Raw genomic sequence first — 62,023 nt, forward strand, 5'->3', positions numbered from 1 at the left:
ATTTTATTTTCAATAATTTTAATTTTTAAAAATTAAAAAATTAATTATTATATATGTAATTCTCAAATATAAGTTCAAGTGTTGCATTATTGGTTGTTGTTTAAAATTTCACTAATATATTATTTTTTATTAATCATAATTATATAAAAAAATTTATCTTGAGTATATGTTTTTAATATGCTTTACATTTTATATTTATTTGAAAGGAAATTATCTTGAATATAAGAAGAAATTATTAATTATATATATCATATTTAACTATTTATATTTTATGCATTATAGTTTAATATTTAGTATTATAAACTTAAATATAATAAAATAAAAATATTAGATATTGACTACATTAATTTTTTAGTCATTTATATCAATAAAAACAAGACTTCGAAGCAAAATGATGATAAGTTTCTTACAAATAATTTAGTTATTTATATTTAAAAAGATATTACCATCGTCGAACAAAACTTTTATAGAATATTATTATAAGTTTTTTTTTTGTTTTTTTATTTACATGTTATATAAAATTATTGTCTATTTTAAATCTTCTGATTATTAACGGTTACGTTCAATATATTAATTTTAAAAAAAATTATTTTTATTTTTCTTAGCCTTTGACCCTCCCAATAAAAATTGGTTAGCTCCGCCCCTAGGCACAGTCATTTTTTTATTTCTTTTTTTAATTAAATATTTTGACTTGTAATTTGTTTTTTTGAATTTAGAAAAGAGAGATTTAAATCTTACTTTTAAGGTAAAAGATCATACACTAACTAATAAACTAAATATTCGATATAATTTATAAATTATTGTATACGAATGTTTTTAATAATATATATTTAATGATTTTTAATGTTGAAAAATAAAAAATAAAATTTCATATTCTTGTTATTGAAATGTTCCATTGGAATCGATTTTTATTTTTTACTCTAAGATTAAAAGTCTTCAACATTAATTTACTATATATATTCAAAATGTTATAAAATATATAATTCTCAATTATTATAAGAAAATCAGCTCCAAACTAACTCTTTTCTTTTCATCTTTATCTTCTCCTTTGATGTGAGGGATCCTGTAACAGGCAAATCTATATACACACTAACATATGAAAGAGTTTAATCCATTTAACCAAAAAAAATTAATTAATTTGGAAACATTTCACCTTTACTTTTTTTTTAACAAAACATTACGTATGATCCATCACTTATAAGTACGGATTTCATATAATACTTGATAAATTTTACACAATTTATAATTATAATTAACTAATTATAATGTAATAATTGTAAAAAAAAAATATACTCCCAAACTTAAATTTTTACTAGAAAGAAAGAAAATGAAGAGATGAGCAGTGTACATATTTTAGAACCTTAACTATAATCTAGGGAAACTTTAACTCTTAAATTACTATGTATTATGATAAAAAGTATCAATTAATCTATAATTATATATTTTAGGCACATCTATATAAATAAAGTTTTTTATTAGTAAATAACTTCATATCATAGCATTTAAATGATTAATCTATAATTATGTATTTTTTATTAGTATGTATATATCTCGTAGCATCTAGACTTTGGCCAAATGATTATTGTTTTATTCTAATAGCGGTAAAGTGCAATATTCAAATTTATTGGCCTACCTCACGTATACAACACATAGTGTGGTTTCCGCCAAAGGGAATTGTTGTAATATTGAAGTGTAACTGTCTTGAATCCCATCTTATTAATAAATGAAATAAATTTTGAATTAATAAATAAAAGTCTTTTTATTTATTAGGTATGTATTTTAGAGTGAAAACACGTAAAGGGTATAGTTAGAATATGCATCCAAGAATTAAAAACTGGATGTGTGTTGACCTAAGCAATTCATGCAATATTTTAGATTGCAAAATTCGTATTTGAATATTTAATTTAATAACAAATGTATATATTTTTATTTAAAAAAAATTGAATTCTTTTTTTAAATAAAAATGACATTAAAGCTCCTTTTTTGTTTCAAAAAGAGAAAAAAAAATGGTTTAGAAGCCTGTAGTATATCTTAAGATAGTTAGCAGCAATAAGCAATTTGGTTCTTCACAATAGAGGCTTGATTAACACTAATAGCATTGTATTGGTTCTTCCTTTTCTATGATAAAGAAAAAAGGTCCTATTCCAGAGGTGTTGGGCCATTGTCCTAAACCATATGATGTAGGTTGGGTTTTGACTGAAATCGACTTTACCCCATGATTTTTAGATGGTTCTAACCTCTTAATTGGTGTTGGATTTCTTGTTCACATTCACATATTAGGCCAAGCTTGGCTTCAGCCCATCTTATTATTGGCTTTCAAGATCCAGTTTCAACAATGTCTATGGATGCTGTGTAGCCCATGTTGATCTCTCTTTGCATGCTAGACATCACAAATTAACACAATAATAGAGAGTTCCACATTGAAATCATTAAACCACTTTTCAAGTAATCCATATCAGGAACATTTCTAACCAATGTTCAAGATACAACATATTTTTGTTTTGAGAAAAATCGTGCATCAATTACTGAATCAAATATTCAAACACAATAAAGATGAATTTTATTTAATAAAATTACATATATTTTTTAATTAAATATGTTTATATTCAAGCATGTATAGTATGTTTATGAACTATCTAAACATTGCATTGTCTGTAAGTTCTTCTATATGCATTTGTTGAATGCTGTTGATTATTTTTTTGAAAAATTTATCATACTTTTATTTCAAATTAATTACAAATCGAGTTAATTTTTATTGAATTTAATTTAAATAAGGCACGTCATGAATGAATTATAATACTGTACGTAGTGCATGCAAATTGAGGCAGCCTGCTGTTTTCCATGGAAAATCATCAATCATCAAGAAAAAGGGAAAAAGAAAAAAGAAAAAAAAAAGCCGGCAGAAAGAAGACAATATATATGAAAATAAAAGGAATAAAAAAGTGAGGAAAAAGGAAAGGTGGAGAGTCCACAATAATTGGCATCAAATGCTTATGGGGATTCGCACTGTTGCTGAATTCCAAGATCTGCAGACATCAATTATACATATTATTTATGCTGCAATAATAAATAAAAATCACTTTATCATAAAAAAGAAGAAAGAAAACCCAATTTCCTTTTTCTTCATTGCTTGGCTTGTCTGCTTGCCATTGGGTGGAGGACTAAGCAATCTGTTGTCTCTCCGGAAGAAAGATGGAGAGTAAACAAAAGCAAAGAACCCCACACTTAAAAATTTGTAAGAAAGAAAAGTAGCAGTAAACCAGCAGTAGTAGCAGTAGGCTAAGGTGGTTTAGTTTTTAGTGAGAGAGAAAAAGGCATAACCAATTAGGGCTCCGTCGGAAAGTTGCCCACATAAAGGTAACTTGCCCTCCTCCCTCTTAACCCCCTCCTTTCCTTTTTCTTCTTCCTGTCGTTTTTCGCCCTTGGATTCTTTTCGATTGAATTCACTCTGATGGGATTTTGTGTCTAGGATTCGCTTTGGGGGTTGAGTTTTCGAGATTGATATGGCATTTTTCTTTTGGTATTTGTCCCAACATGCGACTGGAGGGTTTTGATGAGCTGAAATGAAAAAATTTGATACTCTTTTGAAGGAAGTTGAGGGGTAAGATGAGGTGGTCGTTAGTTAATTTTGACATTTGAATTTGGTCTGGTGTTTTTGGGTGAAGTAAACTTTTGAGTGAAATCGCGTAAGAAAGGAAAAAATGACAACAGAATCAAACACGGGGTTTCATCATGAAGATAGTTTAGCTTTTATGATGAATCGGAACGCTATATCTTTCCAATCAGCTGCTATTAGCAGTAGTTCCGAGATGATTCCGATAAGTAGTTACTTTGCACCGCCGCCCTTGTTTTTGTCAGGGAATTCCGGTATCATTACCACCTCCCCTTGCTTAATCCAACCTGGAACCTCTTCTGGCTCTTCTCTCCTTCTTGATTCCGTTGCAGGGCTCAAGCATGATACGGGGTTGGCTGTTGAATGGTCTGTCGACGAACAGCACATATTGGACAATGGCCTTGAAAAGTATGTCCTAATTAATTTCTTCCTGGCTTTTATACAATGCCTTTTTGAGACCTATTCGGTTTTTAACAGTATAAGCAGAATAATGGAGTCGAATTGATCATAGTTAATACTGAGTAATAGATTCCCTAATTATGTTTCTAGGATTGCTTTTAGCTTTTGCATATGCCTTTTATGATAAAACTGTTCCCAAGGAGGTACTTATTAGGTATATCTTGTTTTTGAAATGAAGATTCAGTGCTGATTTCCATTTTCAATATACATGTATATACGTAGATATAAAGAGGAACCAAATATTATGAAGTATATAAAGATTGCGGCTACCTTACCTGATAAAACTGTACGTGATGTTGCGTTGAGGTGTAGGTGGATGCAAGTAAGCTTCTAGCTTCTTTAATGATGCATTTCTACCATCGCTTGTACCAATTTTTAGTGTCTTATCATGTGATTTACTCTCTCATTCTTTGGCTGCATATTAAGAAGTGGTGTGTAAATTATTAGTTTTTGATATGCTGGTGAAAATGTTCAATTAATGAACCATGTACGGGATAATCAAGTACTCAAGAGAAGCTGGACCAAAATGCATACTAATTTTGCCTATCTTAATGTATTTGCTGATCTTTTGGATATTTACTTGATAACAGATCAATTCTCTTTTAAATGCTACTATGGTAAATGTCAAGTTTATGTTGATTGGAGTGTCTTGTACCCCTGATCCTTTATTCTGTTTTAACCAATCCCCAAGTAGGCCAAAATAGTTTTTTGAGCAATTGACTTGGTAATTTAATATATATATATATATATATATATATGTATGTATGTATGTATGTATATGTATATGTGTATGTATATGTATAGGTTTTTTTCCCCCTTTTAAAACAATAGCTAAAATGTGCTATTGTCTGTTGCTTCCTCCCCATCTAGAAGAGGCTGCTAGCTGTTCATTGTTTTATTGCAGTTTTGACAGGCTGTATCATAGATTTTGTTAAGAAACATAGGTTACCATTAGCATTGACTGTAGCACGTAGCACATGAAACTCAATCAATTGGTTCACGTGCTTTTAAACTTTTGCATTCATCAGATGCCTTATTTGCATATTTAAAATTATCTGTAGATTTGTCTGTTTTAAGAGATAAAGGTATTTTGGAAACATTGGCAGAGAAAGCGGAGGAAACCTGAAGAATATATTGCAGGAAAAAAGGTGAACAATAGGAAGGTATGTTGATGAATTTTTGTAACTTTGTATTGATTCTTATTTCCTTTTCTCCCCAAATGATTTTAAACGTGTTAGTTAAATTTCTTGAGAATGAGCATATACAATTATATGCTCCATGAGATTGCAGATTTACTTTGTATAAAATGCTTTTTATCATCAATATCGACGTTAAGCATCACTTTGCCCCACTGTGAAGTTTTTGGTTTTTGCAATACATATCTGCTCTGCTATTTAGGTCTTGATCTTTAAACATAAGTTGAATCAGGATTTTGATATAAATACACGTCATAATGCTGGATTTAGTAATGGACATTGATTGTCCATATGTTTAATGACCATTATTTCCCTAGTCATGGAATGTTGACATGGGTACTGGATGGTGCAATATCGATTTGCAACTGCACAATGAAGATTCTTTTCAAGACATTATTACTGGCTAAATTAGTGCTTCAAAGGTAAGATGCATATGGGACTGAGGGGTTTAAATAAGGGTGTAAGATAAAATTTAAGGCTTGAATTTAGCAAAGGAAAGCGAGTTTTTTTTTTTCCTTTTTCCAAGTGTATATGTTTATGTAAATCCAAATTTAAAATATGTCAAATTTGTTCATAGAAAAATGAGAGGAAGGTGGAGGCGGGGATGAGGGAGTGTAGATTTTAAGAAAGGGAGTCTGTTTAGGGTGCAGGGAACTGCCCTTGTGATCAGTTCTTTGGTTGTTAGGTTGAAGTTTTATTAATAATTTATACAAGTTAGGGTTTGAACGGTGCTTCTATAGGATTGAAAAAAAAAATGTAATAGTCCAGGATTGAAGCATAGGGATGACGAAAAATATATTGTATTGGAGAAAGACTTCAAATACGATACCTAAAACTTAAGAAAAATCAAGTACAAAAAAAAGGAAAGAAAAAAAGCTACCCTTTATTAGTAAACAGAAGAAAAGACCCTCTATTGCTCAATCTTGGTTCATGTTAAAAATTTTGACCTGTTCAAAGGAGATACATTCAGTATATAACAAGCACTTCAAGCTATCATAGTATAAAAATTGACAATAAAAAGAATAGGAGGTAATTTGGGAAGTTGGTAACAACTATTTCCTGGTTTTTAAGATAAATATTTTGGGACATCCAAAGTGGAAAAATAGTCACACGTTGATAAAGAACACTGATAGTTGTTAATCATGGCCCATTTAAGTTGCAAAATAAGCATAAACCAAATAACAACCATGATTTTAGATCTTTTGTTTTTAGGCATTATATTTTGCTTTTTTTTTTTTTGTCTTTTTAAAATGTCGTGAGGTTATGTATGTCCAGATGATAATTGATATATCTGCTTCGCACATCTTCCTGAGATATTTATTGCCTTAGAACCAACTCTTTTGGTAGTTTTAGGCTTTCAGCTTGTTGTAAATTCCAGCTAATGAGAATTACATCATCAGCTTCCTGAACAAGATATATCTTGTATGGTTATAGTTAATTGGTGTATAAATGAGCTGAGGTTTCCCCTGCTCAGGTTTGAATTGGTCATGGTTTATGGTTCTCTGTTCAAGTTTGAACGAAATAAGTGTGCTGAGCTAGAACCCTGAGTTTGTTTTATTTGTTGGGCATAGAATGGTGTGCATATTTTGATGCCTAGGCCCTAATAATATTAACTTTGCTCGGTGATGCAGTTCTAGTTTGCGACGCTACTTTCTTAGAAACCATCTCATTTCCTAATGAACAGAACTATACATTATAGACAATTGGCCTGATATTTAAGTGGTCCAGACATAGTGGTCCCTAGTTGTTGTCTTCAGTGGTTGTTGTATAATATCACCCTCCGTAGTCTCTATTCTTTCATATATATATATATAGACACACACACACACACAGAGGCAGGTGTACAATTCTGGTGTTTGGAGTCTCATATTGCACTAGAAACTACCATAAGATATTCCTTTATTAAGAATTTGTTCATGTTTATTAATACTTCATGCCTTGTTGCAGCATTTTTGTCAAAGACCTTAGATTGACAAGTATAAGAATGCAAAGTTTTGTATGAAGAACACCATTAAACTATCTTGTAAGGTGAAACAGTCATCAAAACATGCTTTAAATGCGAAGCTTATTTCCAGTTCTGCCATCATGAGTCTAAATGAGTTAATGTAGCTTTGTCCAGCCTTCACTCTTATATTTACGAAATCGTTTTCAAACTGATATGTTAAGTATAACAAATAAACATAGATGAATTCTTTTCAAGCTTGTTTACAAATTCAGAGAGCACACTGATTCTCTGACACCTCTCGCGCTAGCTCTGAGGCTTTTATAATTTTTGTTGGAAGGAATTACAGTTTTGCTTGATTCAATTCTTAGTTTCAAGTCATATTACAAACAAAACTGCTAATTTTGACTTAAAAAAATAGACATTAAGTAAATTCACTCTATGTTAATTTACTAAGTTGAATGCCATTAATGGGATTCCTGTTTTAATTTCCTGAATCAATTAATGTCTTTAGGATGTAATGTGATTGAAGAACCAGTATTCTAAAGATCATACTTCTTCAGGATAAGCTGGTGGAATCATCTTCAAAAATGAATATGCCTTCAGCTCTGCCACAAAACATGACTGTATATCCTCTCATGGTGCACCATTTGGGCCAGAATGAAAGAATGCCTTCTGAAGGTTTGTATTCTATGCTACCACTGAGAAGTATGGTATCTTCTTTCAGTTGTGGTTACTTTTACTTCATATTTTCAGTATTTGTCCACATCTCCCATTTTTATTATCTTAAGTAATGTAAGACAAATTTTTGGTAATCTTCCAAAATGATGTTTTTAATGGATTTGGGTTTAAGAAATTCAGGGTTTTGGGTTTTTGAGTTGTAGTATAAAGGGGTTACAGTTAACAATGAATTAGGGATGGAGCATTGATGGATATTAAATATCAAATAGTTGCTGAATTATGAGATTGGCTCGTAGAACTTCTGAAACAGCTGGCTGATGATAAAAGGATTTGGGACTGTTACAAGCATATGTGCCCACAAGTTTCAGTGGGGCAAAAGTTCTACTTACTTTTCCCCTTCAGTAAACATGGGACTAGATGTTAATTAATAAGATTCTTAGACAATTCAAAGTTAACCAAATTGAGTAAAAGAAAAAACTCAACAAATAATATTATTTGATGAATAGAAATCTAGATAGAAAAAGTTGTGGTTGAAAGTAGTAATTAATCGCATCGAACAGTGACTTTTGCATACTATGTCAACATTTATATTCATCCTTTTTTCCTTACAGGATATTAAATTTATAAAGGGGTATAGTAACGGACCAATGAGGGTAGAACTTGTTTGAAGAGTGACTTTTAAACACAAAAGAGTTCAAAACACAGCATAAATTACAATACCAAGAGAATGCACTTGAAATGTAACAGCAATTGCAATGTTTATAATATACAACAAAGACTGATCTTTCTTTTTTCTTTATAATTTCAATCTACTTATATACATTTATTCAGGTGGTTGAGGAGGGTGTTAATAATATGTCCCAAACTTTGCTACATAACAGCCACAAATGTGAATGTAGTTCAATTTACTGATTATCGGATAAGAACAAGTTATAGACTTCTTCTTTTAGGGCTGGATCATTCTCCATTGGTTGGAGAAAAGTGGCACCTTGATTCCTAAAGTTTTGAACTGTCAGTCATCAAACTCTGAACCTTCATATACATAAAATTTTGTGAATAGCAAACCCAACTTGCTGTACACATCACGCCTTTATGATATTGAAATATCAAGTAATTCAAAATAGGAAAAATTGGGGAAAGTATCTCAAGGTCACGCCATTGATACTTTAAAGATATTGCTTCATTTAAGTAAATTTCTTCTGAGTTGAGCTCTTGACACCGTGTGCCCATTCTTCTTGAATTTGTCAAAGTGATTGTGTTTTTTTTTTTTCCTTTTTACTTTATATGCTTTTTTTTTTTTACTTTTTCACTCGTGTTTATGTAAGGTTTTACTTAATGAAACTGTGTTTAGTTTGTGGTGAATTTTTAACGTTTTAATCTGAAAGTACATCTGCTTGTGCTACAAATGTTAGTAGTTGGATTTGGATAATGCAAATTCCTTGTATACGTCTTGCAATTAAAAGTATTGGTTGAGGTAAATCTACTTCTTTGTTGTGTGTTTTCAGGAATAAGTGGTACAACTATGCAACGTTTGAAGCAAAATGCTCAAACTTTTACTCAAATCACATCCAATCTTTCGGCATACAAGGTGAGTGTATCATTTCCTAGTTCATAGCAATTCTTTTATTGTCAATCTGCAATCATACAATATATTATAGGTGTTAGATGAGGTGAACACCTAGTCTTGTTGTTTGTGCTATTTTTAATGGTTAATCTACAAGTTATGTTAGTTCTGCTTAGGTTAGGTAAGGTGATGACAATTCCTTTAATTTATGAATGTTGATGGCATTAGAGTGAGAATTGGATAATACGGATCACAGATGAAAGTAGGGAAAACAGCAATTTCAGTTCTATTGTCATTGTCCCCAATGTTTTAGCAACATTTACAAGCTGATCTAAGGTGGCACATGCTCATGCACTTCCAGTGGTATGTACCCTATTTGCCTAGTAATAAAATGTACAATACTGTAGTTCGATACATATTGCTGGGCACGGGCTATTGTTGTGAAGTGGATCTTGGTCTTTCAAAGGGGGAGTTCATGGGTTCAATCTTTTCTTGTGCTTTTAATTGTGCTCATATAAATCTTGTATCTGATTGCTCCCTATCATACATGATTCTTGTTTTCTTGCATTATCTATAAAGAGCATTTGACAGTCTTCTGAGGCTAGCTTATTCAGTAAAACTTTTATGAACAGTTACAGGATAATATTGATCTCTTTTTTCACGCAAGGAACAATATTACCGCCATCCTAAATGAGTACGTGGATGTTCTTTATATTATGAATTGGTGATTAATGCCCTCTGGCCAGCATTTTGGTTTACTCTTGGGTTTAGTGTTGTGTATGGTTCAGGTTAATTAATTCTACTGTGACTTTTTGCAGCATGAGAGATATGCCAGGTTTAATGAGCCAGATGCCACCATTGCCTGTATCTGTTGATGAGGATTTAGCAAATAGCATCTTGCCCGGTGCAACTAGTGTCTTGCCTAGTGCAACTCAGGTAGGTTTTCATTCAAATTGCTTCAATTTGATGCACTGGAGTGGATAGTCAGAAATTGGTGGGATAATATAAAACTTCATAAGAAGCTAAAAAATTGGTTCACTTTATGGGATCTGTCATTAACTTTATCTAATTAAGGTTTTAATCAAAGCCAATGTTATGCTGGTTGAGAGTGTAACCTTTCCAGGTTGTCCTGAATATTCTTTTATATTATTCATATATAAGGGTTTAAATTCAATCAGGACTAGGTGTAAAACAAGGTTTTTACAGACTCCAGTGGAAAACATTCCACATTAGTCTTTTAAACTTTCAAAAATAAATTGTACCTCACAGTCACATTCCCTTATACAACATCCCAAACTCTTTCTTTCTGGTTCGGATGAACATATGAATTCCCCTGCTCCCATTCTAGTGAGGATCCGTCATCCTCTGGCTTTTCCTTTCTTGTCTTCTTCCTTGTCTTATTCTTTCTATGATTTCATATTTACAGGTATCTTCCTCTCTCTAACTAAGTTTTCTAATCTCTTTCAAATCCCAGATTTCATCCAAAACCCCTCTACCTCAGTTTTATCTCTATTGGATGTAATCTAGATTATGAATTGAAATTTGAAATTATTGTAAAATGCAAACAGATAAGAAATTACATTTAGTTGCCTATTCACCAAACATTGTGGCATTGACTGGAGATTTATAGATGTCTTACCAAATATAGTGCAGTCTGTCAATGCTATGTTCTTGCATTCAACTTGTACATCAGCTGTCCATTGGCGCATTCAAACTTCATTTCTTGACATGACCGTTATTGTTCCCCTTGTTGTATGGTCTTCCTACCAAAATGTTTCATGGCTAGCTGGTAAATCATTGGCCAGTCTATTATATTATTGTACAGCAAGTTCTGCAACCTTCATTTTCCTTGGCAAATTCAATGTTCTGTAAAGTCTTCATACTTAAATGTTTCATAGCCGGTTGGTCAGATCCTCATCTATTCTTTTATGTTCTCATGATGTTACATCTGCATTTCCAATATCTTCTAATTTTTGGCTAACATGTGAGTTGGCACTGCAAACTTTTTTTAAGTCATTCCCCATCATTTTTCATGTGATCATACCATTACATCCACCTCTCTCAGATCTTGTGTTTTGTTCATGCTATTCAGCTTTATCGATGTGCATTTAGGTTTGAAATTTCATTGTGGAACAACAAGCTGCATGTTTGACTCCAGAATGTTTTTATCACATTGTAGATGACTTGCAACCTTGCATCTAGCCGTTCTTAGTGTGTGGTTTAGGTCACATAAGGCGAATACTCAACTTTATTGTAATCTTCTGTTGCTTCTGGTACATTTGGACAAAGATAGAGGTGCTGAGGAAGGGGTTGAATTGTAAACCTCAAGGTCAACCCTCCATACCGTTACTCATACTGTCAGCTAATGTAGATATAATGGCCGGAAACTAGTTGCCCCACAAGGCAATAGGTATACGCAAATGTTTGAGCGAGTGAGCAATGGTCACTCATTAATCCCACTAAATTGCCATGAGAAATTATAATTTACGTATGATGCATACTCGTTTACACTTGTGATACCTTGTTTGTCTTCTGTGTCCAGTCGATGATTTATGCTTTGTCAAGCGGGGTCCATCTCAAGCAGGAGCCAAGGTGCTGATAGGGAATTGTTGAGATTGAGGTTGGGTATATCTGCTCTGTGTAATTACAAAAAAAAATTTCTACTGTAAATGCATAAGAAGGTGGTAGGATGCTGTTCTTCCTCTTCTGTACACAAATACTCTTCACACGTTGGGTGCCTCAATGGAAAAATTTGTAGAGATCCCCATTTTTGGAACCTAAAATGTTTACCCTCCAGATATCAAAAACCAAGCACCAGATAATAAGAATGCAGACTGGTTATCATCTCCTGGCTCCAGGCAGAAAAAGAAGAATTGTCTAACTGATTGAGCTGAATTTTGCATTGAAGTTTCATGTGTATAATTTATAACTTGCTACACCTTGGAGTGGATATTTGGTGCTTGATTTATAACTGCTTGCAGTTTGTTAATCTTCTTGTTTCAGTATTAGACCAATTCGAATGCTTGATAAGGTCAATTCCACTTCCTCTCAACTCCCCCTTCCCTTCAATCATTTTTGTAATTTATTACCTTCTCCAACCTGACTTATATAAAAAAAACCAAAATCAAGTTGGTTTGGGAATTTAACTCCAAGGTTTATGATATTTGGAGTGAGATATACGGTAAGGAAAATGTTTTCCTATAGGCTAAGCTGCGGAGAGAGATAGATGCAGAGGTTATACGCAAATATTGAAGGAAGGAGAGATCCAAAGCCTGAGCCTGAGTCTATATGATATTTCTTCTTAATTCTGATTATGAAGATTGGAGATTACACTGCAGCAAAACCAAAGTGGACTTAGTTCAGCGCATTCAAATGGAACTAAATCCATTAAACCAAACCATTCCCACTGTCAAAGTAGCTCAACCTTCTACAACTGCCAAAATGAAAAATTGGGAAAACCTTTACAAGACAAACTCTACAATAGCTAGTGGAAGAATGAGAGTTTCAATGGCAAAGAATTAAGAACACTTGAAAATTAAATGCCTGCCAAAATCTATCACAGGCTTATATGCTTAGATGTTCATCTCTAGGCAGGCTCTGGACAGTGTCCGACCATCTTCCTGGTGAATGGTCACTACTGTTAGATGATACTTGAGCCTCTGACCTAACGTCTCTAATCATCTTTAAAACTTCCCTCATTGCAGGGCGGTTTTCCGGCGCAAGTGCGACGCAAGCCATTGCAATGTTTAAAAGAGCCTGAAGCTTCCCCTCAGATGCCTCGTTACCCGAGGTAGGCTCATCCCCAGACTCAGTCTCTTCTTCACGGACTGATCGTACCCACCTAGGAATGTCCGAACCGTGCTCCTGAACAAGGTCCTGGAAGGGAGTTTTTCCTGTTAGGAGCTCCAGGAGAAGAACACCAAAGCTGTAAACATCAGCTGGTTGGGTGGATGATTTTCGGACGTCCCTGCATTCAGGTGCCCGGTAAAAAAATGTAGCACCACTAGGTTCTTCTACTGAGTCTGGATCTCGAAATAAGGTGAGGCCATAATCTGTGAGGCAGGACTCAAAGTCAGGACCTAATAACACATTAGAGGATTTCAAATTCCCATGAGTTAAGCCTGGATTTTGGTGTATATAAAGCAGTCCGGTAGCCAAGTCCTCAGCTATTTTGAGACATGATGTCCAATGAAGAGGCTTTCCACCACCAGATGTTCTTGTTCCTACAAGGTAATCCAAATAGTTAACTCATGAAACATTAAAAGGGTGTAGTGTAGAGGGTATTAGCAATCAGAATTGCCGCCAACTTCCACTCTCCTAGCCTTAACCAAAGAAGAATAAGATAATTTGAGAAACTTATTCCATTAATAAGATGGTACATACACTGCAAATTGATGCATTTTTGCATTAGATTTCTAATAATTATTTTGACATATACCTCTTAGCATGCAGTATGAGAATGAGGCTTACCAGACCCTAACAAGTATGGAAATTTCTATGCGGGCAACATATCTTAAAGCAAGCAAGCAATTCAATCAATAACAAAGTTATAGGACCAAAAGCTGAAGAAATCATCTTTTAACTCATACTTTATATTCCAATAAATTTATCACATGTTGATTTTTATTATTTTTTTTAGTTCAAATTTTTAATAACAAGTTTCTGAAACACAAGGCATTAGCGTTTCTATTAAAAGTTAAAAGGAAAAGAAGATTTAATTAAGGTTTGCTTGGCATTTAATTAAATATCATCAAAGGCACAGCAAAACCCCATACTTTTTTAATTATTCTAACCTCCTAGTTGAGTGAAGGGAAAGGAATAGAAGGTCACGATAATGACAAAGTTCAAACCAAATCCTCTTATGCTAAAGCAATAATGTGACAGCCAAATGTACCAACAAAATTATGACAGCCACTAAAGCAAAAAAAAATAATAATAATTGTTTTATGTTAATTTTGTATACATGAAAGATTACTAGTAAAATCTATATTGGGGACTTCAGTGGGTGGGGGCAACTGACAATAATAACATGCCCGGGTCAGACTAACAAGTCACAATGAGTTGTCATATAAAGCTTTGCGCCATTCTCGAGACTCAGCTTACTATTATTATTTTATCATAAGAAAATGGAAACCCAACCATGAATTGTCCTTATTTACCTAAATCTTTACCAGTATGATTGATAGAGATATGAGAGGAAACAAAGAACAGAAGGTGGACCAACTTTTTTAAGACCACTCTCCAGGCATTTTTCTGTGGGTTTAAAGCAATAATGATTTGGTTTGAAACCAAAAAGAAAAGGGGAAAATGAATCATAATGCATTAAGGTTAAGGTTAATACTTAATGAACACTAAGAGTAAATAATGTCCACTACTTTTCTTGTGGTTTACCATTTTTTATAAATTAATTAAGATTTTCTTTGAGAAAAAGAAAATAAACCTAGAATGATAATGGAAACAATAACAAGAGGCAAGGCAGGGAGGAAGGTACAATCCCAACCCAAGCCAAAGGTGGGGGCTTGGTTGGCCTTGGGGAATCATAAAAGAAAAAACATGGGGTGCTTGGTTTCATGGAAACACACCGAAGCTACAAGGACCATTTCCAGAGGAGCATCCACCTGTAGAATTGTACTACCAATGTTGTAATGAGAGGGGAGGGAAGGAGGGGTTTGAACTTCAGTTTACCACGTTTTTTCAGATCAAGACAGCCATGGAAATTTTGTTCGTCTACTTTTGTTGGAAGTGGGTCCTCAAATATTCAATAGAATCTATCCACACTTTTGATGGGTTGAGATCTCCCCCTCAAGGGGCCCTACTTCTTGCCTCATCCAAGTAGATGCATACGACCTTTATCCCCTAATACGACAACTTTTTGTAGAGAAAACAAAGAAATTATACAAGATCAACATGATCAAAACAGGTTTTAAATAAACTTGAAATCCCGACCTTTTCTTCTCATCTTAACCATGAAAAAAGGAGGGAAAAAAGGGCAAGAAGGGTTTGCTCCCTCATTGAAGGTCACACAAATTATGATGTCTTCCTCATCCCCGTGACATCTAACTAAAAGCTTACACCTGATGGCCCCAGCCTTGGTCCATGGAAACCATATACTCACCACTAGGTTGCTTTCATTAGTTTTTTTTTTTTTTCTGCTATATGAGATTAAGGAGACAGTAGTCATAATTATGGTTAATTAAGTGTAAGCAAACTGTTTTATCATTACAAATTATGTCCTAAACTCACACTTTTTTAACTGTCTTGACTTCCAGTTGCTGCTCTTAAGTCAAAGCTTCAAAGGAAAGAAATTAACTTTAACCTTTTAGGCTTTAAAGACTCTAAAAACAACACAGACCCAAATCAAATCTAAGTCATTTCTCATTACTTAAGTGCTACTTTCTTTCATTCACTTGAGGGGATGGGGGTTTAGGGTTAGATCATTTTTTGACCTAAAACTGATTAAGGAAAGCATGAGGTAAACAATGCCTGTTTAACCTAAAAACACATAAAAGACGGAGATAATTGGAATGGGGATTGGGTGAGTCACCGACATACCGTGAATGAGAGAAAAGAGGCTTCCGTTGGGGAAGTAATCGTAGACGAGTAAGCGTTCCTCCTTGGCTTGGAAATAGGCTCTGAGTGGGACCAAGTTGGGATGCCTGAGCCTACCAAGCAAGTCCATGTGTCTCTTGAACTCCTCTAATCTTGGATAACTAGCATCTTTCAACCTTTTGACGGTCACGATGAAGCCTGATTCCATAACAGCTTTGTAGGTACTTCCCATCGTACCTCTCCCCAGTGTCTCAGCTGATGCTTTCAACAAATCTTCCAAGCTATAACTCATCTGCTGATCACCTGCTCCCAAGAACACCAAACTCCCTAGACCCTCACTCTCCCAAAACCCTCCTTGTTTTCCACTAGTATTACCTCCCATGCCACCGCTTCCTCCTCCTCCGCCGCCTCCTCCTCCCACCGCCTCCCCTGTCTCCACCCCTTCTAGATTGACAACCCCTTTGCTTTTAATCTCCTTTGACTGGTCCTTTTCATGTTTCCTTTTGCTAACAAAACACACCAAAAACACACAAATGAGTAGCAGCAAGAATCCACCTACACTTCCTACTACAATCTTGATCAACCTGGTACGCTTTTTGGATGAAGATTTTGAACTTGGAACCTTGGGATAAGCAGGACTCGTTGCTGGCCCGAAATTGATTGTTTGACATGGGTTTTGAATCTGTTCTCCACAAAGATCAATATTACCTGAATATGAAGACATATTGAACTGAACCAGAGCTGGGGTCACAGGAATTTGGCCATAAAGTTTGTTATTAGACACATTGAAGAATCTGAGACTTGTTTGGTTGAAAGGTGGGATTGTGCCCTTCAAGTTATTGTCTTGTAAGTAAAGAGTGTACAAGCGTTTGAGTTTGAGTAAAGAAGCTGGAATGTGGCCAGAGATTTGATTTCCTGAAAAAACTATGATTTTCAAGCGATGTAAACCTGAAACTGATTCTGGGAATTCGCCGGTGAAGTTGTTGTCGTTGAGGAATAGTGATTTCAGATTGACTAGGCCAGAAAGGTCAGGTATTTGACCTGAAAGTGAGTTTCCTTTGAAACTTAAAACCCGAAGTTGATCCAACTGATTCAAGCTTTCTTCATCTAAACTGCCCGTCAAGTTTAGGTACTCTAGTACAAGTTTTGTTACTCTCCCATTCATGCATTCCTTGATTCCTGTCCATGCACACACATCGGTTCCTTGCCAAGGCAATGAGTTGAAAGGATCGATGGATGATTTCAGGGTTAAAAGCGCCTCTGCATCCCCTGATCTGACAAGAGGAACAAGAGAAAGGAGAGAGCAGAAGATGAAGAAGAAAAGAAGGTAGTACCTTGAAACAAGGGGTTCCATTTTGAGCCTGCGATCTTCAAAAATTAATCTCTTTCTTCTTTTTAGGTAGAGAGAAAAAAATGGGATCTTTCAAATCATCATCCTTAAAGGCAACCCCTTTGATTTGAATGGCATTGAATTGGTTCCATACGCAGAGACATTTGATGTTTCAACCTTCCAAAAACAATACCAAAATCCCCGTTTCCAGCAAGCTGGCCTCCCTTTTTTTTATTCTCTTGTACTCAAATCACTGCCCAAACTCCAAGTCTTCAGATCTGCCATTCTTTCCACGCACAAGATATTGTAAAACCAAAGCATTCGAGTTATTGAGTAAAAGAAGAAACGCGCCAATTTGAGTCATTTTCAACAAAGGCAAGTACGCCCTCTTTTTTGACTGATCAGCAAAAGAGACAGCGTCCAAAACATGAAACAAGCAGCAATGGGGAAGCTTATTTACTACTCACTGAAGTGGCTTTGAAAACCCTGAGAGGAGCCATGGCATTTATGGTGGAGGAGGAGGAGGAGCTGCATTGCATTGGTGAAGCAGTCTTTCTCAAATACACCCAATGCTGAGGCATCTTTTCTCGACCTTGTTACTTGCAAAAACTCACGGACAACGCAGCGTAACCTTCACGTGAACTCATTCAGAACTTGCAGACCAGAAAAAAAGAATATATTACTAGCAACTTCCTTTTCTCCTTTCTATGATTTCTATATTCCTGAAACTGTAGGAACTAAAAAAATAAACAAATTACAAAAAAAAAAAAAACCCATCATCTTCCTAAAACTTTCTTTCTTTTTTATTTTTTCCTGCTTCTTCTTGGGCTCCTCAAACGTCGTTTAGCAGTGTCGAAACATGAGAGTCATGGGATCCAATACTGCTCTCCAACTCTTTTGTTAGTTGAATGATACATGCAATCAATCAAAGGCCTGTTTTTTGAACCTCAAATTCTGAAGCTTTCTCTCTCTCACTCACTCACTTACTCCTTAGCTGCACCACTCTGCTAACCAGCAAAGACCCAGAACTTGAAAAATCTTCAAAGAAATGATTGGAGCAACTGAAACACCACACAATGCCAGAGATCATCAAAAGCTTACTTGTCTGATCAAAAGGAAAATTTAAAAAAAAAAAATTTTGGAGCTGACTAATAAGAAAAAAAAAACAACTATTAAAACCCAGAGTTCAATGGTAGAGAATAGATCTACCTGTATTGAATGTAATAATTCAAGAGAGAGACTGTGTTTCTGAGCGGCCTCAGGAAATGGGTGAAGGAATTGAAAGCAAAGGCAAGCAAAAATATTTTTTTTTTCTTTTTCATTTCCACTCGAAAGGGGAAAGGGAGGGCAGAGGAGTGAGCGTTGATGAGTAACTTCCCTCACACGTGTAATTATTAAAATGGATACACGTGGCAAAAAGGGCATTGCTCTTTTTTCAGTTGTGGTTGAGTTCACGTTAACGGGGGATGTGCTTGGCCAGCTGTCACGTTGATTCCAAGTCAAGATTCGCAGATTGCATTAGTTTTTGAGGACACCACGGTCGTTTTGGGGACACACGAACAATCCCGATTACCTCGCCGGAAATCTAGGTGTAGCCTGGCTGGAGCTTTCCCTTTGCTTCGTCCAGGTTCAAGCCTAAAGGCAAAATTTTGGTTGATTTTGTCAAGGAAATAACAATGCTACGTATTTAATACGGACACGGGAACGGGGGGTGTATTCATTTCTTTCTTCATGTCTTGTCCTTTGAGTTTAATGAATTTAATTAAATATTAAATGTAAAATAGAAAGTAGGTAATGCTAGAAAAGATATCACCAAGCAAGAGTTAGTTAAGAAGAAACAAGAAACAATGGTTTTTTTTTTGGTGGTGGGCTATCTGTATCTTACATTTTAATTAATTTAAAGAAAGTATTAAATTCAATAACATTTATTATTAGACATTGTGTTCAATAATTTATTAATAACATTTTATTAACAATACCAACATTAAATATAAAGTAAATTTGTAATGTATTTATATCATATTTTTATATTTTTAATTTAAAAACATACTTATTAAGTGACGAAATAATTTTATAAATTTAATATCTATTTCATAATATCACGTCAAACGTTTCAAATGAAATAAATAAAATGTTTCAATCTCAGACCGAGCGAGTAAGAAGATTTTGTGAAGTTTATTAACATCGGATTAAAATTTTGAAAAGAGAAAAATAATCTCGACCCTTTTTTATTTTTTTATTTAAAAAAAGTTTACATAAATAAATAGTGAAAAGCAATATCAAGACAATAGACATAGACTTGATGTTTAGTTTTCTTTATCTAGTTCTTTTTTATGAAATGGTTCTGTTTTATGGTTGGTCTTTACAAAGTAGTCGTTGGAGGGTAGGTAAAGGAAACCCACACACTGTTATACGCGCCAACACTCTCCACCGTTTAAAAACAGGTTAACTTCTTCCCTAGGAACGACAGCTGATGGCCGATTGTCGTGAACTTCATTTAACATTTCTTTATCAAGACTTGGATTATTCATGGGCGGCTACCCCATAGTTTTATTAGGGCTTTGCCTCCGAAGTTCCCAAATTTTCTTTTGCCATAACCAGTTAGAGCCTTACTCCAACAAGTTCAGGAATCCTTTCCAATTGATTGTTAAATTCTTGAATCACTAACTCATTATTCTTTAATTAAATTTAAAACAAGTAAATTATTTATTTGAAAAAAGATATCATAATCGAGTTTTTATATAGGAGATACTGCACATGTTATTGAATCGAACATGCGAGTGTAATAGCAAATTAAATATTAAATTTTGGATCTCTTTTAGAATTAAGAATGCTGAGAAATTTTATTATATAATTAGTTAATTATTTTAGTTTAGAATAATTTAAACAAATTTTCACCATAGTTTAATCTATATAGTTTTTTTTTTTTTAATTTCAGGAATAATTCATGAACAACATTGTTGTGAAATAATAATGGAGTTGAGAAAATTTTCCAAGTAAATAAAATATTTTTATTGATAAAATTTTCAAATTATTGTAAGAAATGAGTAATGTATAATTGATACCCGAGAGACAGGGCTAGCTAATGTACTACGTGGAGCACGATTCAATCCATTGGAGGAAGAATCCTCAGCCTCACCCCATCACCTCAAAACGGTCTGACTAGAATAGAAGTCCTCTGCTCCTTTCTTACTCCATGCTTATATGAAAGTTGCTTAGTTATTGTTGCTATGAAGTCTGAATGGTTTTAATCATCATCTTGCGTATATCATAATATGAATTCAAGATTTTGAATAAAAGATAATTAAAGGGTAATTATAAAGATAATAATATTAAATATATAAAATTTTATATTAATAATAACAAAATTAAAAATTGAGAAATGATGACTGCCACCACACGTCACTCTGTTGACTCTATCTCTAATCACAACTTAGTTTTACTAGATTTGTCACCACATGGTTGGGTTTTCTTTTTTCTCTTAAACAATGACCCTCTACAAGTATAAACTCTTAATCGAATGTATTAATAAGGATTTAAGCAAGGAAATTGGTAGAACAGGCAAGGAAGGAGGGAGAGAGAGGGATTGAATGCAATCAAACCCATCATGACAATGATAGTAGCCATAAACTCAAGATCTTGAAGGGGTCAATTGCACGCCCAATTGTTGTGTTTCTGTCTTCTTTTTAATTTCTTACCCTTTTTGTCTATTTTAGACAATAGGTAGTTCTGATTCTGTTAGTGTTAATAACCCAATTCAATTTACTTTTTTGAACACGTGATAGTAATCTGAACAGGGTGGAAGCATTCTATTCCCCTTTTGCCTTATTATGCAATTTAACTTATTAGTGCAGTACTCTTTTTGGTTTCATTAATATTATCTTGTGATTTATTGTTTTATTTATATATTTTTAGCCATTTTAGAAACTTCTATGGATATAATAAAAATATAAAGACTCTACTCTGCTCTTTCTGTGTGATTATTAGGCATGACTATCATTTTAAAATGCTATATAAAGTAACTTTTTTAATGCAATGAAATACTACTTTGCATTTTGATGTAGAATAAAAATGAGCCTAAACCATCTACAACCAAAGTAATAAGCGGTGGTAGTTGGAAGAAAGCCATTTTCTACTTCAACGGGAAGATTCTTAAACTGACAAGCGCAAATTCACGCCGTTATGACATTGGCCCTTATGTGAAAACAGCGAGTGTAAGGTTGGGGAAAGTACAACACCACAATTGACGGCAGTTGGTAATGTTCATAGTCGGCAGTTCACTGCAAACAGTAGGAGAGAGGCGATAGTAATATGAACACAATTGAGAGTTGACGGTCAAGCTGACTGCAATGAGCGAGCCCGAGCTGCTGCTCTTTCCAGTGCTTTCATCCTATTAGCTTCCATTCGAGCACGCTGCTCTTCCGTGATTTGAGTTTCACTAGAGGAGCCAGCTCCAGCAGCAACTCGTTGTAGTGCCTTGAACTTGTTAGCTTCCATCCAAGCTCTCTGTTCGTCTGTGATATGAACTTCACTGGAGCAGCCAGCTCCATTATTTGGCACTTGATGTTCTGGCCCAGAGCTACTGGCTGCAACTACTTCGGCAGCAACCATTTCAGTGTGTATGTCATGAGATGGTTCCTATGGTGAAATGACGAATACCACCGTTAAACATTGGCACCGGCATTAATACCGGTTTGTAAGGAACTTTGGACCCAGCAATGAACTAGTGAAAGTGTTGTTATGGAAAGAATTCAAGGATTTCCAAGAAACCAAATGAAAAAGGATGACATGCAGTTAGCACACACATAAAACGTCAACACGAGATTGAGCCTCTTTTTGCTTCTCACTTTCCTTCGCCAGTCTTGTAGGAGCAGCGGTGACAACATATATAGATAATAGCATATAAAAAGTATCAGTTGTGAAAGAATGAAGACTTGCTTAAACCTTCAACAAAGCTCACATGATACTTTGCAATGTAAATCATGTTGAAAAGCTTATTTTTTGAGTTCCAGTGAAGGAAAATGAACAAAATAAGATAAATATTTCAGAAGATATTATCTTTCTGAATATTGATTATTGAAGAATTACCTACCAGTCTGGGCAGACAGTACTAAATCTGAAAAAGAGAAATACCAGCCCTCCTGTGTCATTAACTCAATAGAGCGAAATCCTGAATGATTCCTATATCCTAAACGTAATTCCTAGGGTAGTCAACAAATTTTATAATCCTTCATTTTCTAGCCCTACACGACCATATACTCTTAAGTACAGTTCCCCAAAACTGTCCAACATAACAGGCATAACTGGCATCTCCTACATATTAATACTCTCATGAAAATAGGAAGTAAGAACCTATAGAAAAATCAACTCATTCACAACTAATCACAAGTGACCTTCGTTCTGCCTGACTTGTGAAGCCCAAATGTTGAAAACATCAAAGAGGACTGTGCATTAAGCAAAACTCAGAGGTGTGACTTCTAGAATCAGCCAATGCCAGTCTTAGCATCAATGATGCAAGCATTTTCAACATAAGCACATCCTTCCTAATAACTAACACCAATTCATCCACTTAACAGAAAATGATTTTGCATTGTTGTACAGGAATACTAGTTTGCCAACTAATGGACTTGAAAAATTCAAATATCTAGAGCAGTAATCTAATTAAATAAAATAACTAAATGACATAAGATTATATCAATTTATGAATGCAGGAACCTAATTAGCAATTATAGCCTAATTATATCAAAACTAGTAGCTATTGACTTCAAAGTATATGCATGACTGCAACAAAAAGAAGAAAGATAACTCGAAGAAACAAGTTGAAAGGAATAATGGTTACGTCAGTAGCTTTCTGGTATATCTCATTAAGCATATTTTCCTCAATATCATCATAATGATCTCCCTCAAACTGATCATGAGTTTGCCCCTCAGAATGTCTGGCCCCTACAGTGTTGACAGGCACAGATCAGTTCCAACAAGACACTAAAAAAGGGAAGATTATTAATTGTTACCTTGAAGAACTATACAATATTTATGCCTCAAGCAACAGAACCACCCAACATACATGACTAGGTGCAAGGAAAAAAACCTCTTACAACAAAAGAATGGCAATATTGCCAGCATACCTTGCTCATCACTGGGACCATTATTTTCATCTGGACTTTCATGCAATTTTGTAGGATCCCCTCCTCTAGCAACTCGCTCTCTTAATTCCCTAATACAATTCTGCCCAAAAGAGATACAGCAAATGAATGATGTATGTATATATATATGTACTCAGAAACTCAGCTAATCTAAAGGATCCACTACCTGGACCTCTACACAAGCAAAGTAAAAGCATATTCCAGTACATTGCCATCATGGGATTTAAGTTTACAGTTCACCACATGTTGCCGGTAATTTAGGCAAACAATGCAATTCTCTAGTGTCTAGATCAACGCAATTTCTTAGCAAAGGTGATGCAGAGCCAACAATCTCATTGTAGAGCATCAAAGAAAGCTAATACGACATCTGAAACTGAATTGCTACAGACATCCACATCTTCAAATCTCAATAACCCAAAGCTATGAGAAAGTGAATCGCATAAAAACTTAGGGGCAACTCCTTTTAAATCTAACTTAAGCACACAAAATTCAGTCTAATTCCTTAAACACTAAAATTTAAGGGTTGAAAGTGAAAAAAGAAAATGAGTTACCTTAACTCGTTTGGAAGAAGCAACTTTGTCGGTTTTATGTACAAACTGTTCGAAAGAGTAATAGGGGAGCAAATGTCTGTGCCATTCTCTGTATAACCCAATTAATTTTCCCAAATCACTCACCTACAAAAACATTCTTTAAAACTTAATTAAATCTCCCAAAAAAGGAAAAGAAAAACAGAATGCTCATTTTAAAGTTAATTAAAAGAAAATAAAAGATACCTCGTGACCGCGACCGTGGTATTTAAAGACGCGAGGGAAGTGGCGAAGGATGTAGCCGAAACCATCATCGGAGAGGAGAAGTTCCGGAGTGAGCTTGGGTCGGATCCTGCTATTGGATACTTTCTTGGGCTTTTCGGGTCTAGGAAGCTGTTCTGGAGTGAAGTTGGCGCCGGTGGAGGAATCCTTGAGATTGGGTTGATCGGATTTGGGGGCGTCCGGGCAGTCACGTGACCAGTGGCCTGGTCGTCCGCACTTGTAGCAACCTGTTGCGGCTGAATTCGTCTTCTCCGTTGCGACTCTTCCCGGATTGGGATTGACATTGGGGCGGTCGGATTTGGGGGTGTCGGGGCAGTCACTTGACCAGTGGCCTGTTCGTCCACATTTGTAGCAACCTGTCGGGGCTGAATTCGTATTCTCCATTTCAACTCTTCTCAGTTCTCTCAGATTTTAGCCTTTTGTTCCCATTTTGGTATTTATTTATTTACTCTACTTTCTATGTTTTCATTTTGGCGGGAGATGATGGAGGGAAATAGATTGGGCTTCTAATTTTAACATGGCATGGGCCCAGATGAGTCGGACTATTTTAATAAAATTTATTTCATATATAATCTTCGATTATTACTTAATAACATCATTATGTCGCATCATAATATCATGTTATCATTTATTATTACATGTCAATATATTATATCAATATCGCATGTTATCATTTAGGATAAAATACCTTAACTCTTTAAATTTTGATTGAAATTATACGAAAGTTTATTAATTTTTAAAATAAACACTTTGTCTAAAAACTAAAAACACAGTTAACAAAAATAATATAAAATTAAAATACTTTTTTTATTAATTTAAAAAATTATTATTATATTTTTTAAAAAAATTAAAAAATAGAGCATCGATCGGTGCTCCCAGCTCCCTAAGAAAGGGGAGCATCGACCAATGCTCCCAACGGATCGATGCTCTCCAATGGGGAGTTTCTTTTTTAATTAATAAAAAATAATAAAATTGTATAATTATAATTATAAAAATTAATTAAGGGTAAAAATATTTTTTTATCATTGTTATATTAGTAAGTTGACGAAAATATTAACGGTTGGACCTATATGTCCAATGAAAATTATTTTTTTAAAATTGAGTGTCTATTTCAAAAATTAATAGATCCTCGTATAATTCGATCAAAAAAAAAGTAGAATATTTTACCCTATCATTTATTATTACTTAATAATGTCATCGTGTCACATTAAAATGTCATGTTATCATTTATTATTACACGTCAATATATCATATAATATATAATGATAAGTAATATTTTGATTAATAATTAAAATTAAATTAAATTTAATGAAAAAATAAAAATTGATTTAAATTTTTTTGTATAAGTTAAAAAAATTTTATGTATTCTGTCGTTCCTTCTCCTTTAATAATTTGGTCATTTACATTATTAGATAAATTTGAAAGTAAAGCTTTTGAATTACCTCATTTCCATTTGATGATAATGCCCATATACACGGTGGATTGATAATGGTTTATTGATCATATTCATTCATTTCAATGATTTCAATTTCAAGTATTACATATTGACCAATAGGGAAAAAAAAAAGAGAAAAATAAGGACAAAAGTGCCAACAAAACACCTTTTTCTTACAATACAAACAACCCCAATGATTGTTGGAAATCACCACAAACGCAAGGCAAAAGACAAAACAGGATTCTTTAATGTATATATACATATATATAAGTAAAATTCCTACCATTGACACCATTGCTGAAAGGCTGGAGATCAGACCCTCATACACCTTTGAACTTGAGGTATTATATACAAAAAAAAAATCTCCCAAGCCAATGCAGCTTCATCAATTGTTTGTATCAACACGAAACTCTTTTTACTTCAATGGTTTCCTGCCCAAAATTTCTATCTAAAATGGCCCAACGATCTGAAAAGTTGGGTGGTCACAAATTACCAGACCAATCATAGTTCTGGTAAGCAATGTTAACAGGGCCTCCATCACTCAACAGATGCGTCAACAACCCTGCCCTGGTTGCATCCAGGTAATTGAGGACCCACTTCAGGATATCTTTCTCCTGTCCAAAATCTACACTGAACCTGTAAAGGTGAAGATGCAGCATGTCAATTTGAATTTGGGTAATGCTGTTTTGATCAAATAATTTGATGTATTGAACACTTACCACTTGATGATCCGTGTTAAATGAACTGTCCTCTTCTCCAAATTAATCTCTATTCCTCCCCTCTGGAAGAACTCCCTTGCAGCACATCTCAGCTCACCTTCAACACCCTGAGGAGTGAAAAACCTCACTGTTGGGCTTGACCTTGTCCCATTGCATAGGCCAAAATGGATTAAGGGATTAACTTTAGCAGGAGCTAGCTGTCAGTTGAAAATAACAAAAATTAATAATCAAAACATATATGAATAGAATAAAAGAATGACCTGTGAGCGAGAATACCAAAAAAGATTGATGAAGTTGATTACCTCTAAGCGTCTGTCCCCATTGCCAAAGGGCCTGACCAAGGAGTATTGGGACTTTCGATTGTTTCTGAGGATCCCATTCTCTATAATGCTAAGGGAGTAAGGGAATCCCCCAACAACATACTGGAAATCACAGTAAAAGGCTCTCTTATCAAGCAATCCTTCAGGATGTCCAATGCTAATCACAGCATGGATGACCATGGCATTGTATAAGTTTAAGAAGAAGGCTAGCCTCTCATCTGGAGAGAGTAGCTGCAGATTGATCCTTTGGAGATCTCGTGCCAAAATCAAGTACCTGCATCAACATTAAAAATGAAGTTTAAGCTATCAGGATTAAATGCCTTTCTGCACCAAGTCTATTTCTATGCTGCAAAATGAAATCAACCAAGTAATGTAAACAGGAATGAAGGAGCAAACATACCTGCGGAATTCTTCACTTTTGCTGATGGCATAATAATTAAGACGGGACCTGTCATCAGAAGCATACGCTTCAAGTATGGCAGACATTAACTTGGTAAGCCGATCGGCTAGAAACGATGCGGATTTGGGTTCACTATCGTTTGTTGAGGTTCGAAAGTTGAAGCATCCCAAAATAAATGGCTCGTGCTCAAGGAATCGATAAAAATGTTTTCCTTCTTCAAAATCATTTTCCCTACACAAAATTAGTAAACAAATTAGCAACAAAAAAGGGTTATGTATACATGATAAGTATGTTGAAAATTAGCATTAAAACTAATAACTTTATTACTTAATTAGTATAATGTATGAGAGAATGTTCCTACCCAAAGACATGGTGGATGAAGTGCTTCTGGGCCAGTCGCTTTGCAGTTTCAATGCCCTATAAAATATGAAGGATAAAAAATGTAAGAAAAATAGTAAACTCAATTTATTAACTGCAATTGTCTTTAATATTGTACATAAAAAAATTTTAATTACATCAAAAAGAGTTTTTTTTTTCATTTTATAAATTTATTTTAAAAATTGAACTCGAAATCTTTGAAATAAAGTTGAATGATGATGATCATCTGAAATTTGAAAATTAATGATAAATTAAAAAGAAATTGACTTCCTAATTCATTCATGCAAATCCTAGAAGCAAAGTGTGGGGCACAAAAAAAGCCTAGAAATTTGGCAGGATGGATGGCAAAGACAGCGAGGCTGAGCGTTCAAAACGTGTAGGCCCTTGAACGCTTGATTGAATTTCCCCTTTCCCCAAAGATTAAGCAACTCCTCCTTATTCAGATTTATTATTAAGATTAATATTTTATGTATTGGTAATGTATAGACACTATATATTATATTTTTTCTTAATTTAAATGAATATAGACTGTTTCCTCTACTCTTAAGATATATACCTATGGACTCGTACAACATAAGCACTTAATATTGTGTTACAAATTAATTTTACTAGAATTAATTTAGTAATAAATACATATATCTCGACTTAAGAAATAGACCGCTCTCGAAACAAACACCAAACAAAATCAAACAACCTCCACAACCCAAACACCAAACGAAATCAAATATCGTCCACAACCCAAATGGGCAGTCAATTCAATCACATAGCCGCTGCAAAACGTTGCACGAAAAGTCAAGGAGTTTTCTTCTGTCCACTCTTCTTTCAAGCTAATAATAAAAGAGAAACACGTAGGCTATCTATCTGTTTTGCCTTTGTTCAGAAAAAAGAAGAAAAGCAAAGCTAACTCATAACAGCAAAAATGTACTAATCATTTTGCTTTGGACATTATATTTATATTTGTCCATGTCGACACGTATAGTGACTGTAACTTAGGTTTTTTGGGCTGTAAACCTATAATTGTAACATAAGAGATGTTGATAATCCACAATTATTAGTGCTTAATATGTAATATTAATCAATATAATCGATCATCATTTCGATTTTCAATCAGTAGCAATAACAATATACTTTAATAAAATATGGATGTAATTGGATGATTGTGGTGGGTATCATACAAGCACTCAAGCGTGCTGCGTGCGCCCCATCATTAGTGTCGTGTGTGTGTATGTCGGCATTTGGTCCGAGAAGACACCAGCTTTATTTTTGTTTTTGAATTTCGAAAAAGAGAAAATTAAGATATTTTTTAATATAATATATAAAATATTTAAATTATTTAAATAAATTTTTATTTTTTTATTCAATTATCAATTAATACCGCGTGAAGTTAATATATTATAATAATGATACATGACATATTAATGTGATATGATGATATGATTATTTAATATTTTTTACTTTACATAACATTATGTCAATCATAAAATTAAAAATTTATTTGATATAAAATAAAAATATAAAAATTTAATTAAATATAATAAAAATTATTTAAAATTTTTAAATATTTTAAAAACTTTTTCAAGTATTATAAAAATATTTTTGATAAAGATTTAATGCATTTATGAAGTGTCGTTTCCTATTACTACTAAAAGCATCTGACCTTTTAACATAAGTAAACGTATGAGATGACCAATTACCAATTAGCAACCAAAACTGAAAAACAAAGAATATAAGGAAGGAAAAAGTAAACGTACCTTTCTTCTGCCGCAGTCAAGGTGGTGAATGATGGCTTCCACCATATCAACACCGGCGAAGCAATTCTTGACAATCTTCATCCTAATCAAGCGGTCCTGAATGGGCAAGCTCTGTCTCAGAACCTTCACGATCCCCACCATCTCATCTTCTACTTCTTCCGCATCATCAAATCCATAAACCGGCATATCAGGCGCTTCCTCAGGACATTTGTTCCCCAACAATTCCTTCATTCTCTTATCCAACTCCCCACAGTTTCTCAACGAATTCAACGTTACCAATCCACCTAACAACTTCTCGTTGAAGAATATCTGAGGTACCTCGGAACTTCCCGTTTTTTCGACCAACTCCTTGGCCCTTTTGGGGAACACGTCGACGTTTATTTCAACGTATCTAAGCCCTTTGTCTCTAAAGAATTTGCGAACAGCGGTGCAGTCTCGACAGTTTGACCTAGTGAAAAACGTTATCCGACCCCGTAACTGTTCTCTTTCGTCTTCGGTTTTCAGCTTCACTATAACTTTGACTCCTGGGATTTTGAATTCTGTGACCTCGAAGTTTAACGAATCGTTTTCCATGACGAAATCCCCGTTATCCTCTTTTAAAGACGATAGACGTTTGACGATTGCTGCTGAGAAAGTGCTGCTTCGGTCTCTGATGTATTTCCCTATGGAAGGCATGTTTTCGGCTATGGACATGGATTGTGAACGTTCTACTTTTTGCTGCGGTGGCTCGGGTCTGGGGAGATGAACTTGCGCCTTGATTGCTGGTATGTAATGATTGTAGCCATTAACTTTGGTTTCCGGATTGACCTCCTTGGCGTTGGACTGGTGGTTTTGGTTAACGACAGGGGAATTGGAAGTAGAATTAGAATCCTCCTTCTTCTCTTGTAGCTGCTCGGCCTCCTTCTCTTCACTTTTCTCCATCTCGACATCGCAGAATTCTCCTCCATCTTGATCACCAGACACGGCGGTTCCATTCACTTCGCCGTTGGGATTATTGTTCTGATCGTCCACTCTGTGTTGCTCCGAGTCCATATTCAATTTCTGAAAGAAAAAGAGACGAAGAAATGAAGGAAAATTTATCAAGAACAAAGAAGAGTACGGAGGAACAGAGCGATGAAAACGGGGAGAGCCAATGGAGGGGAAATAAAGATACGATGAAACGAAAGAAACTAACTAAATAAATAAAAAAGAAAGGGTTTGTAAGAAGAGGTCAAAAACGTGAAGACAGAGACTCCCTTTTTCTGTTTATTCTTACCCAAAAACAATGGTGGCATAAGTTGAGAGACTGACCGGCCCCTCAATGGCAGAAAAATAGATTCTGGGTCCCACTTTTCGCGTATTTTTAGGGGGAAATTTGGGGCAATGTTGTTTGGTGGACGTTAATCTAGGGGTAATGGAGACTCGGCTGAGTCAAATGGGTTTACGAAAGTCCAGAGCTTGGATATGATTCCTGGGAACACTGAATCAGTCTTTTTTATCCAAGTGGCATAGGGCGGAATCAGATCAAATCAAAGCCGTCCAACACATTTACAAAGTCTTTTTCATGCTCACAATGTTAACCATTATTAAAGACTAATTCTTTTTTCCTTGTTCAGATTATTTCAAGGATGATCATAGCATTTGGCATGGGCTGATCCGTCTCTGTTCATGCCTTCCTGCACGTTGCTTGATCAAAGTTTTAATAAAACAGTACCCACATCAAGATATTGTAGAAAACGTCAACTGCTTTTCTTTTCTTTTTTTATCCAAAAGGCAACTCCTTTTTTTTATTATTAACAACAGAAAAGGGGTTGCTTGGGTTTGATGTCCCAAACCCATAATTTTAGTCTAAAAATATGCTTTTAATAAGGGTGAATAATTAAATGAAGATTAAATAAATTAAAATTTTAAAAACATTAATTAAAATCGATTAAACATAAAGGAATATTGAATTGATCGAACATCAAATTGGTTCGATCGGTTTAATTTTAGATGAAAAATCAAAATTTTCACTTTTTTTTTTGCAAATTACAATATCAAAATTTATAAACTTCATTTATAATTATAAAATATGGAATAAAAATTAATATTAAAAATATAAATTTTATAAAATTTTAAAAAATAAATATATTATTATACATATAATATTAGTTTGATCTTTTAACCAGTTCGATCTAAAAATTTTAAAATCGAAAACCGATCAAATAAATCAATTAGACTAAACTTTTTAGACTAATATACCCAATCGATCAATTGGACCGAATCGTTTTATCCAAATCACATTCAGTTCGATTAAGTTATTGATTCGGTCTAATTTTGCTCATTCTACCTATTACATAGAGAAAGATTCTTACCCTATAAGCTCAAAATTTATTCCATCTTTTGTTGATATGAAATCGGTGCATTTAACCCAAACTTTACATGACAAACGATGATTTTGGTATCATTAGGCCAAGTAGTGAAACATCGGCAACTCTTATTTTAGAATCCATATTGTTACGTCACTATCATTTATATAAAATTTAATCTTTACACCACTTGTTTTGTTATGTACACTTACAAAGGCATGTGAAGCCTAATTAATTAGATCAAGAAATTTAGGTTTTGTTTGATTAATTTTTTCAAAAAATAAAAAATAAAAATATGGAGCAATAAACTTAATCTTAATTGCTTTACTCATGGAAAACATATGGTAGCATTGTTAACTTTCCATTTAAGCAAAATGTTCCCTCTGCCTATTTAGAAATTTAATGTTCAATCCTATATTCAAACTCTATAGAATTGCCTAACTTAGTCCATTTATCAACCTCATTCGGATCATAAACCACCATTAGTTTTCATTAAAAACCATTAAAACAAGTGCTAATTTGACTACTTTTCTCCACTTGCAGCAAATGAAAACAGGATACAGAATTGAACATCTTGGTCACTTTACTAGCTGGACCTTTTCTACAAGTAGGAAATAAACAGGGATCAAATTGAAGAAGTATTACAAACTTTGGCCAATGGGGCCTTGCCTAGTGGCAAAGAAAAGTCTCGAAACCTTAAAGTCTAAGTTCAAATCTCATTACGTATGATAAGTTTGGTCCAATTTTATTTTGTATTTGTCTAATTATATAGTACCCACATTGCTACTCAATAAAGCTAACTCTCATCTTTGTGTACAAGAATCAGGATTGAAATCAACAAAAAAATTTAAAGATTTAGTCAATAGGTTAACAAGCAGATGCTTATATTATGTAGATGGGGGAAAAGGAAGGCACATAAAATAGCAATTATTAATTAAAATTTTGTTAAATATGAAAGGTAAGAATGAGTTGAATATTAAATCATATGATGGATGCAACACAATCTATGATTAAAGCTGTCCATATCAAATGGCTGGTCATTTTTGGGCCAAGCTTGAGCTATATGATTCAGACCAAAAATTTATCTATCTTTGCACTAAAGTGAGGAAAAGCCAACAAATTAAAGTCCATTGAAGTAAATGGATAGTTAATAAGTCCCAATTATTACAACCCAATTTTTTGGGACTGAAAGGGTAGCAAGCAAGCCCAAGGTTGTCTACTTCTTTTTGAGCCATATCCCAGACCCAGACATGTCCTGTAGTTAATTTAAATAGCCTTGCAAGAGTTTGAGCTCTCAGTAAAAATTAAGGGGAACCTTTACCCTGTCTTTAATTTTTGTTCCCATATCTGCCATACATTCAATTAGCAAGATAGGGGCAGTGCATTGATAAAATGGAAACTAGTCATGCATGTAAGTATGTTTCAAGGTATGCATGCCCCTGATTCTGATCTATTTTACCACCTTTGGAATTAATGGTTGTATTTTTGGAACTATATTTATGTAGTTTTAATAATTTAATTGAATTGAATAGCCTATTGAGAGAATTTAAACTCTTTTTTCTTTTCAATATTTGTACTCTTCGCATCGATAAAATTTTCAATTTCAAGGATTGTTCCGAAAATTTGTCAAATAAAGTTTCTTTTTTGGATTAAATAATAAAAAATAACACTCTATAATCTTCTTAATTTTACTTTTTTTAAATAAAATTTATAAATTATAATCGCTTTGAGATATCTTTCGAAATGAAATTGTCAAAGATTTTATTCAAACTAAATTTTTTTTTTCTTGTACTGGAGGGGGCATTTTACCAATTTCATAAACAACAAGGAATTAAATCCACGTTAATTTTAATTAGTTTACATGATATAAAAAGAAAAAAATTGGAAAAGAACTCATCAGATCAATATCAATAACCTAAAATAGCTAGGAAGCCATAAACTTGGGTTACCATCCCTAGTTTGCCTTTCAAAGAATCCTCAAGCCTTTTCTTCCTTTGCAATAAATTGTTTTATTATTCCAAAAACAATCCATCTATCACCCCTACCCCAGTTTAGTCCTATTAGATAGATTAAGGGGAGTTGACCTTGGCATACTTTAAACCAAGTTTGCTCTGTAAGTGACTTATATATTTAGACATTTTTATTTGTATCTTGTATGATAAGGCAGGTTACCCAATATATATTCATTAATGGAGTTCCTCATTATTCCGAAAAACAAAAGAAAGAGTTCCCCTTTGAATATAAAATGAGGAATGAGGGGTGGCTACTCTCTAATGCTCATCTCCTTTTTGAGGTTAACTTTTTAAAAGTACTGATTATGAATTTTGTAATTAGCATAATGTCTAATGATGATGGGGTTGCCAATATTGAGTGGACGGCAAATTACAACTAAAACCATGGAATTTTCTAATTCATTTCTTTATTTATTTATTTTTCTGAGTTGGATTGTGGATGGTTGAAACCTTCCTTTGGAGATAGCTATCGTTTATAAAATATTAGCAACCAGGAAAGTTGAACTAAATCAAAAGTTGGGTTTGCATTTTCATTTTATTATATATATAAAAAAATCAAATGATGACTTTAATTTTGTGCAGCCAAACCATAGAAACTCTGTCTAGTGGATGTAATCACACTTTTCAGCCTTTCATTTATTTATACATGTACACAATCGGTTTGATGATGTGTTCTTGTCCATCCATGGTAGAGAAGTTTGAGAGCTGGAAGAAAAGCTGCCATTATTTTATGTACACAATTATATATGTATAAATTAATGCAGTCCCACATATTCTTGCTTTCTTGTTCAAAATATTAATCTCAGTTAGCAACAAAAATAGGCATAAAATCAAAGTAGGAGCAATCACAAAGTTGCTTGGCAAACTACAAAGAGCCACATAAACTTGGCTGGTCGGCCAACAGAAAGGCAATTAGTGGTGGGTCAAATTTTTTTCTTTTGTTTTTTTTATCTCTGATTTAAACTGATGGCAGAATTAGTAAAATAAAATCCAAATGATGGTTTCTTTTTGCTCTTAATGCTTCATCATTATTCGTTAAGGAGATTGGGGCAGCACTAAGTGTGTATATATATATTTGCCTTGTCTAAGCACTAGAGAGATAGGTAGTGCTTGCCATTCTTTCCAGCCCATACCCCATCTGCCCTGTGCTATCTCTATTCTTTTTTCTTCTCTAATGTTAACACTAAATAGTTGGTGATTTGAGATGTCAAGCTCCCATTAGGCAATGCTTGCTCAATTGGTTGGTAAACATGAAAATTCATCATATAATATTGTATCCAATAAGACTACTCACTTATCTTTCTATGATCTCTAAGAAGGAGATAACAACTGCTAAATGATTGTCGAATTCATATTGGACTGTTGGTTACCAGTATTGGCAGCTGGTATAAGCTAAAGAACCAATGTCATGAAGGTACCAAAATGACCAGTTTGTGGACAATGAAAGACCCTTTTGTTAGAAGCTCTCTTGAAGAAGTCTATGACCAAAAACCATCAAGAGTACAATTTTGAGATGCTACAGTTATTCATCTTGAGCATATTCGAGATTATCCCAATGAACTTTCCCTTCTTTATCTTCATTCATCTGTCCAAAACGCACCTGCTTTTCCTAGTTCTTTCCTGATTTGTTTTGGCATGGATACACAATATAAAGTGCTAGTACTAGCTATATATACAATACAAAGGGTGGCTCAGGCGCTGAAATGACACACACACGCACACACACATACAAAAAGCAAAGCGAATGTTGGCTCACGAGATGTGACCTGCCTTGCTTCCCAGAAGTTTCATCAGGGGGGCATCTTCTCAAGTTCTCTCCATTCTGACTTTTCCATAGCTGTATGAAACTGAAAACCCAAGTCATCAATTTTTTCAACATAATCAACAGTTGGTTTAAAAGAAATTCTTCGATTCATAGTCTCCTCCAAAAAAACCACTTCAACATCTATTATTCAAGGAGTTTGATTTTCTTTCTTAGATAAAATAGAGTCATCACTGATTCTGCAAATGCGCGTTGCAATAGTGGATTTTTATATCTATTTTATCTTAAGGTAGGACGGTGGGGAAGTAATGATAAAACCAAGAGATAATGCTCTTCACTTTGCATTAATAAACTTGGGTTCGAAGGAAAGATCTAACTAGGCTTCCATTTCCTCATTTTTGTCTAACAATTTGCCTCTTTTGCTTTCAAAGCTAAAAGGCCATAAAGTGCTTTTAACTATATATATAAAAACAAATAATATATTTGAATAATTTTTGTTAAAAAATAAATTTTATGAAATGATAAATAAATTATTTCTCTAACCTTGATTCAGGGTTTAAGAAACTTAGTGTGAATACTTAAGTTTCGATGTCGATGCCAACTTAATTAATTTTTTTAATGATTTATTTTAAAATAACATTTAAGCATTTAATTCCTTGATAAAATGTTCAGTGCTTCGTGAGTACAAGTCAATCAAATATTTTGCATGCGTCATGCAATCAATAGTTGACATTTGTAGGAATTGAGAGCGTATTCCCTCCCTCGACGTTATCAGCAAAACTGTTGCAGCCATTTTTGAAATGAAATTTGATCGTCCATTCCCCCCTTCAAGTTAATCATTCCATTCTCTGAAAGCTGGTCAACTATTGCCTCTGCTAACTTCCTATTTATTTTCCATTTCTTAAAGCACAATTTGAAACATAAAAACAACACCATAAATTAATCAACATATAACAAGTAAAATCTTTAAGGGATTAATGCAAAAAAATTATATAACTATTTAAGGAATTGAGATAGTGTTACGGATCTTACATTACTAAGAGATGGTATGAGTCTTGGTATATAAACATAAACATTTCACTATCTATTAAGTATGTTTTTTTAATTACAAACGTGAGGTTGTGACTTATAAATTTACTTAAAATTTATTTTAAGAGTTTAAAATTATACGAAATTAGATTTAAGTTTCGACATGTGACAGATAAGGTAAAATCAATTAATATTTAATTTACTATTAGAGAACAAGTCAAAGTTGTATTTTGTAATTTCTAAACAGCTCATCTTGCAAACAACTTGCAATATATATATATAAAATGATGAAAAATTTTTAAATGAGAAAAACAGACATTTTTTACTCATTATATTTCTAAATTGTTATTTGCTATATATATGATAAAAATTAATGTTGGTAAAACTTTTTATTGATGAAAAGGGTATAGTTGTTCATTATATTTTGGAATTATCATTTTCAATATTTATTTATTATTATATATTAATAAGATTTATGAATTTGCAAATAAGAATTTTAATTGCATTAAATGAATTTCATCAAAAATATTTTTATTATGAATATTGAAAATCTTAATTGCTCATTTGCACCTGAGCATTCAGTTCATTGGTTGGTACATGATCTCTTTCTCTAAAGAGTAGGATTCAAATTCTTATTCTCTTAATTATAAAAAAAAATCCTAATTACATTGAATAACTTTCATTAAAAATATATATTTTTAAAATTATAAATTATAAAGTTAATTTTAATCTTATAATAATCTTTTTGATTCCTGCCGATTTTTTGTTTAGCTGCAGGCTACTGGGCTACTGTTTGCTTGGGAAGACATTCTTGTTCTTCTTTGTTCCTTTTCATCAATGAATACTGTTATGTTTTTTTTTAAATGAATAACAGTATTATAGTATAATTTTAATTTTTAATTAAATAATAATAGTGTATAATAAATTTAATTAAATATAATTTGTGTAATTATTTTAATAGAGTTGTTACGAGTTCAAGAAATGTTCATAAATAAGCCCCCCAAAGAGAAATAATAGAGGGAAAATTGAATTGTTAGAGCTTCGAAGAAGTTATTAATTATTCTTTAATTTCTCTTATTTTTGGGTTCAATTTTTTTGGAAGTCAACCCACTAACTCAATGCCAAGTGGCTACAAAAATGAGTGGTGTAAAATATTAATACGAAACAATACATAGTTTGAATTTTGCAGTTTCAAAATCAGAATTTCGCCTTTAGAAAAATTGTCCGTTCCGTTGTCAAATAATATAATTTATACAATGAATGTTTTGCATATCTAACCTTGACTTGGCCTTTCATGAGAGGTCGGCACAGTTTTACACAATATTTGACTATTTCCCTAATAAAACATCATTGCCAAACTTTGGACTAGCCCTTTGACTATATATATATATACTCCATCAAATGCTGGCCACCTTTAAAATTAAAAGAGCATATATTATATTTTTTTACATTTAATTTCAAATGCGCGTTTTAATTTCTTACAGCATATATATAATATAAATAATCAAGCATTGAAGACTTGAGGGAAAATATTAGTATTTTTCTATATTAGATTGACGTATAATTCACAATTAATTTGTTGATTTTCGAAGTATTAGACGGAGATTTTTTTTTTCATATAAAATCTTTATAAGTGTCTTTAGAATAACAAAACAAACACCGTAGCAAAATCTTTTCACTTTAGTTAATAAGAGGAGCAACAATTAATTCAAAAACCTTTTCTCTTATCATCATTCTATCTTATGTCCCAATTTTTTCATATATTTCGAGAAAAATAAATTCATCAAAAAAACAAAAATACATAAGTAATTTTAGTATTATATATGATAATTAATAGTCTCACTTAATAAGAGGAGAAGCAAGCCATGTATGTATTGTTCTTGTTAGACATTCAAAAAGGATTAATAAAATTAAAATATCTTGAATGTTTTCTTATATATGTATATGTATGTATATATTATACTGTTATATGTTTTAATAAGGGAAAAATAGATTTAGGCTTGTAGCAAACTAAAGTAAAGAAAATTTAATGAGTCAATCCGAAAACTAATTATATACACTACATTATTTGATTGTGATTAATTTTTTTTCTAAGATGATGCAATTAAGTTTGTTTTAATCTCAAAAACCAAATAAAATTTATACTATATTATAGTGACCATTTACATGAAACATATGAAATATATGCACTATTTTTATTATTAGATAAATCAAACTCTATAATCGAAAATGATAAAATATTTTTAAATTCGAGTCCAATCCAAAATTGCCATGTCATAAGTGTGTCTTTTCGGTTTTAGTTATTTTTTCAAAATATTTTGTACAAAGGAGGAAAAGTTTTATTTCTGTTTGTTAATATATTATATATTTTTTTCATAAAGGTTTTCTTATGAGATACATATCAAAATTTTATTTTTTTTTCATAATATCTAAATAATATAATTTGTACTATATATAACATATGGATTTAATGGTAGAGTTGAATTGTATTAAGTTAGTAAAATAAACTATATGGTTAAAAGCATACAAAAATACAAATAGAATGATGGGGAAGTCACAAACAAAAGATGATAAAAAGTTGGTCACTTTTCTCGTCTATATATTACCACTTGGCATTGTTAATTCTCAAAGTCAAGTTCTTACCTTGCCATTATTTTAAAGTATAAAAAAAAAATTGACACTCAGTTGGTTTTTTTTTTTTAATAAATTATAATCACAAAAATGATAAATAATTGATTAAAAATAATAAATAAATGGTCGAAATGAAATATAATTTCAAAATAATTATTTTATATAAAATATCATTTATTAACTTTTAATATTTTCCAAATCTTTTTATTTGTAAAAAATTAAAAGCAAGTAACAATAAATAAATAATTAATTAAACTTTATGCTAATTCAGTGATGTGAATAGTACGGGGCTGGCGTTGTTTAGAAGACTCTATCCACGTGTCGCCACCCAGCTTTTGACTTCCCTCTCCTTCTTTCCTGCCGTTCCTCCCACCGGCTGCACCCGGTCACCCCTACCTCAACAAGTAATTCTTTACAAGTGGCTGCTAATTTTTATTATTTTAGTCTACCTCCGATTTGTATTTTAATTTTTTTAACTATTTATATCATAGAGTCAAATGTTGAAAGGAGAATTAAAATTAACGATAATAGATTAAGAATAGGTATATAGTGGGAAAATTGTTATTTTTGTGTAAAAAAAGAATTTTGTTTGGAAAATTATTTTATTTGCAATTTAAAATTGTTCTTTTTGGGAATTTGATGGTATTTTCTAGAGCTTTTCTTGTAATTTTTTCTCAATTGGAAGATTAAAAAACAGCTGATTATTCTTCAAATCCACAAAGTCAAAGCTACTTTCAATACAAATACAAATAGTCAGAGATTAAGAAGACGACTTTATGTTTTAAAGTCCAACTGGCACCTGTGACTGGACCGGCCATCGCCGGTCATACCAACAGTTTACCGGCAGACCGTTTTATGACACTATGAGCGTAGCCTCCTCAAAGAGAAGAGATGGTTGGCTGTCTCTATTCTGCTTTCCATCTGCCAACGGCTTTATTGGCGCAAAAGAATCTCTCTCCCTCTTACCCCTTAAAAAGACAAACAAAACACTAGAAAAGATAAAGAGAAACCCCTCTACAAATCTCTATCTCTCTTCTCTCTGTTTCAAGTCTCTCTTTTGATAGCCAAAATGAAACAATTGAAAGAGACATAGAGGAGATAGAAGCAAAGCAAAAGTTGAAGGCAAAACCTCTCTCATTCATTCATATGACACCCCCCCCAACATCCGTGTTGAAGTCAAAGCCACCATTTTGCTCTCTTTCTTTCTTGTTTTTTTTTCCTTCCTCTTCACTTTTTCTCCTTATTAGAACAACCCACCCTTCTGTTTTCAGCTCTTATCCTCTACCCCAAAGCTCAAAATGGTTCAAACAATAAAACCCCACACCAAATATCTTGCTTTTTGTAATGGTTTTTGCTTGTTTTTGATCCTCAACGTATAAAGTATCTGTCTTTTAGTTTCCCTCCATCTTGGGCTTTGTTGCTTGTTGCTTGCTGCTACTATGGGTACTCAAGATTGTTGGGTTATGGTTGTTGTCCTTGGGTTCTTCTTCCAAGCTCAGTTACTCAACTCACAAATCCTGACATGCAATCCAAAGGACTTGACTGCACTCCAGGGTTTCATGGGCAATTTGACAACAAAACTTGAAGGCTGGACCACAAATTCATCAACTGATTGTTGTGACTGGGAAGGCATAACTTGTGATCCTTCATCTTCTGGTAGAGTAATCAAGCTGGAACTTTCCAAGAAAAAATTAGCAGGCATATTATCTGATTCTTTAGCTGGTTTGGATCAGCTTAAAACTCTCAATCTTTCCCACAATTTCCTTATAAACTCACTGCCAGTATCTTTGTTTCATATGCCCAAGTTAGAGATTCTTGACTTGAGCTATAATGACTTCTCTGGAGCAATCCCAGAAAGCATCAATCTTCCTTCAATTCGAAATCTTGAACTTTCGTTCAATTACTTGAATGGCTCTCTTCCTTCCCATATTTGTGTTAATTCTACTCAAATTCAGTTCCTTAGTTTGGCAGTGAACTATTTCTCTGGTAATATTTTACCAGGGCTTGGAACTTGTTCTTCCTTGGACAAACTTTGTCTTGGCATGAATGATCTCACCGGTGGGATAACTGAAGACATCTTTCAGCTTCAAAATTTGACCCTTTTGCGGCTTCAAGATAACAACTTCTACGGAGAGCTTAGTCCTGGTATTGCTAATCTCTCTAAACTTGTTCGTTTAGATATTTCTTCAAATAATTTTTCTGGAGAGATCCCTGATGTCTTCAATCAGCTACAGAATTTTCAGTATCTTGTAGCTCATTCAAATAAATTTAGCGGTAAAATTCCTAGTTCATTGTCCAATTCTCCAGTCATTAATTTGCTAAATTTGAGGAATAATTCTTTGGAGGGTTCTATAGATCTTAATTGCTCAGCTATGGTTGCTTTGAACTCCCTGGATTTGGCTACGAATAAGTTTAATGGGCCTGTGCCTGATAATCTTCCCTTATGTAGACAATTGAAAAATATTAATCTTGCCAGGAATACTTTCAGTGGCCAAATCCCTGAGAGCTTCAAAGAATTTCATAGCCTTTCTTATCTTTCCCTCTCGAATTCGAGCCTCCATAATCTTTCCTCTGCCCTTCAAATTCTGCAGCAATGTAGGAATCTAACTGCTTTAGTCCTCACCTTGAATTTTCCTGGTGAAACATTACCTGATGATCCTACTCTGCATTTTGAGAAGCTGAAGGTTCTGGTTATTGCAAGCTGCAGACTTAAAGGTTCAATTCCCCAGTGGTTGAGAAACATTACTGCTTTGCAGTTGTTGGATTTATCGTGGAATCATTTGGCTGGAGCAATTCCACCATGGTTTGGAAGCTATAGGGATCTCTTTTACTTGGACTTATCGAACAATTCGTTTACAGGAGAGATCCCAAAAAGTTTAACTGAATTACCAAGCCTCATTGATGGAAATATCTCGCTGGAGGAGCCTTCACCAGATTTTCCTTTCTTCATGAAAAGGAATGAAAGTGGGAGAGGATTGCAGTATAATCAAATTTGGAGTTTTCCACCAACACTTGAACTTGGTCACAACTTTCTTAGTGGACCAATCTGGCCAGAGTTCGGGAATCTGAAAAAGGTTCATGTGTTTGATTTGAAGTTCAATAATTTATCCGGACCGATTCCAGGGAATTTGTCTGGGATGAGCAGCTTGGAGATTCTGGATCTATCGCATAATGACTTATCAGGGACCATACCACCTTCACTGGAACGGCTCAGTTTTCTGTCTACATTTAGTGTTGCCTACAATCAGCTTTCCGGGAGGATCCCCTCTGGAGGTCAGTTTCAGACATTTCCAAATTCCAGCTTCGAAGGAAACAATCTTTGTGGTGATCATTGGTCCCGGTGTCAAGATGCTACTAGTGAAGATCGTCATGAATCCCCAAAAAGCTCAAGAAGGAACAAGGTTATCATCATTGGAATGGTTGTTGGAATCATACTTGGGACAGCTTTTCTGCTTGGCCTTATGTTTGTGATTGTGTTGCGTGCGCATAAGCGGGGTGAGGTTGATCCTGAGAAAGAGGAGCCTGACACCAATGATAAAGATTTGGAAGAACTCAGTTCAAGGCTAGTGGTCCTCTTCCAAAATAGGGAAACCTACAAAGAGCTCTGCATTGATGACCTTTTGAAGTCAACCAACAATTTTGACCAAGCAAATATCATCGGTTGTGGAGGTTTTGGTTTGGTTTACAGAGGCACCCTCCCTGATGGTCGTAAGGTCGCTATTAAACGGCTCTCTGGTGACTGTGGTCAGATGGATAGAGAATTCCGTGCTGAAGTTGAAGCACTTTCAAGAGCACAGCATCCAAATCTTGTCCATCTGCAAGGTTATTGCATGCATAAGGGTGACAGGCTCTTAATATATTCTTACATGGAAAATGGTAGTTTGGACTATTGGTTGCATGAGAAGGTTGATGGACCATCCTCGCTGGATTGGGAAACAAGGCTGCAAATCGCACTGGGGGCGGCTAGGGGTCTAGCTTATTTGCACCAATCATGTGAGCCTCATATTCTTCACAGAGATATAAAGTCAAGTAACATTCTTTTAGATGAGAATTTTAAAGCCCACTTAGCCGATTTTGGTCTTGCAAGGCTCATACTTCCCTATGATACCCATGTAACCACTGATCTGGTAGGGACATTAGGGTACATACCTCCTGAATACGGCCAAGCTTCTGTCGCAACCTATAAAGGTGATGTGTACAGTTTTGGAGTTGTGCTTTTGGAGCTTCTGACTGGGAAAAGGCCCATGGATATGTGCAAGCCAAGAGGATCCCGGAATTTGATCTCTTGGGTGATTCGCATGAAGATCGAAAATAGGGAGAGTGAGGTTTTTGATCCATTTATCTATGGCAAGCAGCATGATAAGGAAATGTTGCGGGTTCTTGAAATTGCATGCCTTTGTTTAAGCGAAAGCCCTAAAGTTCGGCCTACAACTCAGCAACTAGTCTCTTGTCTTGACAAAGTTGACATCAGCATCTAGCTTGGAAATGCAACTATGGCAAACTCTGGTTGTACAGCCAGAAATATTTCTCCTAGACCCATTGTTGCAGAAGCTCCAACACAAGCAGTAGAAATTGGCAGCTTTTCATAGTAATGTCACCCTGTTGTAAATATTACTCCACATATGTGGCCTATCAGATTTTGCCGCTCTCCAACTTGGAGGACAGGGAGGGATCTAACAAAAGCAACTAGCAATTTTATCTCAAACTTTGTAAGTTTTCACATTCAAAGTTAGTTTCTTACGTGTAAAGAATAAAGTTTTATTTTATTTTTTGTATGTAACGGTGGTTCATATTTCATATGAAATGAGAAGATTCTCTTCAGATCATTTTGCATGTGTTTTTGTCTGTATAAATCATGTGATTTTGATAGTTCCATGCCTTTTGGGAACTTAAATGAATTGGTTTGGACAAGCTATTCTCTCGGACTGGCTTTGTTGGTTAGGTGCAATGAGGTTTTTCTATTTCTGAGCAAATCAGAACCTTGATAATGTCTTGAGTGGATAAGATAGAGAGAGAGAGAGAGAGAGAGAGAGAGAGGAAGGGGAAAAAAGGAGAGAAAAAGGAGAGGGAGAGNAGAGAGAGAGAGAGAGAGAGAGAGAGAGAGAGAGAGAGAGAGGAGGGGGGGGGGGTGGTTGTAAGGAGACAAAGAAGAATCCATGTTTTAGAAGGCATGCTTATTGCTGGCTTAATTGCTTCATTAGTTATTAACTAGCGGTATGCTAATCGCAATATGCAAAGCACCTTCATATTGCTTCAGTTTCCAATCATGTCATGTGTACAAGTTCTTGCTACATTTGCATTGGATTTTGGATTGGGGTGTTCTATCTCCAAAATAGGAACTGGACGATGAGAATCTTAACTGTGTTGAATAAATACTGGATTCTGTGTGTCAAAGATATTGTTTCCAGGTTTTTGCTACTCTGCAATTGGTTAGATAGTGCTAGAGCAAATTGTGTGAACGACATGAGTTTTCTATGTTGAGATAAACGGTCATATACTCCAGCCTTGATGACCATATGCTGTACCTCTTCTGAGAAATTGTTTTTGACAGCTGAATGTTACAAGAATACAATTTGAAATAAGATTAGAATGTTCTGTTTAGAGATACTTTAAGCTTGTTCCTGTGGTTTTGTAGGTTTATATAGGTAAGAAAACCTTTGCAATCTCTCTTGACAGTTGGGAGTAAGTGAGAATTTGTGGGTTCTGATGGAGTTGGTTGCATACAATGAAATACTATCAAACTAAAACCACAAATTGTAAAAAAGGATCAAACCATTTGACATTTATAAACAGCAAATTCTTGGTCAATAGAGTGGAACAGAAGAAATTTCTTTGTCCACTACGTTTGTGGAAAGACAAATTTTTTTGGTAAATTTTATAGAAGACTAATGGCCAACTAGTTCTTATTTTATGTCCTTTGCAGGTTTGACTAGCTGTCTGGTTTTAACTGAAAATTGTGTACTAAATTAGCAAGGGGTGGCTGGTCAACTCAGGCAGCGGCCATGCCTTGCCATCATATGGTGGATTTTTCTTTTGGGGGGGCTCTTCAACTCTGTCTCATTTTGTATCTGAATTTTTTTCACAGTTTAGTGCAAGCAAAGTCAAAAATTGAACAAAAAACTGATGCAGAGTATGAGGAAAGCAGATGTGGGTGGATTAATCTAGACATGACTTTTGAATTTAGATTTTCATATTCTTCTGTCAATTTTCATGACTATGGAAAAAAGGGACATATCTGCATGTAAGATATGACCAACTATAAGTTATTGTTTTTATCTTTGTTACTGTAATTTTTTTCCTCCCATATCCACTGAATCTGGTCTTGAAAGAGTTTTGATCTTTGGCAAAAACTTCTGGATATGCTCAAGTGCTAGTGGTCCTCGCATTTGGACAGCAAAAGAAGCATCGTGTTCCTTGCTGATTCTGATTTCTGAACTGAGATCAACATGAATTATATTTAAGTAATCATCAACAACATTGATGGTGATGTTGAATGACCCAAAAAGGAAAAGTATGTGCTTTCAATTCCATAAATGGACAGCACTCAAAACCCTGGATCTGACAGCAATATCAAACACTGTTATCATCACAGACAGAGAGAAAAGTTGCACCAAAGTTTAGTCCTCCTAGTCTTTGGTGGCAAAACCATCATAATCTGTATCTTTCTTGACTGATGAATCATGAATTATTTCCTTCGAGACTCTTGTGAAAATTTTCATTTGGTCTATAGGCTTTTTATTCGTTTCATATCCATGTATGCCTGTCCAAATCTGTCACAAGAAAATTGCTCCTGTTATATTCTGTACAAGATATAAAAAGTCAAAAGAGCCATGTCCTGTCACAGAGCTGAAAAATTAAGCAAATATGATTATTAACTGCAAAGTCAGCATTGAAATCAACAAGAAAAAGCCTTTAATTAAGATTGACAGTTGATAAAAAAGGTGGTTCAGGGATGATCCCAACCACTTTGTTGAAACGAGTAAGAGAAAATATTGACAGGATTTTCCAGAGTCCGGGATCCTAGGTAAGCTGGTGAACCACTCATTAGCTCTAGTAGCTAAAGCACATCAAATTCCATTTGCCACTCTGACAAAAATACAGTGATCCTTCGTTGTCATTACTTCATCGCTTACACGTTGGTTCTGAAGTCTGATTCAAAGTTCTTGTCAAGACAATGTTTGCTCTTCAATTCAACACGCACCAAACTTTTTTACTCTTTTACCTGCTTGGTTTCGAATGATAGTTCATAGCTGACAAGCTTGGTGCAGCAAATCAGTTGCTTGGAAATCAAGTGAATCCCATTAGTATCCTTGCAGCAACAAACCAAGTCTTCAATTCTTAATAAATTCTTTCATCAAACATGCAACATCTGTGATAAAATACTCGAAATGTTTGCTTGCTTGAAATGCAAGAGAAGGGTCGCTTCCTAGCAACAAAGAACAGTATATGACCAGACACATTGAGCAGTTGCTTCACATCAACCCAATTGAATCACAAAGTATACAACAGACAGTGCTTCAATATAGTTTCAACTCCATTTATTGTTATTTAAATCCGCACTCACATACATAGTCAGAGAGATTGTGGTCACTTATAAATGTAGAATAAAAAAACAATTTATGAGTAGCAGTGACGCTAGATGTTGATGCTTCTGCTGCAACGAAAGTTAAAAATTAAGGCACTGAAACCATGTTTCCAAAAGTTCTTCTGTGCTCAACATCATGAAAAAGCCACCAAATGTTATGCAAATTGAAAATCTGCAACTATTTTTAACTTCATCAAGAAGATTCCTGTCTTATCCTTTATAGACAAGTAAAATTGCTTTTACTGTCTCAAACTACAAGTTCAGGAATCTTCAAGACCAAAGTGGCACAGGGTAATTTTATCATGTTTGGTGAAGCCTATTGGTGCAACTTTTCAAAGGCTTTGGCTGCACTTGGTGATCTGAAGAAGACAAACAAAACAAAAAATTGAAACAGGGAATCTGACTTTTTGAATTAGCAATACCTACTCAGCTGGAAATCATTTGGCAATTCACCTCTATCTTACAGAACCATTACCAGCGTCATCAACTGTCAGATAGGCATTGTCAAGATGTGAACTAACTAAGCATATATCTTCCTGTCAACGCAGGGTGGAGGAAAAAGATGTCAACTTGCCTGAACCAACGAATAAACTAGATTACTAATGTCCATTTTCGGTGCTGTGATTAATTTTGTGGATGCTTGCAATCCATCATAGTTCCCTTTTTTAAATCAAACAAGAACTTCTGCAACCCTTAACTAATACACAAGAAAGGCAAAATGAACAAATTTGCTCTGCCAGAAACAAACTTTTCTAAGTATTTAATACTCTCTGCATCTCTTATATGCAAGTTTCAGTTCCAGTGCTTTTGCTTCTGAAACGCCACACCATGCAATTTTACATACTTCTTTCCAAGTATTTAATACTCTCTTGCCAGCCCTCTTTTTCCCTTTGTATGGCATTTCAATTCGGTTTTACTTCTAATTAAAACCATCAATGTCCGCTACTTGTACATGCAGCCTTAAATTATAAAATCAAAACAACCATTGAAATATTCTTGCAGCTGCAATGGGATTGACTCAAATTAGTGAATTAATGATATAATCACACTTTTGCTTCTTTGCTCAATTGTGAATAATCCATGATAAACAATCAATGAGATTTAATTGCATTCCTCATGAATCCTCAACATCAAGCAGGGGCCTTCCCCGACTAGTTTAAGGCCTACTTGCGTTTAGGGAAATCCATTGGAATGAAACTGGAAAATATAAGGCAAATTGGTTTATATATTGTAAGAATAGGTTTACAATTATGCTGGGATTTTAGGGTTATTATAGGAATTTAAGTCATGGTTGAAAAGAATTATCAACACATATAATCTGAAGATTGTTTAGATGGGACTGGGACTACATGCTAATCTCAAAGCAAATCTTGGAGCTGTTTGATATGCTATGTGTAGTGCGACAGGGAACAAAAACCCCACGTTTTGTATTCATTTATCCCACTTACAAATAGCTTAGTCATGGTGCTAACCATGGAGTTCATGATCCCACCAAAATCATAAATAAATTAGATTATCTTGATAAGTAGCTTGTAATTCAACCATGGCCACCACAAACTACAGTTTACGTGCAAACCATAACCAAGTTTGTGCGCAATCACTATAACAGAAGTTACAATTTTCATTTGATAATTGACATTTCATGATGTTACATACAAAACACGCTTGCAGAAATATATGGAACACCCTTTTGGTTCATAAAGAAAAACGTTGCCACTACAATCAAATAATAATGTCTTCCTTTGACTTTCTATTCATCATCCACGAATTCAAAGCCATTGCAGACAATGGAGGGGTGGCATCAGCAAATATTATAACCCTGCAATGACATTGTTGAAACATAAAAATGGGGGCATTTATCTTAAAAACATCATGGCTCACATGTATTAGGCGTTGGATTCCGCGTCATCTTCCATTTCGCGCACAGCTTGAAGGGGGCCACTACCAAACATGAGGCCTCTGTCTGAGAGGTTGTTCAGAGGACCGTCTCCGAACAAACATACCTGGGGTTCAATCTGATTCAAGCGCTTCCACTCATCATCTGATAGAGACCAATTGAAGATGTCTATGTTTTGTTTTATCCTGTCAGGCTTTAGGCTACATGGTAGAACACTCGTTCCTCTTTGAAACCCCCACCGCAGAATTACCTACAAAGGAGCAAAAGCAGACCGACATGATTTAAAGCCATCAGAACTGATATACTACTTAAAAAGGTCGCACAATAGGACAGGAAACATATCATGCTTTTTAAGGGCAATATATGAACTGTACATCTTGGAGGGGCCAATTCTTGTTTTAGATAAATCCAGATATGCTAAATGTGGCGGTTACATCTTGTTTCCCCCAGGCTACAAGTGGCAGTTTTAGTATTTACGCTGATAAAAATGCCTGTTATTATCATTGAATTGCTCTACCATAAAGGATTGTGATCCCAAAATGCCCTATAAAAACAATACTTCAAACTTAACCCATAAATTTGAATTATTGCAGTTGCAAGGTATTTGGTTAAGAAACCATGCATTGGCTAGCTAAAAGCACACGGTATCATACACGTGAAGCTCTAAATGCATAAAATATCCTAGGCTAAGAGGTACTGATCAGAAGCAATATTCAGCCACAACCATCATATGAGGATGTTAAGAAAACCCTCTGACAATCATGTACACGAGTAGTTCACTTCACATTTTGTAATAGACGTAAATATGTTAAAATGCTATCAATTGGTTATCCATCTACAACCTCCTGCCTCTTTCTTCCCCAAAAGAAAGACCTTATAAAGGTTCATATAGGATTAATCTTTTTCTTACATACACTTTCTGTTGGATTTTCCGGTGTTGACTGTCTGGTGATAGGAAGAATCACCAGGGAAGAATCACCACTCTAAATATGCTTTCTTAATAGAATCTATTAATACCTAACCAACCTTAATTTCACAGCTCTCTGAATCTTTTTCTCCATTCTGCTTGATCTCTAAGGTTATAGCATCTGAAAGACCCAAAATGGCAAATCCTTTCTTCTTATTCTACTCATGATCTTCAGCTCTTCCCCCTCCCCTCATTTCTTACTACTTAAATCATTCCTGCCACTGGGTTAGTACTCACAGATCTACATTCCACATAATTACACCATTAAAATAATTTTTCCTTAACTTGTACTCAATTGGTGATACCTATACATCCATATGGATAATTTTATTTCTTCTTTTGCCTTATCTTGCATAGGCAAACATTAACTGCAACATTCCCCATTTTAGCTATGCTCATCTTATGGATATGTTGCTAGTCTAGTAGTGATTTTATATAATTTTCCGTTCAAGTTGATAGGTATAAGTCAAACTTTATCCTCATATCATTTCCTCACTTGTTTGATTCTCCCCACAAATTATTCACATAGAAGCTAGAGGTATTTGGTCAAAAAGATGCGTCTAAAGCTTCAGTGTTTCTTTCTATATTTTTTCATTAAAATATAGTAGTAAATACTGCTCATATATAACATTGAAACACACATATACAATGCAAATACAAACACATGCATATGAGGCCAACAACCGTTCAAATGTTTGAAAATAAGTCTCATTTTTCAATGTGTTTTATTTGTTAACATTTATAAAAGCCACTTGTAGTTAAGTTCAAGAATTTGTAATTTTATGATTCCATCAGATTTTTATTCTAAGTTTTCATTTTAGAAAATTAAGATTTGACTCATGATTTCAATCTCAATTAGACATCCAAAACAAATTCCCAGTCCCATAGAAGAAAGATAGTAGAAACACCCATGGCCTGACAAGCTACGGTAAAAAATTGATTCAAATACATTTAATACCTTAGTAACCTAACAGGGTGTTATATGCACATAATCTCATTCAAGTTGCAACATCTACCAGTATCTACCAACCTTAACACATAATGCTGCATTTTTCAGTAATGATCTGCCCAAAAATTTTAACATTGTAATGCACACTACTCAACAATCTACAGAACTATAATCTATCTTCTTACTACTACCTGTGTGCCTTGTAAGTATCACTGACCAAGAGAAAATTTCAACATATTTTTTGTTTATTAATTTGAGATAGTGATTGATAGTTTGATACAATCACCCTATCTCTAGAATTATGTTCCTCTGAAACAAAGGAAATTAGTGAAAAGTCATTGCATTTGCCATCTCTATGTCTTTAGTGGGAAAAAGTAAATCTATCCAAACTTTAATGCCTACCAATAAGGTTTAATCCACAGCTCAATAGATTTGGAGGAAAGGAAAGTGATGGAAAGTTGGGTATAGGAGGTTGGGAGGAGGTTCTCTGGTATAGCTATGGGTATAAGTGTAAACTGCAAGAAGACATGCCTAATATTAGCACTTTGCAAATGAGATACGCTTCCTGACTAGTTATTGAGGATGTACCAATGACAAAGATATTGCTCTTTATGGTCACAGGAAGTAATATAGAAGATATGCTCTTTCTGCCCCTTAAGGAAATTAACTCTTAACAATCCAAGGAGCATAACTAAGTTTGCTAGTGCAATTGCACATTTCTGAGTATATTATGGTGATCACTGTCTGCACTCTGCACAGGTTTCTCGTTAAGAGCATCACAGCTTGAACATAATAAATGCATTATTAACACATGCTACAAATAGAAAGCGATCAAATTTGCCAAGCACATGTGGCTTGAGGTAGCCTCATCAACTGTTTTCCCAATATACGGTAACTCCGAATGTTCGCATTTAGTTTTTCAGCCAAACATTAGAGGGTGTAAAGTGTAAATTAAATAAGCCAATCCAAGTCTTGTTCAAACTTGGCTTGGTTAAAATTTACCAAGTTTTAGCTCCATACAAGTTCGTTTTGAGTTCAAAATTGGCTGTTGAAACTCAGCTTGAAGAAGCTTATTAAGCTCCTGAGGTAAGCTCAAGCTTTAATCTAAGGTTGGTTACAAAGGAAATCATTCATAAAGCCAACTTTTAAGCAGTTGACAACATAATACTTGCCCAGAGATTAAAAAAACTTTAACCATAAAACATACAGTCAAGAGTGGGTTTACTAGTATCTGTCCTCTCCCCTTCCTCTTACATTTTACTTGATGTGAAATGCCATCAAGGTTCTCAAAGCAGAGAAAACCCATTAGTTTTATTCTTGCTCTATGCTCCTTGCCTATTTTCTTGACTTGTAAATTGATAACTATTTTGTAAAATCCAACACATTGATGAATATAAGTGATGCCTACGAGATAGAAACTTTCTTTTCTTCCAAGAACATATTGCTATGGCTAACTCTTTCGATACTTTCCTGATCCTTTCAAAGATTTACCAACTTTTCAACATCAGTTATTGAGAAAATGCACTCTGCCCAAAAGCCATTATCATGGCAATATTTCATGATGCAACAACAGTAAAAAAATGGTGAAAATATGTTAAAAGACACCAAGCAAGACAGCTGTTAGTGACCAGCAAAAAAGTGATGGATTAGAATAGTGGTGGCTGGCCACCTGTACTTCAGTAACTTTGATCAATATTCAGTTATCACTGTGCTTTAAACTTATGCACCCTAAAAATTCAGACAAACATAAATTATATACACTATATTATAGGGTCAAGCAAGCTCTTTATCAAGCTTATTTTTAATCATAAACAAGATGAGCTCACCTACTGATCAAACTGTGCTCAATTACTTAAAAAACAAGCTTAAAATTTTTGTTTAATTAATGAGAAATATGAGCTCCAACTGAGCTGTTGTACCTGCTGTGCAAAGAGCTCAATAGTTCAACTATACCCCTAGTTTAACACTTTAAAATGTTCGCTTGTAGTTGTAGGCAATTCATGAGAATGTGGCAGTATTTAAAGGTTTTTCTATTTACATTTCATGGTACTCCTATTAAATAAAGTTTACAGCCTCAGTTAAACACTCATGCACTTTTAGGCATTTGTAAAAATAAAAAAATAGTGCATTTTGTATTTGTGATTGTATCTTCCACTTATTGCTCATACTAGGAGTCACCAAAACATAGATATGGATAGTCTAATATCAATGCTTACATCTCCTTTATATATGTACTAGCAATTTTACCAACCTTAGAAAGTCTTGATATTCAGAAACAATAACAGCATTCTACATAGGTTCCATGGACTGACAACAAGTGGAGGATAAAAGAATATATTAGCTATTTTGCTTACATCAATTTTTGAATGTTCAAAGGGTTGTTCTATGAGTCCTACTCTTTTTTCCTCTTTTTAATTCATAAAGTTCCCATTTCACTGAAACCAGGATCATTAGTGTTGATTTTTAAATAGATGGGATGAAAAGGTTAACATATTGTCTACAGATTTGAAACCATTCATTAGACTGCTTAAGGTCAGAAATAAATAGAAAGAATGCTAGTATTGTACATATTCAGCAAAAATAGACATGATATGGTTATAAAAGAAAATACCTGCTCAGGTGTCTTCTTGTGCCTATCTGCTATCTCTCCAACAACTGACAACTTCAGCATCGGTCCATGTACCGATCTAGACCTCCTAAATGAAATGCGAGGAGTTCCAGGTTCATCTTCACCACCTGATCCACTATCAGACACTCCAGGACTTGAAGTAGGTACTCCCAAAGGTGTGTGAGCAGATACATGGATACCTTTCAATTGGCAGAACTTCACCAGTTCATCTTGCCTCCAGAAAGGATGCAACTCCACCTATTAAAAGCAATAACAAATTAATTCTAGACCTCATTGATGAACTTTTACAGAAGTAATCTTTTAAATAAAAGAAAAGAAAAAGGGAATAATAATGAGAAGAATAAAAATCTATTTCTGGAAAAGGATTACAAGATTCGTTGATAAACATATTTTGTGGGCATAAGACTTGAGCCTAATATTCCAACACTCTATTTTAATAACAGCAAAACAATTGAAAGAGCAAAAATTTGCAAAGAAGATATCTAGTCATAGAAAAGACAAAATTACTAAAAAAGGAAAGGCATAATATAGAACCGCATGTGGAAAAGAACTGATGAAAGATAGAACAGATGTTTATCTGATGCAAAATACATCTCTTCAAAAGTTAATTAAAAGGAAAAATGGATGGAGTCATTTTGGTCAAACTTCAAGGCAGACAATTTAGGAAGCCTTTTCTGCATTTCTTTTGTGGTCCATTGGTCCTATGTATGTGGTATGTTGCCAAGAGACATTACCAGCTACTAACCTAGTCAATCAAATGAAGCATATTTTTGGTTGACAACACGAAATTATAGTTGGAAAAGATTCATGTAAAGGCACATTTTCTAGTACTAGCAACAAATCTATGCCATACCCTCAAAGAACTCGGTACTTTATACGGAAGGTAACATGTTAATCAAAGATAGACTCTGGCAGTAAGGCACTGTGTCCAAAAGAGAGTTCCCAGTAAAATACATGCCTCAAGGTACAAGGAACGGGATAAACACAACGATGTGCTTTCATATGACTTTAAAATCACCCATACAGGATACAAACTGTCAGGTTACTTCTACTTTCAATAACTGTGATTATCAAGTAACTACCAATCATCAAAATTTCAAAATCAACAACAACGTAAACAAATATGCTTGTGAATCAACTAATAAAGTTTGCCTCAAGTTTTGCAGATCCATACTCAAAAGTTGCAGAGAGTCATTTTCTTTTATGTTTTGTGATAGCAAGGTACTGGAGCTCTCTGACTCTAAGCTCCTAACCGGTGAATAAAGTTTGATCGAGAAGAGAACCGATGCAAAAACCTCCCCTAGTTAAATGTATAAACAGGGTGCAAGAACAAAAGACCATTAGACTGTATCATCACATGATAATTCAAAAGAAATTTGTGGCTGGCTCTCCAACTAGCTATGAATTTACTTTACAGTAAAGTTCGGAACAAATCAATGCAAAGGACAATAGTTTTATGCAAGAATTACTGAAATTAGAATAAATTCAAATTCCAGAAGTGTGATATCTATCAAACCTGGTTAACTGCAGGAACGATTTTTGCAAATTTAAGCAGCTCTTTGATCTGATGAACACTGAAATTGCTGACACCAATAGCTCTAACCAAACCCAATTCGACTAGGCTTTCCATGGCCTTCCATACCTTCTTCAACCGATTCAAAAACTGCCTATGCTCACTCCCAGACTTCGAAGGAGGATCAGTTGCATCTCCAAAAGCTGAACTCTCAGGCCAATGCATCAAATAAAGATCCAAGTAGGAAACTCCAAGATTCTTAAGAGACACCCTAACGTAATTCTCAATCTTATTCAGTGAATTCATAGTGCAATAAAGCTTAGAGGTCAAAAAAACATCCTCTCTTTTCAAAGAACCTTTGAAGGCTTCAGCCAATGCTTCCCCAACTTCAATCTCATTTCCATAGAGATGTGCACAATCTATATGGCGGTAACCAACCGACAATGCTGTCTTCACAGCATCAACACAGAGGTCTCCTCCACTCTGCCATGTTCCAAGCCCAATGGCAGGAATTTTAGCTCCAGTATTCAACACAAAGAAATTCCCTGGAGTCCCAGCTTTTCCTTTCATTTTCCTTGATCTTCTTGACCCACCAACCAAGACTAACGAAGGGGCAAGATTTAACCCCAAAATTTCCAACAATTTTAACTGTATTTACTTATGTTTGGTATTTAACTTACAAAACAAAGCAAAATCCCAAAAAATTCCCAGGATTGCAGTCAGATGAGAAAATTAAACCATAAACCCACTAATGAAAATCTCAAGAACAAGTCAACCCAAATCAGCAAAAATGAGACTGATAAGCACAAGACCAGAGGAACACTCTCTATCCAAAAGAACAAAACTTTACTTCAAATGAAAAAGAACCCAGCTTCTGTTTATCCATTAATCTGAAAGAAACCAAAAATTGATCATTCATCATAAAGACCACTGAACCAAACCAATCTATAAAAAAACAAAAGCAAACGAATAAACAAACCTCAAAAAATTCAGACCACAACCACCAACAAGCCAAGGCCTTTTTTTTCCACTGTGGGTATGCAAAAATATATATAAAATATTACAGCTAAACTTCAAAAGAGAGGGTCATGGTCAACAACGGCAACACAGGGACGCAAAATAAACTTATAAACTAAAACACCCCATCAAGAGACAAAACAATACCCTTTACCTATAGCCTGGAGCGTGTGTATATATATATATATATATATATATTTATCAAATTATCAATCTTTATATCTATTTTAGAATAAAACAAAAGACAAATGGTCAAATCTATAATAGTACTGTTTAGATTATTATGTTGAAAATTTGAATACTATTGTGTGTGTTTATGGTATATAAAGGAAAAAACAAAAAGAAAAAATGGGAAAATGAAGGACCAAACTGAAACAAAGGGGTTGTCTAAAATCCCACCCGCCACCTACCGAGTACCAAACTCACAACTACAGTCATTGGACAGTGCTCTCTAAGATCTCTTTCTTGTCAGTAAAATCTTTTTTTTTTTTTCTTGTAAAGATATTTTGGTTTGTGCTCAAGTTACAGCTATAGGTTTCAACATGAGAATATTCCTTGTGCTATGACTTGTAGGTTCTAACAAAGGAGGAGACTAGGTCACTAGGGACAGCTCCCTAATGGTAATGAAACTGAAACCAAAGTACATTTTGATACAATTCCAAGACTAATCAATTTAATCAGTTCAAAGCAATAATGATAGTTTTATTTGATTACATTGAATAGTTGTCAAGTCTTTTTCAAGTTTATAATAATAATACATACAAAAATTAAAAAAAAAAAACATAAAAAATGTTAGGTAATATTGAACAATCAGAACTTTTCTGCAGGTTTACTTGTTGAGCTTCTAGGTGCTTGCTAACAATCCATTACCAAATCAACTTTTGTTAACTTTGTTTTGTAGTATACGCCACCTTGTGCATATTTGTCAGCTGCTGACCATAGCTACAGTAGCCATGGACAATAAAGACAATTAAAGCACAATTAAAATGTCAATAAATAAGTAAAGACACCCATTGGCTTATTTTAGGTAGGAGGCCAAATTTTTTCCCACTTGTTGGTTTTACCAGGTTTTGGTTAGGTATAGATAAATACATTAGTCTTTCAAAGTGTGAATGTATTGATAGATAGGGTAGGGGATTTAAACATGTTGATATTGATATGGAAAATGACTGAAATTCATATTTTAAAAGTTAAAAATTTTCATTTGAGGGATAAAGGTCAAAAATTTCCCTCAAATTATTTCAATACTCATGAATTACGAGGACTTAAACTTTTATTATGACTAATCAAATTTTCATTATAATTTCATTTGTTTTTATTCGGGGATAAGTGTCACATACGATTTTTTAATTTTTTTTTAAAAAATTCTTTTATGTTATTGTTCTATACTCATATTTAATTATAATGCTAGTAAAGATAATTCAAGAAGAAACATGGAAGCATTAGAATTGCATTTCATTTGTTTTTATGTTTATTATTAATAAAAATTTAATTTAATTGTAACAAAATAAATTAAAATTTTTTAAAATCATATTTAAAATAATTAATGGATTTTAATAATTATTAGTAATTTATAAACAAAAATAATGATATGTAAAGTTAAAATTTAATATTAAAAATCATTATTTATAATTGAGTTAAGATACTCTAAGATCACTAACTACTAGTGATGACATTTCCTACAAGTCAAGAAACTTTAGTTGGAATCTCTTGGTTTTTTTTCTTTGTTTGTTTTCATAAGAAGAAAGGAGACTAAGAAACAATGATCCCCTGACTGTTGTTCACTACAAAACAAAGAAGCAATCATGTAGGAACATGTGAAGCTCCTTTCCTGTTTCCCATTTCTGGTCTTTCCTAATCACATACAAAGCCATTAGAGATAAATCAGCTGAAGAAGATACGAAGATGGATTTATAGATATAATCTAAGTCTTATTGAAGGCAAAGCAGTTAGTACATTTCTTTACTAAAAATAAAAAAGAAAACCGAAACATTACTAAAAATAGAAACCACCCTTTTATTCCCTCCTTCCAACTCTCTCTAGTAACCCCGTTTTACTACTAAAAATAGGAAGAGAAAAGAAAGATCAAACACAAAAGAACACAGCAGAAATTCATGCATCCTGACTGGTCCTGTCCTTTATGCTGCTAATTACTAGTATGCTCCTGCTTCCAAAGTCACCATTTTAGCTTGGTTGGGAAGTACTGCATGGAAAAGAGTTGTTTAAAGTATTTTAGAACAAATGAATTTAGAATTATATGTGATTATCCTGATGATTAAAGGCTTTGGAAAAGGGAATTTACCTTCTTTATCAGAGATAAGTAGTATGGCTTGACTTCCTCAACATCTATGCGGACTTTGCTCTTGCTGTAAAGGTCGTATTTGCTGCAAAAGACAGCAAAAGAAGGAAATGTTTAGATAAAAATGATCTACCCTTCAGATAGAGTTGATTAAACAACAAGAAGGGTACATTCTTACTTGAATATTTTCAACCATTTCAGATTCTCAATATCTTCTTCATTCATTAAGTGCTTATAGGCATCAGCCCTATGTAAAGCTGCAAGTTGAATTGGTTCCAACAAAAGGTATTTCAAATTTGTTAGAATGATGTCATTTTAGCTGATAACACTAAACAAATGAATCATTCTGGTTACTGTTTACCATAGAAGGAGTGATATCTTATGATGAATAGACCAGCTGAAGGAAGAGTGCTTTTGTTCTCCTTAGCAACCTGAAATATAGAATAACAAAATTTAACTCGTCATTTAAACATGGAATATGAAAGCATGACACAGTTAACAGTAAATAAAAACAGAAATAAATAGAGAAAAAATTCGAAAATGTCTTTGGAAGTATACCAAGTACATGTAGTCATCATGCCCCCATGACATCAACACATTGTCAAGTCCACAACCTTCTGAGTAAAGCCCATATTTAGTGTTATAGACAGGGTTTTTGTAGTCTGGATTTTCCAGGAAATACTGTAGGAACATGCCCAAGAAATGTTAGAAACTAGCAACATGGAAATCAGAAATAATTCTAGTGGCTGAAATGAGCATAAAAAAGAACAATCTGTGGATAATATGAATGTTCATGGTACAGATTCAAGCACAGTACTGACCTTGTGGTGAACGATTGATTCATCATAGGCACATCCAACAGGAAATGTATCACCTGGAATGACAGCAATCATCAGTAATTAGTAGGTGCAATAATGGAAACACTATCTGTCTTAAATGTACAGTTTAAATAGCAAGACAAGAGAGAGAAGCAGGAGGCACTCACCCACGACAGCCCATTGAGGAAGCTCCCCAAAAGCAGGATGAAGAAGAACTTTTCCAAGATCTACAACATATAATGAAATAAACTTAAAATAAATGAAATAATTACTTAAATTATTGTATTTAATGTATAATTTTTCTTTGCCTTGAAAAGTAGGAAACATTATGGAGTTCAATCAGTCAAATGAGAGTATTGTAACAGGACATCATATACCATGGATAAGGCCAGTTAAGTGCAGCCAATCCTCATCTGGATAGTCTTTTCTAATAGCTTCAGCAGTTTGCAGCAGGTGCTCAATTTGAGGTTCATCCAAGTCAGGATCACTCTCATCAACAAACTCATTAAGAAGTTCACAGCATTCCCAGATGCTCATTTCCACCTTGTTCAGTTTCCCATATTCCTCTCCCATCCTCCTCACCTGCTCAGTTACATAGTATAAATTTTTAGAATCATTTTTCCTTGTTCATTTTTATTTCAACAGTAAGAAAATGAAACCAGTTAGGCAAATCACTTACAAAGTCAACAGTCTGGTTAATGTGATTTGTTCTGTAAAATTCTTCAACACCGTTTTGCCTTTCACTTTCCACATGGTAATCTCTGTTTTGCATTAACAGGAGCAGATTAGCTCTGAGCCTCTGACTGAAAACTTGGGCCTCCGTTCAAGGCCTTTCTCGCTAACAAATCAAAGGGTAATCAGACCGAGACTTTTTTGGGCCTTGGCTCTATCTATTGTTTAGGTCTTGCAGTTATGAATTTGGCTACAGTAAAATTTAAATTAAAAATTGAAAAAGATCTAAATGTCTCCTTCTGTTTGTCCAATAAATCTCCAAGTCAAAGTAGGCAAAGATGTGCTTACAAAAAATTTGTGCAGTTAGGACCATAATGTCATAGGCAAAGTTATCAATTGAGTCAACCCTTTGTGTTTTTTCCTTTTCTTAACCATTTTTCTTATTCATTTGCAGCAGGAAACAACATTGTCAAACAGAAATTTTGTATGAGTTCAGGCAGAAACGCAAAGAGCAAGACCTGAAAGTGTGACCAAAAGAGTTGGTATCAGGGGCCACAAATCCCTCATCAGGCATTGTCTCAGGCACCACAAATCCTCCATCCAGCACCAATTCATTCTCATCAACAGGACCCTTATTCCTCTCCCCGATCCCACCTTCTATCACCAAACAAAAAAAGACCCAATTAAGACAAGATCATCAAGGACATTATTAATGAAAGAGAGAAGAAGAAATATAAAAAAAAAAAAAAAAGAAAGAAAACTGACCAAACTCAGGCTGCTCAATGAGAATAGTCATTATCCTGAATCAAAACTGAAGGGGAAGATCAGAACGAAAAGAAAGCAAAGAAAGAGGAAAACACAAGCAATGGTTGCATCTTAAGTTGAAAAAGGGAGGAGTATTTATAACAGCCGGAAAGTCCTTCCCTGAGAATTCTGACTATCCCAATTCCTTCCCATATTTTCATGCCAAGGACACTTAATATGTCCTTGCATGAAAATAAGCAAAAAAACTAAGCCTAAAGGTCTCGGGAAACAGCAGAGCCATGCAACTGGGAGGCTGCACTGTATTTGGGTGGATTAGCTGGCAACCGGCTCACATTTTGGTTTACGATTTTTTTTTTTTTTTTGCCTCATGTCCTCTCGCGGGACCCATCGCACCGGAGTTTGGCCTTTCTTTTAGTCAGTGCTGACTCAGATTGCAGTGTTTTAAACGGTTGATGCGCTCCAACTGGGACCCACTTGACGTGGCATAGAACAAAAATGTACCCTCCCTCCTAATCCGTTAGGTGCTTAACCTAAAACCATTTAATTACATTACATTCCCAACTATATCATATATTTATTATTATATAAAATTTAAATTTAAAATTATTACAATAATAAATGACTTTTCTTCCTAAATGACGTATACGTCGAAAATTGCTTCCTTTATTTGAATAACATCAAAAATAAATCATCGATAAAAACCCAAACCCGATACTACTTAAATTAATATAATAACTTTAACAATGGAACTAACATGTTTGATCTCAATGGTACTTCATTGTTATATAAGTTACCACTTTTATCCCATCACATGAAGAAAATATCTTCATCGAATTTCGTAGACTTTTGATTTTTTCATAAATTCGAGAAAAAGAGGAATCAAATTATATATATATATATATATATATATATAACAGATATAACTTATGATATGAATGGACTTGATGGATTCTATTTATGTGTACTACATAAGATATGCTATAAATTTAATAGAATCATGATGATGTTGGGCATTGGGCACAAGGAATGGGGAATGCACACAAAGGAGACTGTATGGTGGTCTATGGACTCTATTTCAACACGTTTTCTTTGCTATTTACCTTTTGGACCTTGGGATCAAGCACCCCTTTATTTTTTATGTCTTCAACATATTCAAGCACTCTATATCATTTTCTGTGGAGAAGAGAGATTTCAAGCCATTTAAGTTTTAGATTGAGTTGGTTTATGCAGAGATTTCGAAACGGTTTAACAGTTTAATTTTATTAGAATTCGATAATTTAAAAAATACGTATATTTAATTTAAAAAGTTAAAATTTTTAAAAATTATATATTTAATGTCACATCTGTCCATTTAATATTTAAAATATATATTTATATATCAAAGTACCAAAATACCACTTTTTTAATAATGTATATGCCAACGCAAGTTGTCAATCTAACTGTTTTTTTGTAATTTTGCCTTGTACCAATCAATTATCAATGATTGTGAAGTATCTCCAACCTTTGGTCTCTTTGGTTTCACTACATTCCTACCACCAAGGTTCCGTTTATTGTATTGTTATAAATGTAATTGTTGAGAATGTAATTGTTGAAAATGTGATTGGTAATAGTATAATTTTACAGTGTTTGGTATAATAAGGGAAAGTGATGATTGTAGAGAATGTAAATGCTGAAATGATTACATTGTAGTGTTTAATTTATAAGTATTTTATTGAGAATGTAATGTAAATTGATAAAATTACTCTTATATATAAAACAAAAATATAAGTTGAATAAATTTATAATTTTTAATATAAAATTTTACTTTTCAATTTTAAACAATTAAAATAATAAATAATAAACATTAAAAACATAATCTTTTT

At 34.1% G+C, this 62,023-nt stretch overlaps 7 protein-coding genes across 9 annotated transcripts; 2 read left to right on the forward strand and 5 right to left on the reverse strand.

The window, feature by feature from the left end:
- LOC18610058 lies at nucleotides 3,073-12,507 on the forward strand. 2 transcript variants are annotated; one of them, XM_007045505.2, is made up of 9 exons: nucleotides 3,075-3,357; nucleotides 3,470-4,021; nucleotides 4,295-4,394; nucleotides 5,179-5,235; nucleotides 7,774-7,891; nucleotides 9,397-9,479; nucleotides 10,088-10,149; nucleotides 10,274-10,391; nucleotides 11,998-12,507. In XM_007045505.2, the coding sequence occupies exons 2-9, from the start codon at nucleotides 3,702-3,704 to the stop codon at nucleotides 12,052-12,054; spliced, it is 915 nt and encodes a 304-aa protein (XP_007045567.1). In that variant the 5' UTR covers nucleotides 3,075-3,357; nucleotides 3,470-3,701; the 3' UTR covers nucleotides 12,055-12,507. The 2 variants fall into 2 exon arrangements, with proteins under 2 accessions (XP_017971743.1, XP_007045567.1); XM_018116254.1 differs by lacking the exons at nucleotides 10,088-10,149; nucleotides 10,274-10,391; nucleotides 11,998-12,507 and adding an exon at nucleotides 9,684-10,081 and having other exon boundaries at nucleotides 3,073-4,021.
- Nucleotides 12,704-18,732, reverse strand: LOC18610059 (inactive leucine-rich repeat receptor-like serine/threonine-protein kinase At1g60630). Of its 2 annotated transcripts, none has more exons than XM_007045511.2 (3): nucleotides 18,544-18,732; nucleotides 16,008-18,395; nucleotides 12,704-13,678 (listed from the first exon to the last, which is right to left on the reverse strand). In XM_007045511.2, exons 2-3 carry the CDS (start codon nucleotides 17,356-17,358, stop codon nucleotides 13,020-13,022), a joined length of 2,010 nt encoding a protein of 669 aa, XP_007045573.2. In that variant the 5' UTR covers nucleotides 17,359-18,395; nucleotides 18,544-18,732; the 3' UTR covers nucleotides 12,704-13,019. The 2 variants fall into 2 exon arrangements, with proteins under 2 accessions (XP_007045573.2, XP_017971888.1); XM_018116399.1 differs by having other exon boundaries at nucleotides 16,008-18,439; nucleotides 18,544-18,656.
- LOC18610060 (TIMELESS-interacting protein) lies at nucleotides 21,449-24,695 on the reverse strand. The gene is made up of 5 exons (XM_018116388.1): nucleotides 24,251-24,695; nucleotides 24,029-24,151; nucleotides 23,460-23,559; nucleotides 23,174-23,277; nucleotides 21,449-21,972 (listed from the first exon to the last, which is right to left on the reverse strand). Exons 1-5 carry the CDS (start codon nucleotides 24,668-24,670, stop codon nucleotides 21,670-21,672), a joined length of 1,050 nt encoding a protein of 349 aa, XP_017971877.1. The 5' UTR covers nucleotides 24,671-24,695; the 3' UTR covers nucleotides 21,449-21,669.
- On the reverse strand, nucleotides 25,769-30,697 carry LOC18610061. Its single transcript, XM_007045514.2, has 6 exons — nucleotides 29,290-30,697; nucleotides 27,522-27,577; nucleotides 27,161-27,391; nucleotides 26,743-27,034; nucleotides 26,441-26,637; nucleotides 25,769-26,357 (listed from the first exon to the last, which is right to left on the reverse strand). The coding sequence occupies exons 1-6, from the start codon at nucleotides 30,319-30,321 to the stop codon at nucleotides 26,204-26,206; spliced, it is 1,962 nt and encodes a 653-aa protein (XP_007045576.2). The 5' UTR covers nucleotides 30,322-30,697; the 3' UTR covers nucleotides 25,769-26,203.
- Nucleotides 39,955-43,876, forward strand: LOC18610062 (phytosulfokine receptor 1). Its single transcript, XM_018116448.1, has one exon. It carries the CDS (start codon nucleotides 40,490-40,492, stop codon nucleotides 43,526-43,528), a length of 3,039 nt encoding a protein of 1,012 aa, XP_017971937.1. The 5' UTR covers nucleotides 39,955-40,489; the 3' UTR covers nucleotides 43,529-43,876.
- LOC18610063 (aldo-keto reductase family 4 member C10) lies at nucleotides 48,122-55,773 on the reverse strand. Its single transcript, XM_007045516.2, has 4 exons — nucleotides 55,570-55,773; nucleotides 54,594-55,480; nucleotides 53,060-53,314; nucleotides 48,122-48,782 (listed from the first exon to the last, which is right to left on the reverse strand). The coding sequence occupies exons 2-4, from the start codon at nucleotides 55,158-55,160 to the stop codon at nucleotides 48,522-48,524; spliced, it is 1,083 nt and encodes a 360-aa protein (XP_007045578.2). The 5' UTR covers nucleotides 55,161-55,480; nucleotides 55,570-55,773; the 3' UTR covers nucleotides 48,122-48,521.
- LOC18610064 (inositol oxygenase 1) lies at nucleotides 57,497-60,488 on the reverse strand. The gene is made up of 11 exons (XM_007045518.2): nucleotides 60,162-60,488; nucleotides 59,915-60,053; nucleotides 59,404-59,485; nucleotides 59,102-59,306; nucleotides 58,892-58,951; nucleotides 58,728-58,780; nucleotides 58,465-58,587; nucleotides 58,268-58,337; nucleotides 58,085-58,163; nucleotides 57,910-57,991; nucleotides 57,497-57,810 (listed from the first exon to the last, which is right to left on the reverse strand). The coding sequence occupies exons 1-11, from the start codon at nucleotides 60,190-60,192 to the stop codon at nucleotides 57,784-57,786; spliced, it is 951 nt and encodes a 316-aa protein (XP_007045580.2). The 5' UTR covers nucleotides 60,193-60,488; the 3' UTR covers nucleotides 57,497-57,783.

Source organism: Theobroma cacao, chromosome 2 (genome assembly GCF_000208745.1).
Source record: "Theobroma cacao cultivar B97-61/B2 chromosome 2, Criollo_cocoa_genome_V2, whole genome shotgun sequence".
Taxonomy (NCBI): Eukaryota; Viridiplantae; Streptophyta; class Magnoliopsida; order Malvales; family Malvaceae; genus Theobroma; species Theobroma cacao.

Excerpts from the sequence above, each read along its gene's own strand:
- LOC18610058 (XM_007045505.2), top strand. The coding sequence starts at position 3,702 with ATGACAACAGAATCAAACACGGGGTTTCATCATGAAGATAGTTTAGCT. Across the intron at positions 9,480-10,087 it reads CCAATCTTTCGGCATACAAG|TTACAGGATAATATTGATCT; the intron begins GTGAGTGTATCA and ends TTTTATGAACAG. Across the intron at positions 10,392-11,997 it reads TCTTGCCTAGTGCAACTCAG|TCGATGATTTATGCTTTGTC; the intron begins GTAGGTTTTCAT and ends TTCTGTGTCCAG.
- LOC18610059 (XM_007045511.2), bottom strand. The coding sequence starts at position 17,358 with ATGGAACCCCTTGTTTCAAGGTACTACCTTCTTTTCTTCTTCATCTTC. Across the intron at positions 13,679-16,007 it reads CCTCTTTTCTCTCATTCACG|GAACAAGAACATCTGGTGGT; the intron begins GTATGTCGGTGA and ends ATTACCTTGTAG.
- LOC18610060 (XM_018116388.1), bottom strand. The coding sequence starts at position 24,670 with ATGGAGAATACGAATTCAGCCCCGACAGGTTGCTACAAATGTGGACGA. Across the intron at positions 23,560-24,028 it reads CTTCTTCCAAACGAGTTAAG|AATTGTATTAGGGAATTAAG; the intron begins GTAACTCATTTT and ends TCTTTTGGGCAG. Across the intron at positions 21,973-23,173 it reads TATACCAGAAAGCTACTGAC|GAACCATCTCATGACATACA; the intron begins GTAACCATTATT and ends ATTTCACCATAG.
- LOC18610061 (XM_007045514.2), bottom strand. The coding sequence starts at position 30,321 with ATGGACTCGGAGCAACACAGAGTGGACGATCAGAACAATAATCCCAAC. Across the intron at positions 27,392-27,521 it reads TTCATCCACCATGTCTTTGG|GGAAAATGATTTTGAAGAAG; the intron begins GTAGGAACATTC and ends AATTTTGTGTAG. Across the intron at positions 27,035-27,160 it reads AAAAGTGAAGAATTCCGCAG|GTACTTGATTTTGGCACGAG; the intron begins GTATGTTTGCTC and ends ATGTTGATGCAG.
- LOC18610062 (XM_018116448.1), top strand. The coding sequence starts at position 40,490 with ATGGGTACTCAAGATTGTTGGGTTATGGTTGTTGTCCTTGGGTTCTTC.
- LOC18610063 (XM_007045516.2), bottom strand. The coding sequence starts at position 55,160 with ATGAAAGGAAAAGCTGGGACTCCAGGGAATTTCTTTGTGTTGAATACT. Across the intron at positions 53,315-54,593 it reads TCGTTCCTGCAGTTAACCAG|GTGGAGTTGCATCCTTTCTG; the intron begins GTTTGATAGATA and ends TGCTTTTAATAG. Across the intron at positions 48,783-53,059 it reads ACAAGAAGACACCTGAGCAG|GTAATTCTGCGGTGGGGGTT; the intron begins GTATTTTCTTTT and ends GCTCCTTTGTAG.
- LOC18610064 (XM_007045518.2), bottom strand. The coding sequence starts at position 60,192 with ATGACTATTCTCATTGAGCAGCCTGAGTTTG. Across the intron at positions 60,054-60,161 it reads CATTGAGCAGCCTGAGTTTG|AAGGTGGGATCGGGGAGAGG; the intron begins GTCAGTTTTCTT and ends GTTTGGTGATAG. Across the intron at positions 58,781-58,891 it reads TCCTCAATGGGCTGTCGTGG|GTGATACATTTCCTGTTGGA; the intron begins GTGAGTGCCTCC and ends CTGTCATTCCAG.